Genomic DNA, 72089 nt, shown 5'->3' with positions numbered 1-72089 from the left:
TTTTTCTGGCATCGGAGTGGAGCAAGAAAAAAGTTTCCCCAACGGGGTACTTAGCTTTGAGTGGAGAAGAAAGTTCTTCGGACCGAAATAAATCAGTGAAATTAGTCAGGAGTCCGCCAACCGGCAAATACGAACTGCTATCACCGCACAGCAAGAAAGACTGGAGAAGATGGCGTCGGCTGTCAGCTTTGTACTCCTGGCGCTCTGACGTCAGGGAGCATGGCTGAACAGCCGACGCTGGACCCAGACTTTGGGATTCTGGCCGACCGAGGGCTGCCTTCCGGCAGGGGAGAACCCTACAGTCATGACTGCAACAGTGAAACACAATGAACATCACAAAGGCCTTTTTAAGCCTAGCCATGCATTCCAAATCTCTGACAAGTTCTGATAACCTTGATAAGTATAAGCATGGGCCTGGGAGATGAAACATTTACAGGTTATGTGTTTGTATTAGAGACATAGGTGCCAAACCAGGGATGAATTTCTGTTCCATCAAATTGTCTAAGTTGCACTTGGATTGGGTTAAGGAGGAACTCTACTTCACATGGATGGGGAGCCTGTTCCATAGACATGGTAGTCTCTGGGATACATACCTGTCTCTCCAGCAGGTCCTATTTATATCACAGGCAAGGTTTAAGTCTTTAGAATGGGTAATTCTGGTACTGTTTGTTTTGTGGATATGTATGAGGTCCGTCAGTGTGGGGTCTGACAATGCCCTGTATGCCAGGCATAGATGTACCCTCAAAAGCCTGTAGGAGATGGAGACAGTACCTTGAGGCGGTCTGCATAGGACATATTACTTATGCCATGTATTCTTTTAGTGAGGAACCTCTGTGGATGCTCCAGTTGTTGGGTATTCCTGGTTAGGTACATACCAATACATACTCAATGCTAGGTCTGGTTAATGCCGAATACAATGCAACAATGACTTCCTTGAAATTAGATGCCAAATCTTTGTTTAAGTTGCGCAACATAAAATGGTTTCCTCACCATTGTAGACGCATGATGGACAAAGGCCAGATTACTTATCTGTGTGTGTCCCAAGGTCCCTGACTACTGGATCAACTCTAAAGGGTGTGTTGTCGGTATGATCGTTCTGAGATAAAGTTCTCAAAATTAGTATCTTCTAGACTTCCTTCCACAGTTTTGCAGCCATAAACAGCTGGATTGGGAGCACATGCCAGCCTTTGTCAAGATTTAGTATGGAGTCATTCCAGCCTTGAGAGTCCCTACTGTGGACCAATGATTGACCCAATCTGCCTTTCCTCCTCCTCCCCTGGACCTAGTTTTGGCCCAGGTAGTGTTTGGATTGGCACTTATTGTAGCACAGGGTCCCATCATGGATTTACCTGACATCTCTGCCAATTACTTCAGTACCAGAAGCCTCCGCATTGATCCTTTTTGCCAACTGGGGTTGGCTTGAAGCCCCTAGCACTAATCCTTTCAGGGCCATTCTTGGTGTTGGAGAGCTCTGTGTTCAAGTCTTCAGGACCAAAGGTCTGTCTTAGCTTCAGCCCCTGAGGTCTCAGCACTGACTGTGGGAGCTGGGTCTTTAATTCAAATCTCAATATTGTGTTTGCTAATTCTAACAGGCCCAAGTGTTTCAGCAGACTCATCTGTGCAGAAGGGTACTATTCCAAGTGCATTTATGCCTAGAGCTGTAGTAGTAGAGATGTTCCCCTCAGACATTCACATTCAGGAGGCTTTCCTAATAGTCATGGTGCAGTCCATTTTGCCATGTCTGACAAGGGAATGGATATGATCTGTGGAACTTCAGGATGCTTATCTTTAGATAAAAGTAGATCCTTCATCCATGAGGTATGTTTGCTTCCAGGTTAGAATTAAACATTTTCAATTTCAGGCCCAGTCAAATGACAGCTCATCCTGCCATCAGATCCTGCGATTTAAACTTAAGTACCCCATTGGGACCATTTTCTTGTTCTTTTTCCGACATCTGCATTACCTCAATGGACATGCTTTCAGACCTTGGTTTTGTGGTCTGCAGAACTGTACCTGCTATACCAGAGTTGGCTAGTTCTGTACATTCCTCCAGGCTTACCTCAGCCACAGGGGGCACACCTGGTGGAAGAGGTGCAGCAGTAGTCTTGTTTGGCTGCCTTATTTTGGTGGCTCTGTGGTATGGCCAGATGGCCCTTCCATTGCAGCAGCAAGACGTTTGAGTCATTGGTTCTCTAAGTAGATATTAAAGGCATGCAGATAGTCTTTGGCATGAAGGCTTAACAAATTGTACAGGCCTTATGGTCGTGGTCAGGCCCTATGCAGAACAGACACAGGTCATGGGCGTCCATAAGAGGGATCTGAATTCCATACCTACACTTTCCTTTCTGGATGTCATAAACCTGGGTAGGCATGCAGTGACCGGACAAAAAGAACAAGAAAACAACGGGATACTTGACTTTAAATCACAGGATCCGACAGCAGGATGAGCTGATGTTCAACTGGTGGCAGAGAAGTTTATGAATACTGCAACATGAGAATAGGAGGACATTTTTCTTTCCATGTTTGGTTACATTATACACTTGCTTTTCACTAGGGGGCACACTTTTTTTACGTCATGCTAGCTTGTATAGGTATGTTAAGTTGATATTGGCTAATTAGTTTAGTTTAAATAACCATAAACCATTTTTAAATTTTTTTATGTGCATGCATGCACAAGTTATGTGCTTTTAGTGTCAGTCTCCCAGATGCTTTCATCATCACTGGTGTAGTCCATTTGTGTTGCATATGAATCAGTATGCTTCCCCATGCTGCCTTTCTCAGAAATGCAGCTAAAGAATGAACAGTAATCCAGATATAGATGAAATACCCCCCCCCCAAAAAAAAAAGTCAGCAGTAGGATATGAAAAATTTAATTGATGTAATGCTTTTGTCCCACTTGGTCAAAGGGTCATGGGATCATACGAGATTACTAGGCTATCGACCCAGAGGTCATTTTAAGCCTAGCTGTTTCAACCCAGTGTAATACCATAGAAGTACTAGTCAGTACTCAAGATTGCATTTAATGATGACTGCCCATGCCCAGCAGGGTTGTGGGCTCTATCCACGGTAAGAATTTACAGTGCCATATCCACTCGTCTAGGTTCCTCTTGAAATGTCATAGAGGTGCTTTGTTTCACATGAATTGTTACCCTATTCCAAAGACATGGTTGTTGCTGGAAGATAAATCTGTCCCTCCAAGTCCTAACAAATGGGGAGTTGTACTCAGTTATTGGTTGGGTAAGTGCCGAGTATAGGGGGGTTATAACCACTTTTGCTCTAGAGTCTAGAGGCAATGCCTTTACTAATCAGGTGAGCTACGTGGAATGCTTTCCTTATAACGGTAGACACATGGTGGTTGAAGTTAATCTCTGTCAGCATGTGATCCTAGGTCCCTTACTACTTGATGGGTACTTAGGATATTGTTGATTTGATAGTATGAGGGCACATAGTTTGTGCCGAAGGGAATGAGGATGCACTTCTTTGTATTCAGTTTGAGACCATGACTAATACAGTAGTCGGTCTGTGTGAGACCCTCTTGGAGTATACGGACATCACTTGGGTGGAGTTTCAGTGATTGTACCTAGTCTGCAAACTTGGTCAGCCACAACCCTTTAGTTTTGACCTGAGCTTCTGAGAAGTATATACCAAATAGTGGGGATCCTAGCACTGACCCCTGTGGCACCCTGCTGGTAACAGGTCTGCTGCTAGATGTAAAGTCACCCACTTTGATAGTGTGTCTGGTTTGTGAGCGAGTTGGCAACCCATTTTACAATGAAGGGGTTTACATTCAGTGTGTTAAGCTTGTCTGTAATGTCTGAATGTGGGATTGCGTCAAAAGCCTTTGCCAAATCAAGGTATGTTGTGTGCACAGATTTGCCCTCATCAGTGGCCTTGGTCACACTTTCATAGAAATCCACCAGAGTTGACAGAAGGCTCTGCCTTTCACAAAGCCAAACTGGGTAGGATCCAGGGTTTGGAGGTCACCTGTGTCTGTGAGGTCCAAAATTGTTCCATAGCCTTACAGATGAAGCTGGTAAGGCTTATGGGTCTGTAATTCCCTGGGTCTGTTGCTAGGCCACCTTTGTGGAGGGGAATAATTGTAGGTGTTCTCCATTCTGCAGGAACAAAGACTCTGGTTGGGCTATGATTGAAAAGGGTACTTAACAGTGATGCTGGTTCATATTTTAGCCTGTTTAGAAGACAGCCTGGAATGTCATCTTGTCCCACAAAGCCATGTTCGTTGCCTTGGACAGGGCTTTGAGGACCTGATCTTCAGATATGTAAGGGGGGGGGGTGTTTGGGTGAGGGTTTGTAAGTTAGGATGGGCTAAGTGAGTGAAATTTTTACCAAACCTATCCAGTAGCAGATTAGCGTCTCTGTGGGGTCAGTGTGTGATACCATTGGCCACCAGTTCTGCACATGCTTTGGTCCTATCAGTGCTTTTTTTGTAAACAAACGGGTGGTGGTACGCATGTGTTGCATTTGGGTCAATCCCCCCCCCCCCCCACGCAGCCATTCCACTGTCCTTTTATTTGGCTATTTCTCGCCAGTTGCCATAAACACTGTTCAAAACTCTATGCATACTGATTTCTGCTTTATTTCTACAATGATTACAGATATTTGGATTTAATTTAAAACTTTTTATTTCAACATTTCCAGCACAAACACTAATTGCTAAACAAAACAATAGTCTCACAATGAAAACAGACTTGGCATTAAAATTTCTGTGACTTTGAAACTTCCATTCATTGAAACAGCATTGAAACCCACATTCAAAGAAAATGCATCTGGCCAGTAGCAGATTAAGTTTACCTTTGGGTTGTTTTCAAATCACAGACCCCTTGCACACATTTTTAGGACCATGCAAAATTTCATTGATTCACGTTCCCGATTGTATTAAATTATAATTAGATTGTATCCCTCGTATAATACAACACCACTTGTTATAGCGTGTTTTAAACTTATAGCCAGTAAGCAAAAAAAACAAAACTTATGAACCAATAATGCCAAAACTGTCCAATTCAGAACATTTCAACCATAAAAGGCTATTCAGACTTCTGTCATTACAGCCGACCAATATCAATATGCACAGTCTCTGCAGAAGTAACTCATCTGAATAATTCCACATTAAAGAGATCTGACTGTAATGAAAAGGTTGCTGCTAGCAAAAAACTAAGTATTTCATCTACAAATTCACTGCCTGCTGCAGCCCTTGAAGAATAAATTGCCTCTGTCACATTAAAATGATAAACTGGTAATATTGCAATAGGGAATGGATTGCCAACAGGTTCATGGTTACTAGGCATCTTATCCAAAGGAGGGACATACTCGGGACTGCAGCACCCCACCCTCTTAAAAATCCAACACCGTATCAACAATCCATCTACATGCTGTGGGAATAGAACCCACAGCCTTCTGCATCAAAACAAAAGTATGTCACCTGCTGTGCTACTAACACTGCTTTAAAATTCTAAACACACAGCAGTGATACCATTTGCTAAGCAAAACAGTTGCATATTTGGGGTAGAGGATTCAGGCTCTTGTTTCGTAGCTAAGGTACGGCGCTTGAGCCTAAGCAAATTACTAGCTGCCTGCTATCCCTAACTAGGGCATTTCATTGTCTCGCACTACCTCAACCTTTTAATGCAAGAAATCTGGGCAAAGTCTAAAGTAAATAGGAACAGATTACAAATATTTCTCTCATGAACTTAGAAAATTGCTAGAATAGCAGGATTTGTGTTAGTATGCATTTTTCTAAAGGATATGAAGTCAACCTCAAATATGTCATTATTTAGCAACTTCAATATTTTGAGGAAAAAACAAATATGGGGCAAAAATCTGAACATTCTGGAAAATCCTGGGCAGTTGAAGGGTATGCTACTGATCTCTTACTTATATACACATGCACCCCACATACCTCTTAGCAGAAGAAGTCTGGGCAAAGCCTGTCATAATGGGGGAACAAAGGCCCAAGATATGAAGTCTTAGTTAGTAACTTTAATCCTTAGATCGTCCCTGTGATTTCTTAAAAAAAAGACAATTTTTATGAGTAACAGACCAAAAATATAAGGCAAAAATCTGGACATTCTGTGAAAATCTGAACAGTTGAGTGGTATTGCACACACATACACCCCTACCTCCCTCTTAGACCCTCCCCCATACCTTGCAACCTTTTAGAGCAAGAAATCTGGACAAAGTCTCGTAATGGGGGGACAAATGTCCAAAAATAGTGATACCTTTTAAATATTGCTCTTACAACTTAAAGTTGATAGAACAAGTTTTGCATTAGTATGAACGAAGGATATGAAGTGTAAAGCTCAAATGTCTGCCATTATTTGCTGTCTTAATCCTCAATGATTTGCCAGGGATTGCCTGAAAAACAGTTTTATGAGAAACAGACCACAGATGTGAGACTAAAATGTTGACATTCTGTGAAAATCTGGACATTTCACTAAAACAAATAGAAGTGCAGAAAAAAAATGCTAAAATATCGAAGTGACTGCAAGTGCAGTAAAATAAATGTACATTCCTGTATTTTTCATGGATAATGGAGTCAAAACACCACTTTAGTTAATTTTCGGCTGATACACAGGAGGGCAGCTTCCAACAGTTGTAGAATTAAAGACGGAAATTATACCCTACTCCATGCAACATAAAATAACAAGGAAGGATGAATGAAAGCAAGCTAAAGCCCCAATCAACATTTCTTAGTTTCCTCTTGTCACCAGAATAACCACTACTTGTTCTAGACGAGTCACACTCTTCGCCAAAACTGGCAGCTTTCTCGTAGCTTTGAAAATGAGACTAAAACATGGCAAAAATGAGTGAACCACTTAGCAAGCTTAAAAAATACTTAGGCAGTGGCACAGTAAATTAACTTCTAATAGCTATATTCAGCAGTAACTTTGAATCTTTCATAAACGTATGCAGAAAAAACATCAAAAGAACACTTTGAATTTGTTCAAATATCTAGATGACTGTACAATGCAGTAGATTAAATGTACTTTCCTGTTTTTTGATGCAAAAGAGTCAAAATGCGACTTTACTTCATTTTAAGCTTGGACACGAGCACAGCTTCCAGCAGTCTTAAAATAAAAAACCTGTTCAATTTAAATTCAATACTATGTACTGATTTATTCCACTATAACACAGATTCATTTCCACCACTCATTGCTTCTTAGCGCACACATGCTCAAGTACAGACATTTGTTCTGTTCATCTCAAGTACTAGAAATGGGCGGCCATGGTGGTGCAGCAGTTAGCGTTGCCACCTCACAGCAAGAGGTTCTCTGGTTCAATCCTTGGCTGGGGTGCCTTCTGTGTGGAGTCTGCATGTCCTCCCCGTGGTCGCGTGGGTTTCCTCTGGGTGCTCCGGTTTCCTCCCACATTCCAAAGAGATGCTGTAGGTGGATTGGACACACTAAATTGGCCCTAGATGTGTGTGCGTGCGTGTGTACCTTCTGTGGAAGGTTGGGCGCCGGGCTGGCAACTCGACACTGTAAAACTCCACTGCCAATCATGAGCGGACAGGTGATCTGCTGTGGCGACCCCTAACCGGGGAAAAAGCCGAAAGAAGAATCATCTCAAGTACCAGAAATAACTCTTCCAGATCTGTAGTCTTTGAACATTGTCGCACTTGAGGAAAACTCCAAACTAGTCCAGTCACATACAGGCCCAGAACAACCACAGTTTGATTACTGTCTCAGATGGTTTTACAAAAGGAATTGCATACCGCAACAACTGGTCCTGCCTCAAAGAGCTTCATAAGTTGATGCTAGCACAGACAAACATATAGTGCATACTAAATTCCAGAACAAACTATATACAACTGTCATGGTAAAATAGTGCAAGCCAATAGAAGAAGGGGCAGGCTGTTCATTATTAAGTGCCATGAGTAAGAAGTGAGAAAAAAGTGTAAAAGGCATTGTATAGAAGAATATGGCAAGTGATAGTACAGTAGGTCAAATGTGGCAGTGGCATATTATAAACCAACTTGCTTTTGTTTTCTTGGAAAGCAACATTGTGTTTATTGTAGAGTTTGTTGATGCTGGAAGTCCACCATGGCAGTTTGAAGTTACTTGGGGCACTGCTTTTAATTCTATGTGGTACTTCCAAGTTTATACCATTATGCAAGCGATTGTACAGGGCTTTAGTTTAAGTTTCAGCGTAGTTACCACTTTCTGCTTGGGATGGGGCTTGGAATGTATTTATACCTTCTCCTAGGAGGATATAGTTTGCCTTGGTGAAGTTTTTAGTGCATCACCCTTTGTGAGTTCTGGTGTTAGTGCTAGTTCAAGGGTGACTGATTTGTGGTCACTTTTAACTAATGAGGGTCCAGCAGTTGCAGAAGAGCACCTGTCTGACATGTTGGTGACGACCAGATCTACAATGTTTGTTCATCTTGGTGGTGGTATGAACAATTTGCTGTAGGGAATTTGAATTCACAAAGCCAAGGATATTTTTTTTGTTAGTGAGTTTGGGCTAGAGTAGGTTTCCCAGTTGATAACTAGTGTCTTCGGTAAAATTTGAATTGTCTTCAGTTTGGTTAAGTAGGCTTCTTGGGTGTCTTGACCCAAGGAGGGGGATCTATAACTGTCTAGGACTTGAATTGGGGGTCTTACCCACTGTAACCTGGAGTAACTCCATGGAGTTGTCCAGTCTAACTAGATGGGAGGTGAACTTATCTGTAATATAGATTGAAAGACTGCCTCCTTTGGTTTTCACATGTTCATTTTGCAGTCTAGCGGTATGGAAGGCATTGTAGCCTTGCAGGGCTGGGGTACTCTGATGCCTTAAGGACTTCATGAGAGTACAAGTAAAGACAATCCCTCACTTATACAAACTAATACATGTCATATGACTCCTGAGTGATTAAAACATATCAAATGATACATTAAAAAATATACAGTAAAGAGTATATATATATATATATATATATATATATATATATATATATATATATATATATATATATACAGTAGAGTATGTATGTATGTATATCAGCACTCCTGAGGTGCTGCCCAACTGTCCTACTCTGGAGGCAGTCGGGTGCAGGCTACCATTACACCCAGATGGCTTGGACAAATGTTAACAAATGACTCCTGAGTGTTAAATATAAAATCAATTTTTGCAAGTGTTCTGTCGCTTACAAACACTTGTAGTCAGCCTAAAGTTTGAAGTTTTAAACTGCCATAAGATCTATGATTTACAGATTTGCTGTCTATTTCATTATGCATCACCACTGGGTCTACAAATCTGACCTCTGATCCGACTCTGCCATTTCTTCCAGACATACAATCCTCCCTCTCCCATAATGCCCCACTCCTTCTCTAACCCCTCAGATCTCGTTTGCCACCTTCCAGCACAGATGATATTCCGCCACCTCTGCTCAGATAAGTGTTTTATCATTTTCTTCTAGTTATAGTGAGTTCTTTACTTTTTCTCAATCCTCTGTTCTGGAGTTTCAGGATGTGGCCTTTCAGAGTGGGTTGCTGTTGGAGCATGGAATCTGCCTTTCTTCAACTCTGGCAGTGTCCCAGACTATCTTGGCTGTGATACCTTCAGTGCAGATGGGTTCCGGACCTGAGACATCGGCACCAGTTCCTTGGAGTTGGTGTCAGCTCCTACCATTTTGGAGCTGTCCCTCCCACTAGGGGCCTCGGCCCTTGACAGATCGCCCCAGTGCCTTCTGGAGGCATTAGGTCCTGGGGTGACTTCTTCCTTCTCTCCCTTGGCAGCTCCAGCTCCAAGGGTGGGAGGTCAGGCCTTCCCGGGTTCATCTGCCTTCCAGGTGGCAGTGAGGGCTTTCTCCAAACTGCAAGATGCAGCCCCTCTTCTCCTAGGTCCTACACAATCCCCTCCTGATCAGAGCTTTTCTCCCATCCATCTTTTTGATGGTCAGCCCCTCCAGGAGAGCCTCCAGACCTACCCTCAACAAGAGGTACCCAGTCTTCTGAGTTCTGAACAGAGTATCCTGTGAAGGATGCTCATCGGTAGCTACAGTACAAGAGCATTAAATTACTTGGCACACTTTGTGCCTCCAGAAAGACCTGATTAAGGAAATTATGACCTCTCTGACTAAGTCTTTGTTGGAGTAGGACCTCAAGGAGGTATCTCCTCAACTGACCGCTATGTCCTCCATCGCTAATCCCTCAATGAAGTTATCTTCCCATGCTGCAGAAGGAACCTCTTGGGCAGCTGGTTCAGGCATAGCCCTCAGGAGACTTGCCTGGATGAGGCTGTGCAGTTTTCTGGACCCCTTTAAGGCATCATTCATTAACACTGGCTTTGACGGTTCCCCCTTGTTTGGAGGCCATCAGTTAAGGAAACTTACCTGCAGCAAACAAGAAGGTAAGACTTTATCTGCCGTAGGGATCTAGTTCCCCACGGACCTTCTCCAGGAACCAACAGAGTGGGAAGAAGATGTGGTTCCATAAGTCTCAAGTGTCTTTTCCAGATTCGCAGGATGTGTCCTCTTCTAGAGTTAGAAAGAGAGGATTTAATGGCTGACGCCGCCCCAGAGGGAGACAGGGGTCCACAAACCCAGGGCTTCAGAGAACTCTTCCAACATGCCATATCAGCACTCCTGAGGTGCTGCCCAACTGTCCTACTCTGGAGGCAGTCGGGGGCAGGCTACCATTACACCCAGATGGCTTGGACAAATGTTAACAAATGACTCCTGAGTGTTAAATATAATTTCCAGAGGTTACTGTATTCCCTTTCCCCTTCCCCTCCCAGTTCTGGGAGATATCTCCCTGATGTACCACCCAATCAGAGAGAGAAAGCCTTCCTAGAGGTTCAAAAACTTCTAGAAGAGAGTCATCTAGGAGGTTCTGACTATAGTCAAGGATGCAGGACTTACACTGCTTTTTGTGTCAATGAAAACAGGGGACCTTTGATCAATCTTGGACCTGAGCATTCTGAATTTGTTTGTAAAGAAGTCTAAGTTCTGCATCGTTATGGTACTGTCCATTCTGCCTCTTCTATGCAAGGACAATTGGATGCGCTCTATAGATCACCAGGAAGTGTACTATCATATCAAAATAGACGGGCACTCCAGGAGACATCTACACTTCCGACTGGGAGCCAGTCATTACCAGTTCAGAGCACTGCCCTTTGGTCTCACCACTGCCCCCCAGGTGTTCAAATGCATGGCAGTGGTTGCATCCCACCTCCGTCTGCAAGGATTCCATGTGTTTCCATGCCTAGACGATTGGCTCCTGATGGCACCTACAATGCATCAACTACTTCAAGCCATTCAGGTTATGCTACAGCTTTTCAATTGCCTGGGAATTACAGTGAATCTGGCAAAGTCAAAGATGCCTCCCTCACAGGGCATAGAGTTCAAAGGAACACAATTGAACACAACTACACAGATAGCTGCCCTACCTACACAGAGAATAAGATATTTGAGACAGCAGGTTCAACTGTTACTAGACATCCCGACACCGCCAACTCGGCTGGTCCTTATGGTCCTAGGGTCCATATCAGCTGCCATTCTTCTGGTCCCCCTAGCCAGGTTTTTCAGTGCAAGTTCTCTAGTGGCCCTAGTGCTCCAATGGTCTATTCTGCGCCATCTGTTAACCCCAGTCAGGCTAACTCCAGTTTGCAGGTGTCATCTGCAATGGTGGATTCTTACAGATGATCTCCATTTTGCCAGACTGTTCATCATTCCTCCACCTATAGCCACAGTGACCACTGACACTTTTTTGTTGGAGTGGGAGGGCATTTTCAGGGAAAGATGACAGAGACCAAATTGCACGTAAATGTAGTAGAGATGAGAGCAGTGGTTCTAATGTTGCAAACCTTTCAGGACTGCCTTCCTCTAGGAACAATTGCAATTCTTACAAACAAGGTGAAAATAGTATTATTGTGGTGAGAAGTCCAGTTCTTTAAAGTTAAATCCAAAAGTATCAGCAAACAAAAGCAACTGGAATCATGAACAATCTTAAAAAATGCTGGTTTATTGAAGTTTACTGCACAGTAACCTTCAATAAGCCAGCATTTCTTAAGATTGTTCATAGTTCCAGTTGCTTTTGTTAAGTGATGCAATTCTTAGATGATATGTCAATGGTTTGGTACATCAAACAGCAGGGGGGAACCCGATCATACCTGTTAAGCAGAGAGGCCATGAGGATTTGGGAAGGGGGGGATCTCTTCAGACCACTTTCTCATTGCAATGCACATTCCAGGGGACTCCAGTGTTCTACCAGACTGGCTGAGCAGATCGATCTTAACTCATTCACTCCAGTGGAGGTCAGGAAGTTTGCACTGTAACTTCCAATGGACGGAGCTTAAGCCTTTTGACAGAATCAAATTATGTCCTCGCATTTCAAACACGTGTTCATATCTCTGGAACCATAAGGGTTAGGAAAGAAGTGTAAATGGCAAACTTCAGCACAAACTATTTTTATAGTGGTAGTACGTTTTAGAATCTAGGTCTTAAACAGAATTTTATAAGTCACAGTAACTATTATATTTGTAATATTTTGTAAACAACTTACAATATCTCAGCAACCACTCAAGTAACACACAAACTGGTAGCAGCATTTTATTCATCTAGCTGAGAGCTTACATATGAGGCTAAGGAGTTACGTCTGTGTTACTTGGTTGTTGAGATATTTAGAAACATGAAAATTATGTCTACATAAATTAATACCATAAAACAGTTAATATCTATTTACTTACATTAGACAGAAGTCAAATATTAATACAGCTGAGTTGGCCATTGTGTAAGCTTTAAAACCCCGTACATAACATGTTTTGGGAATTATTGATGCAAAAATGAACAAGCAATATTTAACGTCTAGATGCATCGGTAGGAGTTAACTGCAGATGCACCTGGAGGCATCACTAGGATGTAATGAGTTAAGTCCAAACAAGTGGTCCCTGCATCAGTCAGTAGCGAATCAAATATTTAGACATTGGGGCCCAACTTGCTGCAACCTGTTTGCCTCTCTCCTGAACAACAAATGTAGCAAGTACTTCTCTCTGATCCCCCCCTCCTTCGGGGAGTCACCCAGGGACAGTCTGGTCCGCAATCAGCCTCCAGGTCTCTTGTATGCTTATCCTCTGATTTCACTGATTCCCAAAGTCTTACCAAAAGCCGGCAGGATGAAGTCCAGTCTAATCCTCATTGACCCTTTTAGGCCTCGTCAGTTGTGGTTCCCCTTCCTGTGGTCTCAGTGTGTCGGAATTACAAGCTCAGTCTTCCCAGCCACCTTACAGTACCTTCTTCAAGGATAGAGCCTCTGTCAGAACAAATCCTTCCTTCATACCGAAGGTTGCCACAGACAAATATTAACCAGACCATTCATTTACCTGTATTCTTCCCTAATTATTTCAATAAGGGTGAATATATGCTGCATTTACTGGATGTACATAGAGAATTGTTTCTACTTACACAGACCTAAACCTCACAGGAAATCTGAGCAATTGTTTAGCTCCTTTTCTCCAAATAGATTAGGCTAGGATGTATCCAAGATTACTTTAGCCAAGTGGATTGCTGATTGTATTTCTATGATTTACTGTCAGCAGGAAATGCAACTTCCCCGTCCTTTTAGAGCTCTTTCTACCAGGTCCATTTCTACCTCGTCTGCCTTTTCCACAAGAACTCCTATTGAAATTTGTGCATCAGCAAACTGGTCTAACTCATACTTTTGTATGTTAATATAAGTTGGACATTATTTCCAGAAGCAGAGCATCCTTTGGTTCCACAACGCTCAGGCATATCCTTCCTTGAGGGCCACCCAGGGTTTACGTAGCTGGGGACTCTGACCCAGTGGTGCTGCATAATGAAATGGACAACATCAGATTAAAAGTTATGTACTTAACATAAGTTGGCATCTGTGCCATCCAATTTCATTATGCATCACGTCCCACCCTCCTTCCCCCATCCTAATTCAGCTGAGAGTGATATTGAGGGTATAGGAACCCGTAGGTTCCTAGTTTGAGCTTCAGTGTGGTCACTTTTCACCTTTACAGTATTATAGATCTAAATTTTGTTTGAGAGGCAGCAAACTCGATCTGAGGGGTTAGAGAAGGAGTAGGGCATTATGGAAGGGACACGGTTTGAGGCGGAGATCGTTTGGCTGTAATAAATGGCTGAGTTGGATCCGAGGTTAGATCCCTAGACCGAGTAGTGATGCATAATGAAATCGGACAACACAGATGCCAAGTTGAGGTAAGTACATAACTTTTCTTTATTTTTATAATTGCTATCCCTATAATCTAGTGATTGGCTGTCAAGTACACTAAAGTAAAATTTCTTCCAACATGAGCAGTTTCTGGTATGTCTGAACAGAGCATTCTTTATTTTTTTCCAATAACAAATATGTTTTTTTTTTAGATAACTTGTGTGTCTTGATATTAAACCAACTGAGTTACACCTGTAATGAGAGTTAATATTTAATGATATTGTCTAAATGTGTAAAATCTGTGAAAGGTCCCTCAGAAAAATAGTTACATGCATTATATTGATCACATTTTAGGTTTATTAGTAATCAGACAATGTGCTAAAGTATTGGTACATTCCAGCAATTTTTTTTTCAAGGTAACAGATGTATTAAAAATAATGGAATGTTTATAGATGCTAAATCTTCATTATTGAAAATTGGAAAATTCTTGGGTTGTATTTTTAGTACTGGCCCTGTTAACGAACTTCTGAAAAGCAGAAGTACTGCTTAATGATGAACAACTGTTTTGACTAGATAGACTAATGCCATTTGTCAGAATCGGAGGAAATGTTGAGTTCTCTTTGTACAAGTCTCAACTAACTTTTTCTAAATGAACTTTCTTGTAGCTTCTAGCTAAAAATAGTCTAATAACCTCACGAATTTCATTCAAAAATATTTTATTTGGTGGCAGACTGGAAATTCTAATCATTTCACCTTGCAGAATGCTTTTCTTCATGTGAAGGGGATTGTTGCTGTTAAAATGCAAGTAGTTTAAAAATGTAGGTGTTATATAGATACTACTGCTAAAAGTTCTTGAAGTGCCCTCACATGTCAAAGTAATAATCAGAACATTAGTTAATAGTTAAACATCTACCCAAACAGCAGAGACCTCCAAGGCAGAAATGCACTTGACCACAACACAACACTAATCACGTGACATACAACTCTCCTAAACAGTGTTCATAGGTTCATACTAGGCTATCTGCCCTAGGGCATTTATAAGCCTAGCCAGAGTGTGTTTGGCTTTCGCCACCCCTTGGAATGAGAATATTATGCCCATTTAGGGTTTAGTTTACTGTGCCTCTGTCTAGTAGTGACACAGAGATGACCCCCGGGGTAAACCTACGATCTCCCATCCACTCATCAAGATTTCTCTTGAAGAGAGTCAGTGAGGGGCTCTGCCTAACATGGACTGGGATTCTGTTCCAGAGTGTAGGGAGCCTCTGGGTTATGAATCTGTCCCTCCAGCACGTCCTATTTATTTCTGTGTTGAGGTGTAAATCTCTCACTCTCGTGGCTCTTGTGGATTTGGATTTTCTGAGGTGGAGCATGTCCATTAATTCCGGATTGGACATGGCTTTGTACGTCAGGCATAGATCGACTCTGAGTAGGTGGTATGCGACTGAATAGAGCTGGAGTTTCTTCAGCCGGGCAGCATATGACATATGTTTGAGACCCTTGATCCTCTTGGTGAGGTACTTTTGGGGTCTTTCTAACTGCTGCAGGTGTCGGGTAAGGTACATCCCAAATGGGGCATTGTACTCAATTATGGGCCTGATAAGGGAAGAGTATAGGGGCACAATGTCCTCTCTTGATCTAGATGTGAATCCTTTCATGATAAGGTGGGTAATATAGAAGGTCTTCCTAACCACCTTGGCAATGTGAGTGTCAAATGAGAGGTTACTGTCAACTTGGGTCCCTAGGTCCCTGATTACTTATTCCATACTTAATGGATTACCACCTATGTGGTAATCTGTGGGTACTTTGTTTTTCCCAAAGGGTATGACTATACATTTTTTGGCGTTCAGTTTAAGGCCATGGCTCTGGCACCAGTTATCCATTTCCATGAGGCCTTTCTGAAGGATGCTTGTGTCTGCTGGAGTATCAATTATGGCGCCCAGTTTGCAGTCATCTGAGAGCTTTGTCAGCCACAATCCTCCTATGTTTGCTTGCACCTTGGAAAAATAAATGCCGAACAAGAGGGGTCCCAGGACCGAGCCCTGTGGGACACCGCCTGTGACTGGCTTAGAGTCTGACATGGCTCCAGCAATTCTGACCTTGTGGGTTCTGTCCTTGAGCCAGTTTGCAACCCATCTTATGACATATGGGTTTACATTTAAGCTGGTGAGCTTGTCTATGATGCCCGAGTGGGGTACTGTGTCGAAGGCTTTTGAAAGATCAAGGTAGGCTTTGTGAACTGCCTTACCCTCATCAATGGCTTTAGTGACTGTTTCAAAAAAGTTGACCAGGTTCAAAAGGCAGGATCTGCTCTTGACAAAGCCGAATTAGGTAGGATCCGGTGTCTGTAGGTCCCCAATGTCTTTGTTTATGAATTCCATAATGATCCTCTCCATAGCTTTGCAGACCAGGCTCGTCAAGCTTATGGGGTAGTAATTTCCAGGGTCTGTAGAAGTACATCCTTTGTAGAGTGGGACCACTGTTGCTGTACGCCATTCTTTGGGTATGTATCCTGTAGTAAGGCTAAGATTAAACAGCAGCTTTATGTGCGGGTTTAGTTCCTCTTGGAGTTCATGTAGCACGCAACCCGGGACACCGTCTGGTCCCATTGATGCTGTGTTTTTAGCTTTGGAGAGGGTGGCTCTCACCTGGGCATCTGAGATGTCAGGGAGGCTACACTCTGCTGGGATAGATATTTCTCCTTTTGGGGGGGAGGGGGGGGGGATTTTGCACTGAACCTGTCTGCCAGTATGTTGGCAATGTCTGTGGGTTCAGTGTATTTTTTGTTATTTTGGACTAACTCTGAGCATATCTGGGAGTTTCCACCCAGGTTTCTAACATAACTAAAGAAGGCCTTGTGATTGTCTTTAGTGTCTTTTGCGATTTTTCTCTCAAAGTTGGCCTTGGATGATTTAATGAGTGACCATAGTTTTTTGCTAGTAATAATCAGAGATGCCTTCTCTTTTGGGGATTTTGCTCTGTCATGTAGTAGCTTCCTCCTCCTGTTGTAAAGCTTGTTAATGGCTGGGGTCCACCAGACAGGATGCCTGCCTTTGGGGGAATGGGTCTTGGTTTTATTTGGGATTGCATGATCCATGCATTCTTGAAGGTGTCCATAGAAAGCGTTTATAAAGGATTCAGCAGTGTGGGCTGTGGTTTCCACTGGCCCAGGGGCCTTGAAGGATGCCACTTCAGTCTTAAGAAGTGTGAAGTCAGCTTTTGAGAAATTCTTCACTGTGGTCTTTTGTACTGGGGGTGGGGGTGGGATGTGGATTTCCAGTGAGATTAATTTATGGCCTGATCGCACCAATGAGGGGTATACTTCCAGTGTGGAGCAATTGTGTCCCCATGTTTGTGATGATCAGGTCTAGTATATTATCTCCTCTTGTGGGAGTGGTGACTAGTTATTCCATCGCATTTGAGTTTATGAATTCTAGGAACCTTTGGGCTAGGGTGTTGGGGCTTGAGTAATGCTCCCAGTCTATGTTTGGGTAGTTGAAGTCTCCCAATATGATGGTATTTGGAGAGACATTCATACTCTCCAGTATCTTCAGGAAGGCTGAGTGGGGTTCCTGAGTTTGAGACGGTGGGCTGTAGCATGCTACAAACTGTAAGGCAGTTTTGCCTATGGTTAGTTGCACCTGGATGGTCTCCGATGCTTCGTGCATTGCCACTAACCTGGAGGTGTGGGTATCTTTGATGAATATGGATACTCCCCCTCCTTTTGTGGTTCGGTCCAAGTTTTGAGGCCAAAAAGCATGATATGAGGTATAACCCGGTAGTGCTGGGGTGCTCTCAGGAGGTTTGAACCAGGTTTCAGTCACTGCTCAGACATCGATGTTCTCCATACTGAGGAGGGCTTTGAGAGCATGCATCTTGAAGTTTAGACTTCTGGCGTTGAGCAGCATTACCCTTAGTTTTTCCCACTTGTGTTTTCTAGGGAGGTGGGTTTGTCTTTTGAGCCTTGTCTAAAAAAGGCACTATGGGGGTGGCAAGAGCCTTGGCCAATATCCGGAAGCCCAGGGGTGACAGGTGCAAGCTGTCCCTTGCGAAGCAGCCTAGCTTGTCAAGCATGTCATCCCAAGCAGACAGACATTGGATCCCCTTAGAATGACACCAGTAATTGAACCAATTGTTAAAGCTGATAATTTTGTCTTTGTACTGTGGCATCATTCTTGGTGAGGGTAAGATGCTGCTCAGAGTCAGGGTCATACCGGCCTGGGCTACATAATCAGAGAGCTCCTCTATGTCTCTTTTCATGTAGTCCAGGGAGGTACGTCTCAGGTCATTCACACCAGCATGGACAATGACTGAGTCATATTTGCACTTGCTTTGGAGTGACCTGAGTGCTTGTGTTATGGGGTGGATTATAGCACCCGACAGGCAGCTTACTGTAACCTTTTCCTTGTTCAGTCTGGTGAGCGGGATGTCAGTGTGTCTGACTATGGAGTCACCTATTACAAGTGTATCAGGCATGTTGTTTGGCCTTAAGGGCTGTGACTGTTTGGCACACTGACTTTGTGAACTATGTGTTGCATGTGCTGTGTTTTGAGGTAGTGGTTGCTTGGATGTCTGCTTTGGAGGCCTCTGTTGTTTTGGTAGATTTTTAATTAGAGCCTCCGAGTATGTTTTTGTATGTTTGTGTTTGGTTTGTAGTTGTGATAGGTCTATGTGAGACTGGGTTTGTGGTGTGTGTGGTTACCTTCTCCTCCTGACTGGTTTTGCCAGTACTGAGTCGAGGGAGCTCAGCCTCCAGTTTGGCTATATAGTTGCATCTCTCACATATGTTTGTATTTGTTGGGAGGAGGAGAGGGTTGTCTGTGTACATGAGGCAGTTGTAACATTGCCTCAAGATTCCCAGATTCACCAGCTGAACTGGAGAGAACACCAGTAATTGACCCTTCGACATGCTAGAATAGTGTAAGGGATTGCTGTGTAACTGAGTCAGAAAGGACCTATAGGGAAATGGGTAATCAAGGGGATTGTAGGTGGATGTAGTGCTTTCTTTTTGTTTAAGAGTGCTTTACCTGTGTAAAAATGCTTTAGGAGCGAGTGCTGGGCTTTTCAGATAGAGAATAGACTGTTTAGATTGAAAGTAGAGCAGTTCTAAGGGAAAATCTAAAGAGCAGACTTAGCGGAACCAGAAATAGTTTAAACTTGATTAATCGGCACTGCCCGATGCTGTGCTATGTGCAACTTTGTGCAAAAGCACGCTAAAGCGGGTTTTATAGCAGGGGGTTAGAATGAGCTAGGAAATGGCCCAAAACGACCAATAAACTACAAGTTGCTGGGCTGGAACCACTCCTTTAGGGACAAATAAGCTGCTCAGTGCTCCCCACTCCCACTGGTGAACAAAGAAGCTTCCTCCTATCCAAATAAGGATATGGACAACACAGGAACTATGACACAGCCCAGAGATCAGTAAAATCTGAATACTGGACTATTCTAGTTCAGTAAAGGTGGGAAAACAAGGATTTTTTTTTTTCACAAACAGATAAAAAATAGATACAGTAACAAACAGTAAATGCTTTAAATCGGCTAGCACACTTGAGTGTGTAGCCTACCAGTTAATTCAAGCAAAAAACAAACTTTTAAAGTGCAAAACAGTTTAGAAACAAACAGAAATACAGTGAATCAACTTCTGCTACTCAACCAAAGCCCCTAAGGCAAAACAGCATGCCCAGCACACTAGTCGTAGGGGACTCGATAGTGAGGCACACTGATGTCTGACTCACTAGGTTGAATAAGGAGAAAGTAAGTCAGCTTGTCTGTCAGGTGCCAGGAACTGCCACATAATGCATGCACTCAGGTCCCTCAACAACAGGCACAAATATGACTGTCATTGTGGGTGTGAATGACTTGAGACATACCTCCTTGGACTACATGAAAAGAGACATGGAGGAGCTCTCGGATTATGTAGCCCAGACAATATGACCCTAGCCCTGAGCAGCATCCTACCATCACCCAAAATTATACCACAGTACAAGCAGAAAATGATCGATTTCAACAATTGGCCAAGTTTCTGGTGTCATTCTAAGGGGATCCAGTATCTGTCTGCCTGGGATGACATGATTGACAAACCTCGATGCTTTGCCAGAGATGGCCTGCATCTGTCACCCCTGGGCTTCCGGATACTGGCAAAGGCTCTTGCCACCTCTATAGTGCATTTTTAGGCGGTGTTCCAAAGGGATCTATATTATATAATCAAAGTGTTATCATTTTGAATACCATATGGTCAAAGTTATAAAACTTCGAATTTATAAAAAGCCCCCTTGCACCCCCCACACCTCCCGCTCTTTAAATATACCAACTCCAAGACCACACTGTAATGCGGTAAAGGGAAGATTTCCCTTTACTGCACTGTAGTGCGATCTTGGAGTTGGTATATTTAAAGAGCAGGGGTGTGGGGGCACAGGGGGGGCTTGCCCCCTGCTTTAAACTGTCAGGTTACTTTTTTTTTTTGTACATGTTCAGTGTTTTATAACTTCAACCATATGGTATTCAAAGTTATAAAACTTTGATTATATAATATGGACCCGTTCCAAAGACCAAATTACCACTGTAACAGCTACAAACAAATGCAGTCTGAGGGTCATGCTGCTCAACGCTAGAAGTCTAAATCTCAAAATGCACTCGCTCAAAGCACTCCTTAAAATGGAGAACATCGGCATTTGTGATGTAACAGAAACCTGGTTCAAGGCAGCAGAAAGCACCCCTGGACTACCAGGCTATAACTCATTCCACACCTTTCGGCTCCAGAACTTGGATTGAAGCTCCAAAGGTGGTGGTGTTTCCATATTCATAAAGGATGTGCACACCTCCAGACTGCTAGCCCAACATAATGCATCAGAGATACTTCAGGTGCAGCTAACATTGGGTAAGACAGCAATTCAGGTCGTAGCCTGCTATCAGTCCCCAACCATGTCCCAAGACTCACATTCCACGTTCCTAAGCACCCTGGAGAATATTAGGGTCCAACCTAGCACTCATACTAGGCAACTTCAACTTACCCCTCCATTAACTTGATAGATGATGAACAAATCTAAATTCTATTTCTACAATCTCTGTAATAGTGAAAAGGAAGCACAACTGGAATTAATGAGAAACTAGGAACGCTCAATTAAAGCTGACAAAGGCCATATATTAATTACTCCTCAACAGGACTGCATTGCTGCTATTGAACATATGCTAGCTAATGCTGATGGATATAAGAAAGTGCAATTATTTCAAATTCACAACAGAATATAAATAGCATTTTGGTTAATCTGTTGATACAAGGGCATATTGAACCTGAGCTATACCATCTCATGAATGTTGAACATCCGAAGATTGTCTATTTTGTGGGTGTACCCAAATTTCTTTAAAGTCATCTTGTGACCTTTTTTTACCTATAGTTTCAGACCCATTCTGTGAGAATGAAGACTTATTATTAGATTGCACACATAATCCAGTTGTTCAACTTATGCTTAGTCACATTAAAGATTCTTGTTTTTTTTAATCAGCTGAGTATATAAATAATGATGAAAAATTTCTGTTCATACTTGATATCAAATCACTGTATACTTGTATGTCCATTACTACACGTACAGAATTTGACCACAAATGTTTTAACATACTGTCCTTTAATGGAATTTTTCTGTTTAATAATGCTTACTACAAATAAATCAAAGGAATATTAATGGGAGCCACAGCAGCTCTTTGCCAGTCTTGTTCTTGGATGTGGAACACACAATTTAGAAAATTAGTTTTTTATAATGTGTTATACAGAAGGTTTGGTGATCTTTATTTTCATCTGGAAAAGTGCAATTGAAGAATGTTCACAATTTGATGGAATAAATTACAAAAAATGTGATGTCCTTTTCATTCATTCCTCAATGACTTGTCTCTGATTCAGCTCGGATGTACTTACAAGACTGCCTTTACACCTGCTTTACATCCTTTGATTGAAGCCTTTGAAAGGGATGTGAGAAAGATTTTTAAGTTTGCCATCCTCTTCTAATAAAAGCAGTAATTTTTATAATGTAACTGGTAATGAGTATCGGGCTTTATTAAACTTAAAAAATAACCTAGATAGTATCATTAGGCCCATCGATAAGGGTGGAACCATTGTAATCATGGATACTATAGAATATAATAGGAAGATGAGTGATATGGATACTTACATCATGTTGAACAATGAGCAATTAAACTGGATTATTAGGAATGTTCATACAGACTTATATGATTTATTTATGTCTGGTATGGTTGGACAAGAGCTCTATATTTTTTAGTGGAAACACCATTGATACCTAGCATTAGAGGACTCCCCAAGATACATAAGAATCATAGTGAACCTCCTCTAAGACCCATTGTTTCTAGCAAAGGGTGGCTTACCGAGCCACTATCTGTTTATATGGAGAAACAGTTGAGAAATGTGGTTAACAACACCAATACAATTATTAGAGACACTGAGCATTTTTAGAGACTTTATCTGAGTATGTTTTTTCAGATCATTTTCATTCAGATGTATATTTTGTCACCCTTGATGTGACTTTGCTATTCACTGCAATTCCCAATGAAGGTGGGATAGAGTTTGTAAGGCAGTTTTTGAAGCATCAAGGTGTCTCTAATGATAAGCTTCAGCTATATTGCATGTTACTTAATATGAGTTTGAATAACAATGTTTTTTCTTTTGGTGAGAAAAATTTTCTACAAAAGAATGGTGTAGCCATGGGCACACCATGTGCTAATACATATGCCAATTTAATCATGGCGTATTGGGAAATTCACTTTCTTCTCAATAACACTAGCCTTTCAACATCTATACCTTACTATAAAAGGTTTGTGATGACATGTTCCTGGTGTGGGATGCATCTGAATTGGAGTTAGAGTATTTCTTGGATTATATTAATTCAACCACTGATTTTTTAAAATTCACAGGCAAATGGTCGACTGAAGGAATAGAATTTCTTGATGTTTTCATCTCTAAAAGTGAAGGCCAGATTCATAGTGAGTTATTTAGAAAAACATGCAGGAAAAATAGTTTATTATATCATCAGAGTATGCACCCGGCCCACGTATATAAGAATGTTATTCAAGGCAGGGGCTTAGGGAACCAAGACTTACTAGTTCGAACACCAGTTACAAGGTCACCCTAAGAAATTTAGAGCAAGAGTTTCTGGGTAGAGGTTACAAGTCTCAAGAATGCATCTGTTTAAGAGAGGATAATTTCATAGACAGATCGCATAGAGGAAGACCCTATTTTAGGGAGAAGAGAAAACAGATGACATCTTCTGACATTGGGTCAAGTCATTCCAATAAATGTCTATTCCATTTTCTTCAAACAATAAAGTGGTTTGTAATGTAGTATATAAGAATTGGCAGATACTCAGATTAGATGAAAAGGTGCTAGATGTATGTAGTCATAGTTTTGCCTATAAGAACAATAGGTAACTTCAGAGGCTACTTTGTTATAACAACATCGATACTAAGAAAGTCCATTCTCAAAGACAAGGGACCTTTAGATGCCAGAATTGTAATTATTGTTCTTACATGATTAATGGTAATAGGTTTGTTCATCCCACCACAAATATAGTTTATGAATTAAGTCATTATACAGACTGCAAAATCAGAAACTTGGTGTATTTAGCATCTTGTATGAAATGTCCTACCTTCTATATAGGCAAGACTAATCATATGTTAAGGGAACGGGTCAGGGAGCATCTATATGCGATAAAGAAGATGAAAGTAGTGCCCTTGCCAGAAACATACTTAGTAATGGACTTTCCCACAAGTTTTTTTTTGCAGCCATAGAACTTATCTATAGAAATGATAGGTTAGGCAACTTTAAGAATTTGACTGAGAAAAAAGAAACCAATTGGATCATCAAGATGCAGGCCGACAAGACATGGTTTGAATGACAAAGTTTTGCTCAAACCTTTTTTGATAGGCCTTTGAATCATTAGGTCTTTTGAGCCTAATATTTCATACCTTCACTATAAGTTAGAGCTCTTTTCATAGTGAGTACTGTTTTTATAGTGAGCATTGTTTTATTTAGTGGTTACATGAGCCCCTTTTTGTTTTTTGTCATGTATCTCAATACTGCAGTTTATATGTTTTTATATCTATATTTATGTTTTTGTACATTTTTTATTTAAAGGTTTAGTGATGATATATTGCCATCTGTTGACTGTTAAGACTAATTGCTTAACCTTTGCGCATTATTTGAAGTTGAATAGTAAGGTTTAGATTTTTAAATGTCAAGAGTTTTTATATGTTAATTAACTCCTTATGATGCTTTATATTAATAGATCTATGATTTTTGTTAGGCTTATTTCTTATTATTTAATGTATTAAATATTTTATCTCATCTATGAATGAATAAGTATTTTAAGATGGAAGTCATGATTTGCATATTTAATTGTGGAATTTGACTCATTGACAAGGGTTGATTTACATGCAGATTTAGAGTTAAGACAGGCACTGGGAGGCAGTGGAGAGTTACCGAATAGCTGGGTAACTACAGCAGAACTAGTAAGGGTGACTGCTAGAAAGGTGCTTGGTGTGACATCTGGACAGAGGATGGAGGACAAGGAGACCTGTTGATGGAATGAGGAAGTACAGGAGAGTATACAGAGGAAGAGGCTGGCGATGAAGAAGTGGGATTTTCAAAGAGATGAAGAAAGTAGACATGAGTATAAGGAGATGAGGCGCATGGCAAAGAGAGAGGTGGCGAAAGCTAAGGATAAGGCATATGGAGAGTTGTATGAGAGATTGGACACTAAAGAGGGAGAAAAGGACCTGTACCAATTAGCTAGACAGAGGGACAGAGCTGGGAAAGATGTGCAGCAAGTAAGGGTGATAAAGGATAATGAGGGAAAGGTACTCACAAGAGAGGACAGTGTGTTGAGTAGATGGAAAGAGTATTTTGAGAGGCTGATGAATGAAGAGAATGAGAGAGAGAGAAGGTTGGATGATGTGGGGATAGTGAATTAGGAAGTGAAACAGATTAGCAAGGAGGAAGTAAGAGCAGCTATGAAGAGGATGAAGAATGGAAAGGCTGATGGCCCAGATGACATACCAATGGAAGCATGGAGGTGCTTAGGAGAAATGGCAGTGGAATTTCTAACTAGATTGTTTAATGAAATTTTGGAATGTCAGAGAATGCCTAAGGAGTGGAGAAAAAGTGTTTTGGTACCTATCTTTAAGAATAAGGGTGATGTGCAGAGCTGCAGTAACTACAGAGGGAAACAATTGATCAGTCACAGCTTGAAGTTATGGGAAAGAGTAGTAGAAGCTAGGTTAAGAAGGGAGGTGATGATTAGTGATCAGCAGTATGGTTTCATGCCAGGAAAGAGTACTACAGATGCAATGTTTCCTCTGAGAGTGTTATTGGAGAAATACAGAGAAGGTCAGAAGGAGTTGCATTGTGTCTTTGTAGACTTGGAGAAAGCATATGACAGGGTGCCTAGAGAAGAGTTGTGGTATTGTATGAGGAAGTCGGGAGTGGCAGAGAAGTATGTAAGAGTGGTACAGGATATGTACGAGGGTAGTGTGACAGTGGTGAGGACTGCAGTGGGAGTGACAGATCCATTTAAGGTGGAGGTGGGATTACATCAAGGATCAGCACCGAGTCCTTTCTTATTTGCAGTGGTGATGGTCAGGTTGACAGATGAGATCAGACAGGAGGCCCCGTGGACTATGATGTTTGCAGATGACATTGTGATCTGTAGTGAGAGTAGGAATCAGGTTGAGGAGACTTTGGAGAGGTGGAGATATCTCCAGAGAGCAGAGGAATGAAGGTCAGCAGGGCTAAGACAGAATATATTTGTGTAAATGAGAGGGAGGGTAGAGGAATGGTGAGGATGCAGGGAGTAGAGTTGGTAAAGGTGGACGAGTTTAAGTACTTGGGATCAACAGTTCAGGAGTAATGGTGAATGCGGAAGAGAGGTGAAGAAGAGAGTACAGGCAGGGTGGAATGGGTGGGGAAGAGTGTCAGGAGTGATTTGTGACAGATGGGTACCAGTAAGAGTGAAAGGGAAGGTCTACAAGAGGGTAGTGAGACCAGCTATATTATATGGGTTGGAGACAGTGGCATTGACAAAAAGGCAGGAGTCAGAGCTGGATGTGGCAGAGTTAAAGATGTTAAGATTTGCACTCGGTGTGACTAGGATGGATAGGATTAGGAATCAGTATATTAGAGGGTCAGCTCATGTTGGACAGTTTGGAGACAAAGCAAGAGAGACGAGATTGCGTTGGTTTGGACATGTGCTGAGGAGGGATGATGGGTATATTGGGAAAAAGATGCTAAGGATGGAGCTGCCAGGTAAGAGGAACAGAGGAAGGCCTAAGATAAGGTTTATGGATGTGGTGAGAGAGGACATGCAGGTGGTTGGTGTGACAGAGCAAGATGCAGAGGATAGGAAGAAATGGAAAGTGATGATCCACTGTGGCGACCCCTAACGGGAAAAGCCGAAAGAGGATGATGACAAGGGTTGATTTACATATATAAGTGCTGTTGTAATTCACTCTGATTAAGTCTGAAGAAGCGTCCTTAGTTTGATGTGAAAGTGCTTACTGTTTTCATGTTTTTATTTTTAATAGAGTGATTAGTGACTGTTTCCATGACTGTGTTGCTACCTCTTTTTAAGTTGTTCACGTTTGCATTTATTATAAGAGGTGCTTCATTTGCATGACCATTGTGGGTACTTACAAGACTCTTTCTTCGAACTCTCAAGCTCCTCCCTCTACCCCATAATGCCCCATTCAGCAAGCTATACCTCAGATCTTGTTTGCCACCATATTGTTACAGATGCGGATTCTTCTCATAGAGCTTTTTTGGGTGTCCTTTTTTTCTTACTGTAAGTCAAATTTTTTTTTCACTTAAATTTATTATCTTACTATTTCACCCACCTCCCTTACCTAGTTTATTGAATTTTGAGTTCTTTATTTTGCTGTAGTTTTTCTCTTTATCTTCTACCTTAAGATAGCTGTCTGTACCATTGTTGGTACTTTTTCCTACTATATTTTCCTCTTCTTTCCAATTTTCTACCCTCTAGAGGGTATAATTAAACAAACAAAAAAAAAGAGCTTTCCTTTTTTCTTAAGAATCATTCTCACTGTTTTAGTTAAGATCAGTGTAGTATCATGACTAAGAAATCAACTGGTTTCAAAAAATGCACTCCCTGTGAGTGTAAGGTCCATAACTGATTCCCACAGGGAGTGTGTCTACTGCCTCGGAGCATCTCTTCTGAGTACAGACTGTTCCATTTGCACAGACTTTAATTCCAGGGTCCTTAGCAACTGTAGAAATAAGTTAGTCTTAAAGGAATTGCTGCCAACTTCTCCTTCTGCACCAGGGGCTCAAACCCCCATAAAATCATCGGAGGTGGAAGATTCATATAAGCAGTCTCCAACCCACTCTCCAAAGACTACTGCATCTTCAGAGATTCCTCAAAGGATTCAAAAGAAATTGGATCTGAAATGGAAGCAGTCAGATCCCACGTCCTCAGATCTGACAACTGTTCATACAAAGTCTCCAATAACCAGGTCCCCAGGGTTCAGTGCAGAGCCTGTTTCTCCTCTGTTCCATTCTCATTTCCTTCAGGATCCCTGAGAAGAGAGTTTTGGCTCCAGTCCACTACTTCCTCCATCAGGTACTACAGGAGAATTTCAGAAGCCGAAGTGGATAGGGTGATGAAGTTCCTCAGAGCTCAGCTTTAGATGGGGTTATCCCAGCTCCTTCTCCCATTGGATCCTTGAGCCTCCCTTCTACTTCTCACACAGTGATCTGTCCTCCTGCAATCCAACCCATGGTTTTAGAGCCCTTGGTTCTAGGAGACCCGAGAGTGTTGTTGTTTGATTCAAAAACAGCTAGCTATTCAACTCTGACTGCTTCCCTGACTTGTTCAGCTCCAATTCCTTTAAACCGGGATGAGTGTCTGAGCCAAAGCATCAGTGTCAGGTCCAGGAGGGTTAAGTTCCACTCTGATGTACTCAGAGCCATGCCTGCCATGTGGAGCTTCGTCATTTGACAGCTCAGGTACAAATCCCCCCTTTGAGGGATGGTTTCACACAGGGTCTTAGCATGGTAGCATCAGCAGCTTTGACTCTGGTGCGACCAGCTTATAGCATCTCCTGGTCCTTCTGCCTTCAAGGTAGTGGAGAGGGTTTTCTTTTGTCCGAGAGATTCAACTACTTTATCCTGTTCTGAGCCTACACCCCTGCCTCTTTCAGGTCCAAGCTGTGATCCTGTCAGGCCTATTTCACAGGAACAGTCAGCCCCGTCAAGTGTCCAGACAGTCTCCATCAAGGGCTTCCCCTCTCTTCAGATACTTCTCCAGATCGTCCCACTGAGGAGGTTCCTTGAAAGTGAATGTGTAAGAGGAGACACATAGATTCTCCTCAGGAGTCTCTCACCAAAGACACTGACTTCGATGAGGGGTAGGGACCCTCCAGTTCTACACCTTATGATGTCTCCTTCAGAGGTATCTTAGAGATTCTCAGGCAAAAGGGTGAATGGTCATCCAATACCCCCTCCCAAGAAGAGTCAGTCTTTCCAGAAGTTTTTGGTCCAGCCCATCTACATCTTTGTTGACTCCCCCAGCAGGTCAGCTTACATATCTAGTCTGTTGTCAGGCATGAAAGGAACCGTATACTGTAGAACCCATTCTCTGTTGCCTAATAAATGTTTTGCACCACCTAAATACAGGCGACACTGGAGCCAGTGAGTTCCTATTGATGCTATGGTTGCAGTGACAGATGGAAAGAAGGAGCTGGTAGAGCAGAGCTTCTCTTTCCATCCCCCCTAAAAAAGAGTTCAGGGCATTGAACAGATTCAGGAAGCATGTTTTTGTCTGAGTGACCTTTGTCTTATGGTCTCTGAATTACTTGGCACATTTCACAAGATTACAGCAGGATTTGACAAAATAACTTTCCAAATCCCTCTGAGTCCATGTTCATGGAGGACTAGAAGTAGTCTTCTTTACAGCTAGCCACTCTTTTATCCACATTTAATGCAACCATTAGGCTAATTTCTCATGTTGCGTAGGGTACCTCATGGGCAGCAGGCTCAGGCATAGCTGTTAGAAGACATGCCTGTATGTGCTTATGCAACTTTGCTGAGCCTTTAAAGTCTTCTTTCATAAATGCTCCCTTTGATGAAACATTTTTGTTTGGCCCTAGTGTAAAGGAAATGTTTTTGTGGAGTGAAAAGGATGGAAAGACACTGTCTGCCTTATGGATATGCTTTTCTACTCCTCAATAATCCTTTTCTAGGAATCAGAGGAGGCAAGAAAATGTGGTTCTCTAAGTCCTAAGGTCCTTTTTAGGATTCATGCAGAGATGACTCCCTCAAAGGCAGAGGGGGTATTCAAATGGAAGACTCCATCCTTGAGGCAGAGCAAGCCCACAAAATCAAATTTTCTGACATTACATTTTGGATAAACCCTTCCAGCATTCTGAAGGCTGCCTGGCTCCCCACATCTGGACAGTTGGGAGGCACTTATCTCGGCACCCAGACACCTGGGCATCAATAACAAAAGATTCTTGTGTGCTGATAATCATATCCAGAGATTATTATATACCATTTTCCAGATTCTCCCAGAAAAAGAAAAGGCTCCCCAATATCTCTCCCAGCCAGGAGGCAGCAGCTCAAGAAATTCAAAAGCTGCTGAACAAGAGATTCATCCATAAGGTCCCACCAGACCAGAAATAATTCATTACTTACTCAAGATTCTTTTTAGTGCCAAAGAAAACCGGGGACCGAGACCAGTTCTGGATCTAAGCATATCAATGTCCTAGAGATGAGAGCAGTCCTCCTAGCATTGCAGGCCTTCCAGAAAGTCCTTCCTGTTGGGATGATTGCAATACAAACCGATAACATATGTGGTTTGTTATATCAACAAATGGGAGAACCTGCTCTTACTCCGCTTGTCAAGGGGCAGTAAGAGTGTGGCAGTGGGTGATCTCCTCCAATCACTTTCTTGAGGCAGTACCAGGGAAGTCCAGCATTCTAGTAGACAAACAGCAGGTCCATTCTGATGTCTCAAGAGTGGTCTTTCTGTCAGTCAGTGGTGGAGAGGATTTTCTGTCGTTGTGGTCAGCCTTGTTGCGTCCTCTTTGTACTTCCCTACAACAAGTGCAGCAAGTTCTTTTCCCCTAATCCTCCCTCTGGGGGTGTACGAGAGAGATGCTGTAGTCCACATTTGGCCCTCCATTCTGCTTTATGCTTATCCTCTGATATTTCTAATTCCCAAATTCATATGGATGGCACTTTGGTTAAAGAGCACAGTTATCCTCATTGCTCCCTTTTGTTCTCATCAAGTGTGGTTCCCCTTCCTTTGGTCTTGCCTTCATTATCCACTATGAATTCTGGACCCCAGTCCAGACCTACTTTTTTATCCCTCCAGGATGGATCATCCAGACATTCCAGGAGTCAAACTGACTGTATGATTTCTCCAATTCCAATGATGGCTAGAAACCCAAACTTTCCTCCCCAGACTGACAGAAGGCCTCTTCAAAGAAGATTTATAAAAGTAAATGGAAAAGATTCTCTAGTTGGGCTCTACAGAAGGAGTTGCATCCCTCAACTGTGCGTACCGCTGCAATCCTAGAATTTTTAAAGAATGAGCTAGTTTCACTACTATCAAAGTACAATTGGCAGCCATATATAATTTTCACTCAGGATAAAATGCTTTCTCGTTAACTTCTTCAAAGTTGTCCAAGGCTTTTTCAAAAGGCACTTTCTTGCTTAGGTCCCCTGTGAAGGACCCATCACCCCCATGGGATTTAACACTTGTGCTGCAAGGTTAACTCAGAAACCCTTTGAATCATCAGCTGAATCTGATTAAAAAAAAAATATTGTGGAAAACAGCTTTTCTGTTGGCCATTACTTCTGCAAGACGAGTTTCTGAATTCCAGGTTCTTTCTTCCAAATCTCCTTATTTTTCACAAAGACAGGGTTACCTCCATCTTTTTTGCCCAAAGTAGCCTCCAAAACAAATATTCATTATTTTTTGCCTGTTTTCTTTCCCAATTTTGCTAGCAAAGGAGAATACATGCTTCATCTTTTGGATGTACATAGGCAACTCCATTTTTATCTCCACAGAGTAAAATATTTCAGGAGGTCAGAACAATTGTTTTTCTCCTTCTCCCTAAACAAATTTGGCTAACCAGTTTCTAAAATTGCCCTAGCTAAATGGCTTACTAATTCTGTTTCCTTTGTTTATAGTCAGAAAGGTCTGTCCCTACCCAGGCCTGCTAAAACTCACTCCACCAGATCCATGGCTACCTCTTCCATCTTTTGATCTAGAACTTCTGTTGATATTTGCACAGCAGCTACCAAGTCTAATACTCATAATTTCATTGCTCATTACAAATTGGATTTGACTTCCAAGAGCTGAGTTGCCTTTGGTTCTGAAGTACTACAGAATATCCTTCCTTGAGGTCCATGTAGCTGGAGACTCTGCCCTAGTCATTGAGGAATGAATGAAAAGGATATCATCAGATATTCAATTTATGTGCTCACCATAATATGCATCTGTGTTGTCCATTTTTCTTCTTCCTCAACTCTCCACCCTCCTCCTCCCTTCCTATCATCTCCTGGATTGACCATGTGGTTATTCTGGAACTTTAGTTCCAGGTATGAGCTCCATGTCTGTGATTACTATTTTTACTTTGTCTATGATTTAAATTAATTACTCCTAGGGCTTATATGGCAGTAAATGCAATCTGAGGTATAGCAAGTTGACTGGAGCATTATGGGTAGAGTGAGGAGGTCAAGAGTTAGATCTGAGAGTCTTGTAAATGCGACCGAGTTGGATCTGAGACCCAATCATTGAGGAAGAATGAAAATGGATAACACAGAAACATTGTTATGGTGAGTACATGGTGAGTGCATAACTTTAAAATTTCTTAATTTTACATTAAATATAGTTTTAACATTATTGCTTTGGAGATTACTTTTGCATGTAATATCACTTTAAAAATGTTTAGCAGCAATATCTCTCCAAAAACCTACATTTATAAACAGCAGCAACCATCCTTTTCACGTTAAGAAAACATTCCATATGGTGAGATTAGAATTTCCAGACTGACAACCAATGATGAAATATTTTTAATGAAATTCATTGTATTATTGTAATGCTTTCAGAGAGCCTGGAACAAAGTTCATTTAGAAAAAGTTGCTCAAGTGATTTCTACAGAGAACTGAAAATTGTCCCCCAATTTTGACCATTGGTATTAGTCTGTCTTGTCAGAACAAGTAAATATCCAAAGTTTAGCAGTAATTCTGTTTTGCAGACATCAGATGGCACTGCCAATATTAAAAATATTACTCAAAATTGAAAAATCTCTTGGATAATACAGATTTAACATGTGTTATTAATGATATTTCATTTTTTTTAAACCTGTTATCTTGAAAAATTTTTTGCAATTTGACAATACTTTTGAAGTGATAAACCTAGGGACATTTACAAATGTAGTCAATTCTGAGGGACCTTTCATAGATGTTGTATATTTTGATAATGCCATTAATATTTATTCACATTACAGTTGTAATTCAGTTGGATTTATGTAGCTTTTTCCTCAGGTTTTCAGTGAAAAAGGGCAAGGCTCATTTGGATCTTCCCAGGAAAAAATCCTAATAAAAAATTAATACATATTGTGATATGCTCAGATTGCATCGCTTTCTACACTGGAATGACCATGTGCAAGTTAGCATAAGCATGCTTTTTGAGTCTTTTAAATATCAAAAAAATGAAAATACTGCAATATGACCATGCAGGAATAACTGCTCATGTTGGAAGAAGTTTTACTTTAGTGTATTTGATAGCCAACCACTTGATTACAGAGGTGGCAATCATAAAATTAAACGAAATCAAGGGGACTTTAAATTTAAGGCTGGTAAATTTTGACTCCTTAAGACAATAAATATTAAGAGTTTTTAAAGCTAGAAGGCTTGCAAAATTATATTTTATATATGTTTAGACATTTACTGTATATTCTATTTTATTGATTGCATATTCTTTTTAAAATTCACTTGTGTTTTAATCCAGTCATATGATGTGTATCAGTTTGTGTAAATGAGAGCTTGTCTGTACTTCTGTTTTGATGAAGTCCTTCAAGCAATTAGGGCAAAAGTACTAAATCAAATTTTTTATCTCCTATTGATGCTTTGTATTTGTTTAGTAAACTCTTAGCAGTGTGTTTGTCAATGTTAAGCTTTACCATATATGCTTAAGGCATGTGTAACAATATGAAAAATCAGAGACAATTTTTTTAAGTCAAAATGTCAGTCATGCCAATTAACATATGCAAACAGTGCTCCTTGTCATTAGTTGTCTAAGGGTAGGTTTTGCAAAACAAGCCTCAAGTTCTAATATTGATATTCCCTCATATTGTCAGTAACCACAGCTTTCTTGTGTGTGCACTTATATTTGTATGTGTGGTATGTGTGTATGTGTGTGTGTGTGTGTATATATATATATATATATATATATATATATATATAGATAGATAGATATATATATAGATATATATATATATATATATGTGTGTGTATGTATATATATATATATATATATATATATATATATATATATATATATATAAACATACGCACATACACACAGTAACAGTCCACATCATTTGAGACTGAAGTTGGGCTTGTAACATTTAATAAACTGGAAGCTAACAAAATTGCAGTGGATAGAGTAAATTATGTGTAATTAGCATTCAGACCACCTTAAAAGTTAAATGAACATTACAGTGAGGTTAAACATAAAAATTCTCACTGGAATGCTCACATTTGCATTAAACTGCATTGTTTGGCATCTGTAGCATCACTTGCCATGTGTGAGGCAGATGTGGCTTAAACTTTTTACTTTTATTTTAAAGTAAGATTGTTTTTAATTTTATTTTTGCACTAATTATTCAGTGCTGCCGAGGATAATGCATTCTATAATACTGTTGTGATGCTCGTGCACTGACCCAGTAATCAAGGAGCCTCAGTCCTCACCACTAGCACCAGTGAGGGGGGGGGTCCACATTGGGAGGATAACAAGTACACACACAACAAAGTGCAATTTCCCTTAAGAGCACACAGAGATCACAGTCAGTCTGGGGCTGTTTTTTCCCTTTCTCTCCAGATCTCCAATAAGACTACCCACTGGCACAGCTGTAGGGTTCAGATCTCAGCATAGTGGTCAAGCAAAAACCTCCAGTACCCTCTCTGTCCAACCAGTGCTTTGTGTCCCTGCCCAAGTAGCTGACACACACACACACACACACACACACACACACACACACACACACACACACACCTTGAGATTTGATTTATATACAAACACACAGACACTCCTGGGGAAGGCTGACACAGATTCTCCGGCTATGACCTCTTCTGCCCAGACTATAAGGTAGTACCGACTGCCACTAACCACTACTATCAGCTACTATAAAGGCCCTTATTAAAGGGTGTCCAATTTTACTGTGGAATATTATTATTATCCAATTAGTAAGTGTGACGAACAGCAAGGCTACTGGAGTGGCTTTGTACAGTGCCACCAAAAATATGCAACATACTCTAGACCTTAAGTTATCTCTACACAAAGCAGCCACAGTTGAAAGGTTTAAAAATATTTAATAATAAATAATAAAAAACACATGACAATACTTGTTAACTCAACACAATGACATTACAGAGTTCAGAAATCAAAGGAAATACTTTAAAACAATATTGTAGGATGGTCTGACATAAATATAGAAAACAGCTAGACTAATCTGGCTATATTCCTATCTATCTCTAAGAGAAACCACTGTTCTAAATACTACTTAGATACAGAGCAAGCAAGTGCTGGTGAGTGGATGTTCTTACTAGATCCAAGACAAGATACAAAATGCTCTTCTTTCGTTCTAAGATGGACCTTAAATTGATAATACACAGTACTGCTGAGTCATTTCAGATTACATCATTCTTGACACTTTTGCTGAAGTTTCCCAGGCTCACAGAACTCAAAATGTAACATATCTTTGTAATCTTGCACCTGCCAGGAAACTACAGCAGTAAAGGACACTTTGCATGTAAAATCTAGTAATTATCTCTGTCTTAAAACAATAGAAAGAATTTCCTAGCCCAGAGATCCTGTTTTCAAGCTTGGTATCAAACACAGTTGTAAAATTCGTTACTTAACAGGTTTCTTTCAGCAGAGTGCACAGTGGTTACATTTTTGAAGCTCAGTACAACATATAGTTTAATCATAACATATAGTTCTCTTTTCATTTGTAAACAAACCTGTGGATTATATTAATATTTACAATGACATCAAAATCCTTTCTGACTGGGCTGGCAGCCTCAGTTTTTCATAACTGTAATAACTAAAACACTATGCATCATTTACTATTGTATCATGCATAATCCTGTCTGTACTAAACAGATTATTTTTTTCCTTCTTTAAAATATATTTTGTAATCAAGGTATGGATATGACACAGTGTGAAATAGTATTGAACAAGCTTATAGATCAAGTCCCACAGTGCGTCTGTAATTTGATCTCACTTTTGGCTTGCATATTTCATTTCTTAATATTAACTAAACTACATTCCCTCCCAACGTTGTCGACTCACAGCAAGACGTTGTCCATTCGATTCTCAGCTAAATCGTCTTCTGTGTGGAGACATGCATGAAGGGGCATACCTTCACTGAAGGTTGTGCGTTAGAGCTGGTAACTCCGCATGTAAAAATCTTCTACCAATCATTAGCGGACCGGAGCTCCGCTGTGGCGACCCCTAACCAGGAAAAAGCCGAAGGACACAACAACAACATTCCCTCCCAACAAATTTTGAAATGTGCAAGTATATTTTTATTTATTTATTTATTGTTCATCTTGCTTTTTTGCAGTGTGTATACCAGCAATGAAGATATTTTTAACTTAAGCAGACATTTCAAGATTAAAATTTAATTTGCAAATCTAGATAGCAGTGAGTTCTTTCATTTAGAATTACACTAATTGTATTAGAATTTTCATATTTTAATGGATCTGTAAGAGGCACAATTAGTACTTGCTGAGCTTGCACAGGTTTTTGGAGGAAGTTAGAAATATCACTGTTTGAAGGATAGGTAACACACTGAAGTCTTGTAAGAATTATAGAATGCAGATTCATTAAAAATTGTGCATGTTTCTTAACAGTCTGCACAGTTATGAACACCAGAGACAGTACAGTAAACTGCAGTAGTAAGGAAATCAAATGAATGCAAAAAATTGTATTTGAACGGTAAGAGCAAAACAACATTTTTATTTCTGTACATTAGTATGCAAATCACTAAAAAAACTAAAACTTCAAATAGATCTTCTGAGATAGATGTGTGGATTGCATTATTACATGAGCAGTACCATGTTTACAATGGATTTATTTATATTGAGAAATGCGTCTTACAGTGTGACGGTGAAACCAAAATCTCTGTCACTTACTCTTTCCTGTCTAGCCTTTTCATGTTCAGCATTGTAGTGCCAAATGTTGCATTCACATATTTATGTATTTATTTACTTAGCATTTGTTTACCGGGAAAGTCTGACTTGGAATGAGCCAATTTTCAGCAGAGGCCAGGAAGAAATGAGACCACCCAAAGGAAACCCACAGAAATGCAGGGAGGACATACAGATTCCACATCGAAAGCACCTCAGCCAAGAATCTAACCAGAGAACCTCTTGCCATAAGGCAACAGCGCAAACAACTGCACCACTGTGCAGTCCAATTTTTAACCATTATGCCAGCCTCCTTACAAATGCTGCACTTGTTTCCCATTGTCTGGCAGCTGAAAATAGAATATTACAGATCCACTTGGTAACATTTGGTTTCCATTCCTAATTGTAGGATTGCCCACTGCAGTGTTACTTTCACGGTGTGTGGCACAAACACAAGAAAGAAGATGAACATAAAACTGTTCGCACAATATCCTTAATGCAGTCTCTATTTTGCTTGTTTATGTACCTGTTCTTCGGTATTACAGAAGAGTACTTGTCAGATAATTGATTTGTATTGGTTTAAATAAGCTTTTATTCTCTGTTTAGCAATGCTCTGCACAGATTTGTTAATGGAATTACAATATACAATACTTTAACCCTGCAATATAGTACAGCATCTAGAGATAAGTTAACAATACATCACTGTGATTTACGCTGCCTTCCTATCTGTCAGTGCAGTACTCTACATCTGAATGCTGTTGTAAAATATTTGTTCAGCTATGCAAGTTATACTACTGCATGGGCCATCAAGGAAATGTTTAGTGTGTCAGGCATTCAGAAATTATTTGCAGTCATGAATCGTTTTAATGATAGCTAGCAGCATGGCTTACCTGGATAAGGCAACAGGCTGCATATAACCTGTATGCTGGTGAAATGCATCTGCTTCTGTCAATGTGACTTACAACTGGTCTCAGATCAAAATTCGAGTTAACCTTGAAAACACACATTTGTGTTAGCTTGTGTCATGGTAATGAAAGATTAAAATAGTGGTAACAATAATTCCAAGTAATAATACTTGCTGTCACAAAATAGCACTTTTTTCTTCTGATTCCATGTCAGACAAGTGTCATTTTTCCCTGTCTATCTGTGCTTAGCTTTATGTTATGCACAGTAGTAACATATGCACCAGCATGGAATGATTAGTTCAGCATCTTGAAGTCGTCAGTACTTTTGGCACATGTGCAGTTTTGTGGCTGTACTGCCTTGCCATGATGTACTGTGCACAGCTGAATGCTGTTGCAAAATGGCAGTTTCACACCTATTCCCAAATGTTATCAACCATGAGGTAATTATTTAGTACAACTTGAATGCCTGCAGCAAAATGCATTGACATTAAAAGCGTAAGGATTGCAAATTGAATAAAGTCCGATAGAAATATCACAGCTATTAAAGAATATAGGCAAGACTGAGTTCATGTAGTGTTACTGCCTGCACCAAAATGAATTGATTTTAACCACAAAAAGCCCAACAGATATTTCAAGCAAGCCTGACAATCTTATCTAATCATTTTAACTTGTATGCGCATGTAAATAGAGATTCAAAACCAGTGAAAAGACAAATGATTTGCACTGGTTTGATTTGCTGCAATACTGTTGCATACTACAGTACATTTTTTTCATTGCATTAAAGTGATCCTTATTTGTACAGAATAATAAAAAAAAATATTGTGTAGTACATATTTATATTTTAGGGCTTCAAACCACACCTCCCCTAAATCCATATAGATTAGGCCCAAGAATTAGTTTTCAGTCATGATTTTGTTGCAAATTTTATTTATTTATTCAATTCATTCAATTATTTAACATTTGTTTACCAGGAAAGTCCGACTTGGAGCAAAGCCAATTTTCAGTGGAGGCTCGGGGAGAAACACTCTAGATGCATGTCTTCATAATATGGGAGGAAACCAGAGCACCAGGAGAAAATCCATGCGAACACAGGGAGGACATGCAGAATCCGCACAGAAGGCACTCCAGCCGAAAATGGAACTGCAGAACCTTTTGCTGTGAGGTGACAACGCAACCGCTGCACCACTGTGCCATCAAATATCAAAGATATCAATGGAATAATTAAAATAAATTACAACAGCAGAGTAACAAATTGCAATACATACATGCTAAGGCTAATAAGATAATTCCAAGTACTAACGAAACGCAATCCCTAAATAATTCAGTCTATTCTTAACAACTGCAGATTGTATTCTCTTCAAGGTCGTTACTCAAAGTTGATTTGAAATGTGACCACGTGTAAGGACTTGGTCATCATTAATCCCCTTTTTGCCATTTTTCTAAATGGGGTCGGGTGGCATGTCAAATGTTGCCATCTCTCTGTATTAAATGCCACTCTTATTCCTTCTTCGACACTCATGCCTGACTTTTGCAGGTCTTCTCTCACACAATCCATCCACCTCTTTGCTTGATGCCCATGTTTCCTCTTGCCTTCTTCCTGTCTGTCCCAAGTCGTCTTCACCTGATTGTCTTCTGTTTTTCTGCACTTGTGCCCAAACTACCATAATTTGTTGTCTTAGACTTTTTCTGCAATTGGAGCTATTTGGCTTCTGCTCTTATGTCCTCTTTTCTTCATGTGTCTCACAGTGTGCACCTTACTACCCATCTCATGCACTTCATCCCCATCACCTTTAGCTTCCTCAACTGCTCTGCCTTTACTACTCAGGTTTTAGTACAATACAGTAGCACTGGTTGCACTACTGTTTTGTATACCTTACTTTCCAGCTTCTTTGGCATTCTGTCATACACTAGTCCTGACATTCTGGAGATAACCATAAATTACAGCAAATCTTAGTTAGAGCTGTCTCAAACATTGGAATTTATAGGTGCCATTTTCAACACACTTTCAGTGATGCTTTCTCTTCCTCTCTCAAGAATACAAACAATTAGATTCCAGGTCAGAAAAATAATTCACAGTACCTCAATCTCAGCCCAATTGATTCTGCAAACATTTTACAAACCTTGGGATCAGTGTCAGTGGCGATAGTCCAAGTTCCTCTAGCAAGATTTTACATGACAATTCTTCAATGGATGTTAGCAATACAATGGTCTGTTCTTTGCCGGCATGTCAGCCCAAATAAGAATCAACTCACCCATGCAAGATATACTTTTGGTGCTGGATTCGATCAGATCAGGTTCTACAATGCCATCCTTTCATTCTCCCTCAGCCCAAGGAAATAGTGACCACTGATGCTTCCTAGATTGGGTGGGAGACACTTCCTGGTGAAAACAACCCAAGGTATTTGGTTCCCCAAAGAGGCCAACATGCATATCAATGTCCTGGAAATGACAGCAGTGCTATTAGCATTGCAGGCATTCCAAGACACTCTCCCTTTTGGGACCATTGAGCTTGAAACAGACAATATGTCAGTGGTTTGGTACTTTAACAAACAAGGAGGAACCAGTTCTTATTCCTTGTGTGGAGAAGCCCTCAGATTGTGGCAATGGGCAATCTTATCCAACCATTTTCTGATATCAACTCACATTCCAGGGAAGTCCAACTTGATAGCAAACAAATTGAGCAGGTTCATTCGGGTGTATATCATATTATCGAAGACTGCAAACATCGAAGCGCTAAACATCAAACTGAAGACATCAAACTGGGAACATCAAAATGGGGGAAAAAAACCCTTGTGGGGTGTAGGTCAAAAAAATTCCTCCATGCAGGGGGGAAGACCCCCCTTGCACCCCCCACACCTCCTGCCACTTAAATATACCACTTCTTAGAATGCACTTCAGTGCTTACAGTGCGGAAACAGAAGATTTCCATTTCCTACACTGTAGCGCAATCTCGGAATTGGTATATTTAAGTAGTGGGGGTGTGGGGACTGCAGGGGGCTTGCCCCCCTGCCTACACCCTTCATGTTTCATGTCCCTGTTGGGTATTCCCATTTACAGCATTTCCATGTTCTGCTGTTTCGATGTCTTCAGTTTGATGTTTTCTGCTTCGATGTTTGCAGTTGTTGATGATGTGATATAAACTCGGTTCATTCTGCTACTTCATGAGTGGTCTCTCAACATGAAGGTGACAGAAATGATTTTTCATCAACCGGGCCAGTCTTGCTGTGATTTCTTTTCATCTCCCCTAAACAATAAGTGCAGCAGCTTCTTTTCCCTAATCCCCCCACTGAGGGAGTAACAGAGAGACACTCTAGTACACAACTGGCCCCCTGGTTTGCTCTGTACATATCCTCCAATTCCATTGAATCCCAAATTCCAGAAAAAAGCTTTATGGTTGCAGAACAAGGTCATCCTCATTGAACTTTACTAGCCTCCACAGATTGGTTCCCCTTTATTGGCCTCATCTAATTTACACACTTTGGATTCTGGATCCAATTCCAGACCTCCTATCTCACCCAACAAACATGATTCACCCGGATATCTCAGACCTAAAGCTGACAGCTTGCTTTCTCCACTTTCATTTATAGACAGACAACTGATGCTCTCATCCCCAGACCATCATATACTTTCATCTTTCCATAAATCTCCTACAAGGAAAGCTTTACAGAAGTAAATAGAAGAGGTTTGTTTTTTGGTAACATCATAGATATACTGACCCCTTTTCAGACCCTGTACAGGTGTCCTTGAATTTCTGACGATAAGTTTTCAACACTACCATTAGAGTTCAGTTAGCAACCATCTCTAATTTGCACATTAGAGTTGAGAATTCTACCCTAGCATCATCTAAAGTTTGTAAGGCCTTCTTGAGGGGTGCTCTTCATTTGAGACCTCCTTATAAAGATCTGACTCCTCCATGGGACTTAAATTTGGTACTGCAAGCTCTAATTCATTCCCGTTTTGAACCAGCATCAAATGATGATCTAAAGTTTCTGACCTGGAAGACTATCTTTTTGGTAGCCATCATTTCTGCTAGAAGAATTTCAGAACTTCAAGCATTGTCTTCTAAACCTCCCTACTTAATTTTTCACAGGGATAGAATAACACTGCGAACCAGTCCTTCTTTCCTTCCTAAGGTAGTGTCAGAATCTAACATCAGCCAGTCCATTAATCTGCCAGTTTTCTTTCCTAAATTTGCAAACAAAAGTGAATATGTGTCACACTTATTGGATGTTTACAGACAATTATGTTTCTACTTGCATAAAACAAAAGAAATTAGAACGGCACATCAATTATCTGTCTCCTTTGCAGATTCTAAAATGGGTAAATCAGTTGCAAAGGTAACTTTGGCCAAATGGCTGATGGATTCTATATCCTTTGTCTGCAATAAGTTGAGTCTGTCCTTACCAAAACCTTTAAGAGCCCATTCAACTAGGTCCATGGCTACATCTTTAGTGTTTCTATCCAGGGCTTCCATGGACGACATATGTGCAGCTGCATATTGGGCCAGTCCTCAAACCTTTATTACTCATTGCAAACTGGATCTGGTCTTGAGAGAAAGAGCAGCTTTTGTCTCAAATGTGCTCAGGAATATCCTTCCTTAGAGTCCACCCAGGATTTATATAGCTGAGGACTCTGTCCCAACTATTGAGGAATGATTGAAAATTGACATTGTCAGATAAAGAAGTTATGTACTCACCATAATGTTCCATCTGTGCTCTCCATTTTCATTCTTCCTCAACTTCCCACCCACCAACCCCCAACCTTTTAACAACTGATTTCTGGAAGAACAAGAGTTTATAAGGACACCACTGTCCTTCATGTTGAGCTCCAGATATGGCTTCTTCTGTCAGGAATTTGTATTAGTACTTCCTACTTTATGTCAACCAGCAAACAAGATCTGAGGTATGTTAGGGGTTGGTGCATTATGGGTAAGGGAGGAGCACAAGAGTTTTTTGGTGACTATGAGGTAAAATAACATCCAATTTGGATCCGAGGGTTGGATCTGAGCCCAACTATTGAGGAAGAAAGACAATGGACAACACAGTTGGAATGTTATGGTAAGTACTCCATTTTCCTGTCCTTTTCTGAAGTTCTTGGTCAGTCTGCCTGTAATACCACATCATCTACATACAGCAGATTTGTTTATCTGTTCCCTCTGGCCTGTTTACTAATGTAGTCCATCACCAGTTTGAACAGCATTGGGCTTAGAGCTGAACCCTGGTGTACACCCAGTCCTATTGGGAACCCCTGTGTGAGACCAAACACTGTTTGCACTTGAGTCTTTGGGCCCTTGTACGTAACTTGCACTACCTCTAACAATTTTTCTGGGACTTTGAACCTCTGCAGAACTGCCCAAATCAGCTTTCTTGGTGTCTTGTCATATGCTTTCTCCAAGTCTGTGAATGCCCAGTTGGACTCTTTCCTCATCTCTAGCTTCTTCTCACCTATCTGTCTCACTGCAAACATTCGGACAGTTGTGCTGCATCCTAATCTGGATCTGAACTGCTCATCTCCCATCTTACTTTCTTTTCTTTTTTTAAGAAAATCCCTTCTTACTTTCTACTACTCAATGTATTTGATTATCAGTCACCCTGTCCAGAACTTTCATGCAATCTGACAGGAGTTTGATACCTCTGTACTGCTCACAGCTGTGAATGTCCCCTTGTTCTTGAACACTGGCACTGGTATGCTTATTCTCCAGTCATCTGGGATATGCCTTTCCACATTGCTGTGAGTACCATTTCTCCCCATCTCACCCAGCATCTTTATCATATCTGCTATGACCTCATCTGAGCCTGCTGTTTTCCCTTTCATCATTTTCTCTAGTACTTTTCTTATTTCTTCTATGTTGGGCATCTCCTCTTCTCTCATCATAGGTTGTGACTATGGCAGTACAGCTTCTGTGGGATTTTCTTCATTCAGAAGCTGCTGGTAGTACTCCTTCCATGTGCATCTGATGTTCTGTGGACTGGTGAGCAGGTTGTTTCTGGCATTTCTTACAAAGGGTGTCTTGACTATCTTTATCTTTCTGTCTTTGCCTTGCAGCCAGATAGTTTCCTTGTCGCATCTATTGACTTACTTTCCAGAAGTTGGTAGCGTGCATCTGATGTCTTGTTCTTTGCTATTGCAACTGCTCTCTTAGCCTCTTTGTTAGCCAAACAGTATTCCTTCTTAGCCTGGTCTGTTTTTTTCTCTCTCTCTCTCCCACTTTTTCCTGCACTCTTTTTTTTTTCTTTTCATGACTTCCTGGACTTTGCATTCCACCACCAGTTTGCTGTATGCACCTTATTTCCATACCTGGTTCAGCCACATACCTGTTCTGTAGTCCGAACACATGGCTGTTTTGAGGCACTGCCATTCTTCTTCCACTCGATCTGTTTCCTATTCTTCTAGAGATGTTAGAGCCCTGAGTAATTCCTTGAGCTGTTGTGCTTTCTCTCCAGTCAACTTCCAGGTCTTCAGCTTCTCTGACCACTGCTTGCAAATGATTGTTTCGAACAGTGGTTTATGCTGTGGGCCAACTGTTTCACTGGGGATGACCTTGCTATCACTGTTTCTACCCCAGTGCCCTTTCCTTACTAGTAGAAAGTCTACCTGATTTGCATGTAGGCCACTCTTGTATGTGGTCTTGTGACTGTATCGCTCTGTCTGTGTGTGACAAGCCCTCTTTACCCTGGAGCAGTAACTAAGGAGCTTCAGTCCTCACCACTGTCTCCAGTAAGGGAGTGTCACTAAAAGCAGGGAAAGAAAGACACAATTTCCCCTAAGAGTACATCGGGAACAGGTTCCAAATCTGAGACTGGACTATATGCTTCACTCCAGGTCCCCAAATGAGTCTTTATACCAAGCACTGCAGAACACTTTGTCCCAGTTCTAGGTATCTGACACACTCACTCTTAAATATCTGATATTCACACATACCCACACACTCTTGGGAAAGACCGGCACCAATTTACCTGCTGTGTCTCCTTTCCCAAATTACAAGGTAATGGCTGCCACCAGTCAGATATCACAATAACTTCAAAAGGGGGTGTTCAATTATATTGGGTAAAATATATATTGATACAAATGGTAGGATGTAACCCAAACAGTAAGGCTTTTCAGAGTGGCCCTGGTATTATCACAATAAGCATAAACACTCTCAAGTTATTAAAAATATTCACTAAATAACCAGCCACAATGAGAGGTGGTAAAACATTTAATAATAAATAAAAGGATTTAAAACATGTAGATACTGAATAACTGATTCCAAGAAACAACACACACAGAAAATTTGAAAAACAACACTGTAAGATAGATTTCACACTGGTTTTAGAAACACCTCTAACTAACTAGCTGTAGTTCCCTGACTATCTGAAGATTAACTGTCCCTATATAATCTAAATAACTCAGCCAAGCAAGATTATACTCCTACTTCTGCAAGGTAAGATGTGGACTTATGTCCACACTCCAGGCTGTTGTATGTCCTCAGCGACTGGAAGAACTAGTCTGGAAACAACTGGACTACTACTGCTGAACAACTCTGGAAAACAAACAATGAAAAACTGAACAACTGACTCAGAACCTGCTTTTATAGCAGATTTCTTTAAAGTAATAGGAAGCTGGTATAAACATTCTACTGTCTCATATCAGACTTTGAAAAATAAACAAACATCTGCAGTGAAGATTCTATTCTTCAAGTTCTAGCACACAATGACATCACATCTAGGTCAGCTGACTCTGGGATAACATACATTCAGAATTCTTTTTAAAAACAAGTATATTTGGTCAGGAAGAAGAACACTGTTTGACATTCAAATATCTTGCATAAATCAGATTGATAATCAACACACAAACTTATTTACAAAATTATAGCTAGTCATGTTGGCATATGTAACACAGGGTGATTTACAACTATTTACAATTATTTACAAAACTTCAGCCAGTCATGCTAGCACAGATAATAATATGTAATATCTTCACACTCTGAACCATGTGTTGGCTAATATCAAGCCATTTTCCAGACAGAAGACTAGAATAGCCTGCCCTCCTTTATTCCTTTTGTCTATCCAAAGTGGACCCAGGCAGTCCTTGTATCCTATGTGCATTCAAGTCACCCATTAAAAACACCAATTCCCGTTGTCCTGCTTTATCTAGCAGGATATACAAATGAAGTGCGTTCTGAATTCACTGTCTTTGTCACTATCACAAACCTGCTGTGGGGCATAGGTTGAGATTATGAATACTGACCTATCATTTGGCTGGAGTCTGATTGCCATGAGTCTGTCACTAATTCCGATGACATCCTTCACTGTCTTCTGAAACCTCTCACCAAAATTCCCACACCATTTTTAGCCTGCCCTCCTCCTCCTCCTCCTGAGTAGTACACTGTGGATCCCATGCCAAGTGGCTTTGCTGCACTGCCCTTCCATCTTGTCAGCCATCATGTCATCCACTTCCAAGCTGTGTCCTGTCAGTGAACCTACATTTAGTGCAGCAATTCTTTGTTCATGTTTGGCAGGTTAACTGGTTTTATGTCCAGCTATCCCAGGTGATGACCGACACTTGCCAGCCAGTAGCTTATTGACCAAGGATTGCTACCTTATGGTAGGCATACACTGGCCGATAGGAGCACATACACCCCTCCCACAGTTAGGATGGGTTCCTGGTGTAGGTCAGAGTAGGCCAGGTCCTCAACCCAGAATAGGTCAGAGTCGCATGTCCGCTGAGGCTTTGCACACGTCTGGTGCAGATGAAGAGGAGAGCCATGGCTGATTATATCTGAGGAGCCTAAGGAGATTACCCAGATATTAGATAGGGAAGAGGTGCCTGTCAACCTCATCAAATCTAGGCAGGGATCTGAACCTCCTAGATTTGTTAAAGAAGATGTTTCTGTAAAACAAAACAAAAAAAAAAACATGGCTAAGGATCCTCACAAAGAGTGTCAGGACTTTAGTCTTTTCAATGCCCTTATAATCCTGAAATCCTCAAAAAGGTTGTCTGTCCCTGCTCTTCCAACCCTTCTAAAAGGCCTATGGTCTCTGATTCTTTTGGAGCAGAGTCTTTGGCATAATCCTTTCAGATCCATTGTTCTCTTGCCTTGGGGTCTGATGAAAAAGTTTCTCTATCCCCTAAATTCTCCTTCTGAATTATTATATTTTGGGGATACAGTAGTCCACTTGATGGAACACTTTAAATGAGATTGTTCCCAGGTGTTTGATGTTCAAAAAGATACTATGAACTCTTGCAAATGGACTTGCCATGACCTGCAGTCCATCCTCTTAGAGCTGCCCTTTTGGATAACTTTTCTGCAGCTTCTCAGGCTCCTAACTCTCAACCTCCAGCCCCAAGAAGCCAGACAGATTTTATAAAGTCCATGAGGATCACACGTTTTTGTATAAAAGTCCACCATCTGATCCTGCTGCTGTTTCCATGTCCAGAGATAAGCCATCCAATCTGTTATCATCTTTCAAGCTTTTACCATCTAACAACAGCCATAGTATGGAGAGGTAAGGAGATAAAGTGTATACTTCTGCTACTTTGGCCTTCAGGGCCATTAATTATCAGACCCACATGACCATGTATCGCTTGGCTCTTCTTTCCCAGGCTTGAGGGGAGGTTGACTGATATGCCTGATTTAGACAGTAAGACTACGGCCCTTTCTCTCTCAAGTTCTGCCACTTGGGTGACTAGCCATTCCATTAAATGCGGACATATGCTGCTGATGCCTCTTCTACAGCAGCTGAATCTGTATCTGTCAGGAGGAGACATTCTTGGTTGTGCCTTCAGGCCTTACCTGAAGATGTTAAAGCCTAATTATTGGCTTCACTCCTTAGGCAACCAGAATCTATTTGGTATTGCTGCTGCAGAATTGTTTAAAACTCCTTCAGGATAAGGGTAAGGTTATGCAGGACTTGAAGCAAATCTTTGTTTCCCCTGTCCCTAAGTTCCAGAGGAATTTTACATTTAAAGCTTCTTGTGTCCGCAAGTAGCCTAGACAGCCTGCTGGAAGCAAGAGGATTCCTAAATGAATTTTCCCAGACAAGCCCCCTCAGAGCTCTAGGGGCCAAAACCTTCTTTACCTGACAAATCTGTCTCTGACATCCAACACCCACCCAATCAGATTCCACTGTCCTTCATCTGACCCTTTCTTTTCCTGTGTGGCAACAGATAACCATAGATGCTTGGGTACTCTCTGTTATCCAGAATGATTATGGCTTGGAAGTCCCTCCCTTCATTTTCCAACCTTCCTTAACCTTCTTGCCAGCTCCCTCATTTTCCTTTGTTTCTGCAGGATCTGGTGGAACAGGGAATCATCCAACCTGTCCCTATGTCTCAGCAAGGAACAGGTTTTTGTTCCAGAATGGTTGCCAGGATAAATGGGTCAGTGAGGCCCATTCTAAACCCATCTTTTCTCAAGGTTCCTTCTTTCAGGATGTTCTCTCCAGGCACCTTTTCCTCCTTTCAGGATGTTCTCTCCAGGCACCTTTTCCTCTGTTGCTTCCTCAGGCCGTTCTACTATCTCTGAATTTGAAGGGTGCTTACCTCCATATTCACATTCACCCTGTCTTCAGGAAGCTTGGGGAGTTTTGAGGGGTCCAAATGGAGAGATAAGTCAACAAGCAAAGGAGAGTAGTGTTGCTGAAATTGAATTCATCCTCAAGTCTTGGTGAGTACCTTCACAAGGTGGACCCTGTTTTTTTTTTTACAAAATCTCACCAAGACGAAACTGAAATGTAGACTGTAGTTATATAGCATATATCATGGACAGAAGTAGGTTGAAATTTAAAAAAGATAGCTGAGTGCACAAGACTCAGGATAAAAAAGTGCCCAATCCTGGTAGGCACACTGGTGCCTGGACTGGAAAAAATGACGATGTAGAATCTTCAAAATATGGAAACATTCGTACAATGTGGCCAGGCCCAGGGGGAGGATGGCCCCCTGTTGTAGAAGGAAGTAGTAGTTCACAAAAATAAAAAAAACTGATAGGCCAAAGAAGAGCCATAAAGGTGATAAAGTGGACTATTGAGGATAAGAAAGAAATTATGTATTGTTAGCATTAAGCAAAAAAAGAAGAATTTTCAGATACAAGATATACAAAATGATTAAGAGAGAAATTAGAGGAAAGAAAAATACTTCTACAAGAAAAACTGTCAGAAGTTTCAAATAAAAATGTGTATTCATTAATACAACAGATTTGTGAAAACAGTATATAGATCAAGAAAATTTGATCTGTTTGGGAAAACAAGCATCTGAGGAAGTGCGAAAATATAAAAAACAAAACCTAGAGATTTTTGAAAAGTATAAAAAAGAAATATGGATACGGGAAAGAAAAAGAGATTTGATATGGTGCAATATTTATGCAAAGGAAAAAGCCAAATTAATCAATATAATGAAGGCAGCCCCAAAGATACTCAAAGAGAAATACAGGCAAAGGCATCTGGATATGGAAAATTTCACAATAAAAAATGATATCACAAAGAGGGAATGTAGAAAAGAAGATTAGTAAATCAGAAGTTAAAAAATAGAAGTTGAAGTTATGGAGTAACTGCAAAGTGAAGGATTTGGTGTAGAAGGTCTAACACAGGTTACATCGCAGCATGATGGAGCGAGTCCCCAAAGTAAGGAGAAGCAGGATGATCATTAGACATCTGAAGAAGAAATATGGACATGGGAAAGAAAAAAATATTTAATATGGTGTAATATTTATGCAAAGGAGAAAGCAAAACTAACCAATGCCAAATGAGCAGCACCAAATATATTTAAAGAGAAGTACAGACAAAGGAATCCAGACATGGAAACTTTACAATACAAAAAATAAGAAGACAAAGAGGAAAAGTAAAAAAGGAGATCAGCAATGGAGAAGTTAAAGAAATGGAAACTGAGGTTATGGAGTACCTGTGAAGTGAAGGATTCAGTGTAGAAATTTTAATTCAGAAAGCACCACAACAGGATAGGGCAATGTATATCCAAATTAAAAGAAAACCAGTGGAACAGGAAGCAATTAGTCAGGTACCATATAAAAATATTTTGGAGCCTTCCAGAGGAAACACTATAAACATTCCCTTGAAGCTGGACAGCAAGGGAAGGAACAGGAAACTGTGGAAACTCTGATGCAGTCAATGTTGAGGACTGATAGACCACTGAGTTCCAATATGAGAGAGCAATGGATGGCACATGACAAAATTGAAGAAAATGTGCCACAGGAAGATGCTATAGAACTTTATATAGAATACCCACAGGAAATAGAAAACAAAAAAAATCTGCCCTTAGTTTAGAAGAAATTGAGCTAAGAGAAGAGTTGCTTGAATTAACAGAGACAAACAAATTAAGATCAATGAAATAAATAGATTGCAGAAGGTCAATAAAACCCAAAAAGTCAGAAGTTTGATAAAACTAATGAACAGAGGAATTAGGACTGACTATAGAGATCCATGTGATATAACACAGAGGTAAACAGGATATATTGCTATGCAGCTAAATTAATATCTAATAAAGCTCTACTATAAGAACATAGGGTAGTGAAGGAAAGGAACAGAAGAAATTGAATACCATCATGAAAGTTCTGAAAAGAGAAAACTATAAAACAATTAAGACAAGAAGTGCCACTGTTAGAAGAATATAGACGAGGGAACAGATCAACAAAAATACCAAGAAAGATAGACATGATAAAACCAATGTGCAGTTTTAGAACAGACCAGTATCTATCATCCACTATCGCAAATAACAAACTAAAAATCTCAGCACAGGCGATAAAACCTAGAAGATACGCAAATAAATATAAAGGAAAAGTACAAAATAAACAATTTATTGATGACCCAAACAAGTTTCGTAGAGAATTGGGGAACAAGGTAAAAGAAATTGAAAGACCTCCAAAAAAAAAAAAAAAAAAAAAAAAAGAAATAGATATATTTTGAAGAAGTATCTATGAAGATCCTGTGGAACATAACAAAGATGCTAAATGGATAGAAGAAGTAAAAAAAAGAATAAGAAGTTTAAAGTTACAGGATATGAAATGGGATGAAGAAACAGCCTGAGAGAGATTGAAACGAAGTTAAGAAAAAATCTAACTGGAAAACTCCAGGCCCATATGTAGTACCTAACTTTTGGTATTAACATCTTTGCATGAAGATTTAGCTATGAGTAAGAACTATTTATATGCGCACCCTAAACAGACACCAACCTGGCTAACAACGGGAAAAACAATGCTCCTACTTGAGTGCAATCTACTGCAATCTACCCTAAAATTATAGACGAATAACTTGCCTTCCAATGATGTATAAACTACATACGGGAATTGATGCTGACATAGTTTATAACTCAATTATGACAGTAGAACAAAAGGGCAATACATGAAAGTCATATGGAACAAAGGATCATTTGTTGTTAAAGTCATAATGGAGAACTGTAAAAAAAAAAAAAAAAAGGAAGAATCTAAGTATGGCATGGATTGAGTATAAAAAAACATTTGATAGTATCCCTCATTCGTGGATAAAAGAGTACTTAAAAATGTATAAGATACACCCTATGCTGATCGACTACATTACAGTGACCATGGAACAGTGGCAGACCACTTTGCAATTAAGCCATGATAAAGGACAAATGATTATCCCAGGGATAAAAATTCAAAGGGGATATTCCAGGGTGACTCTGGCACCGCTGCTATTCTGCCTTGCCCTTAACCCATTAAACTGTCTACTTTACAGCTTTGGCCATGACTCTAATTTGGCTCATAGAAAACAACAAAGTGTAAAGACTTATCTTCTCTTTGTTGATGATTTAAAACTGTATAGCTCATCAGATGAGGAACTGAAAACACATCTACTGGTTGTCAAAACTTTTTCAGATGATATAAGGATGTCATTTGGTCTTAATAAATGTGCAAAAGCAACCTTTAAAGCAAGAAAACTGTAACACCATGAAAACATCAGTTTGGGACAAGAATGTGATATAAAAGAGCTTGAGCAAGAGGGAGTGTGTAAATACTTGGGAATTGATGATGCAGCAACAATAAAACATGAACTATTGCGAATAAAACTTAGTAAGGAATACTTTATAAGACTTAAATTAATCCTGAAAACTGAAATCGAGGAATAAAATCCAAGCTATAAACCGGTTTGCTCTTCCTGTCCTAACTTACAGTTTTGGAGTGATTGACTGGCCCCAAACGTGTTGGATAAATTTGATAGGAAAACAAGAAGGATGCTTTATGCTCACCAAATGATTTATAAAAATCAGTGCATACCAAGATTATATATTCCCTGTTCTGAAGGAGGGATGGGCCTCCTTGAAATTGATTATAAGTATAGATCTGCAATTGTGGGACTCCACAAATATCGGCTGAACTCACAAGACCCAAACATATTGAAAGTTTTGAAACATGAGGAGAATAAATATAAGATTACTTCTCTGCTTAATTTAGCAGAAGCATATTGTGTCAAGCAGGAATGGAAATCAAAAAAGGAGCAGATAAAAACCAGGCAGCAACTGAATGTGCCCAACAACAAAAGAAAGAATATAAGGTGAAGGACCAGATGAGAAGGCAAGAAATGTGGAAAATGCATAAATATAGTTGCAAGTATCGAAAACTTCTGGAAGAATCTCATGTTGATCAGGAAAGAACACATGGATGGTTAAGGAGAGGCAAATTCAAACCAAGAGATGAAAGGTTAATATTGGTGGCCCAAGATAGTGGGCTACATACATGCTGGTTTAAAAAGTCCATTTAACATGGGAGAAACAGGCAAATGTAGGTTTTGTAAAACTGAAAACAGTTGCACACCTCGTTGATGGGTATGACATACTAATAACAGAAGGACTGTATGCTGAAAGGCATAATAATGTGGAAAGGCTGTTGACACTAAGTATTGTGTAAACATTTATGGTATTGAAGTGGCTGAAAAACACTGGAAACATGAGCCACAAAGCATCATAGAAAATGGTGAAGTTTACATCACATGGGATCACCCATTACCAACAGTTCAAAAGATAGATGCTAGAAAAGCAGATATAGTGGTCCATGAAGAGAAGACAAAAGTATCATTGATCATTGAAATTGCCATACCTAATGACTACAGTGTCTTGTGTACAGAGAGGAACAGAGTCATAAAATATCAGGATCTGCAGGCAGAAATGATACAAATGTGGAAGAAAGATATCCAGACAGTTCCAATAGTAGTAGGAGGACCAGGTCATAAAAAATAATCTACAATCATATTTAGATATGTTACCAGTACATGTAACCCCTTACAAATTGCAGAAGGAGTCATTACAGGGCACATTGCGGGTGCTACAAAGATTACTTTTGGCTGACATTGAAGGTTGAAACAATACTAAAGAACTTTAATCGTACTTTAACTTAGGAATGGGGTCCATTCCTGTTACGGTGTTAGAAACCCCAAAATTTGGAGAAATAAAAAAAAGTTTTTACATTGCTCGTTTTCTTCCACTCATCTGTTTTTGCTTTGCCTTTTGGTCTGATTTGCCATCAATCTAAAACAAATCTATGTTGACTCTCTCTCAGGACCAAGTGTTTGCAGTTTTCAAATGATTCCACTGTTGGTTATTCTCCTGCCTCCCAAGGTCTTTCCTTTAACTGCTTTTTTCCAGTCTCCTCTTCCTCCTCCAGTCATTCCTGCAAGGAAAATTTCTCTGAGCTCCTGGGTATATGGCATCCAACATTCCCATAGTTTCATTTGCCAAACTCCACTTAAGGAAATGTCAATGGTTTCTCAATACTGTTTAGATTCAGCATTGTCAACCTTAACAGTATCTGGTTCATCTCTTACCTTTTCTCAAGATTAAGCTATGCTGGTGGACTCACCAGATTTCACTGAATCCAGTTCTGGTATTTGATGTTCTTCTCCCTACTGAGGAGCTGTACATGGATGCTACTAATAATGGTTGGGGGTCTCCTCCAACAATCTAAAAGTCCAGGATCTGTGGTCTCATCAAGAACTGGCAGACTATATAAACATCAAGGAGATGAGGATTAGTTCTGTAGGTTGTTCACTCCTGTTGGGTTCTATGTCCTCTAACGTTTTTTACAGATAATGTCACAGTCACATGGTATATCAACAAGCAGGAGAGCAGGAAATCTTACCTCCTTTGCAGGCTGGCTTTTCAGGCTTGGGATTTTGCATTCCACCATCATTTGGTTTTTCAGGCAGTCTACATTCCTTCAGAGCACAGTTGGATAGCAGACTCTTTGAACAGGTCCAGGACAAGTTCTGACAGATGCTTCACAGAGAGATGTTTCTGAAGATTGTACATCTGTAGAGTACTCCTCAGGTAGATATTATTACCTCCCCTCTGGACAGGCTACTGTCTCAGTTCTGTGCAGAGTGCCAGGTCCTCTGGCTTGGAAAGTGGTCGCCATGTCTTTTTCTTGGAAGGAGATGTTTCTGTATGGCTATCCCCTTCTTTCCCAATTACCTTTTGGCCCAGACAGAACTGGTTTCACCCTTGTGTTTCATCTAGCCAGGGGCAGTCCTAACAAGTAGTCTCACAGGATGGATCTTCTCACACAACACAAGGTTTCTCTCATTCACCCTCATTTGTCCTCCCTTCAGTTGACACTTCAGGTGATAGTGTTTTGATTCCTTGAAGTCACTAATTTTCTGATGACATGCTTCAGGATTTTTTGGAGTCCAGAAAACCCACTACTAGAAAATTATATGTGACCAATTTTCTATTTAGTGTCTTAAGCATGACATGGACCCTTTCTTTGTGGGGTTTCCTACAGTCCTTTCTTATTTGCGTGAGTTGCTCGATTCTGGTTGGGCATATTCATCTGTTAATGTTCATTTGTCAGCCATTTCTGCATGTCTACCTCTGAATCCATCTTTGGTTGCTAGTTTTGAAGTCAGTTTTTAAAAGTTGTCCTTCATATTAGACCTCCAAGAAAGCCTATTCATGGGACACTAATTTTGTTCTTGAAAAATTAATGCAGTTTCCTTTTGACATTGTACCTGGAGGACTGTATCGTTGGTTGCTCTTACTTTTGCTAAGAAAGTCTTTGAACTTCAAACACTCATCGTGGTTCTATTTTTCTTTTCATATGTACAAGGTATCTCTTTGAACCAATCCTTCATTTATGCCCAAGGACATTAGTGATTTGTCTTTGAATCAGTCCATTCATCTTCCTTCTTTTTTTCCTTTTTCCACAAAATCCTACTGAGAGGGTTCTTCACACCTTAGTTTTATATAAACAGCTATCACTTGAACAACACAAAACATATCAGGAAATTTGACCAGCTTTTTGTTTCCTCTCATACCAGCAAATTGGGTTTGGTGGTATCTAAGCAAAGCATCTCCTAGATTTCTAAGGTCGTTTCTTTTTGCCATATTTTCATGGCAAGTAGCTTTCTTCTTTTGTTTGTGCTCATTCTTTCATGGCAGTTGCCTCTTCTGATGCTTTTTTCAGGGGTCTGGATATTAGATTCATCTTGGAAGCTGCTACTTGGTCTTCTGTTCATACATGTTGGATATCATTTCCCGGGCCGGGGTGGGATTTGCCAGGGCCATCCTTCATGGGTTTTAAAGAGCTCTTCTGTGCCTTCCTCCAGTGGTGGCTCATGATATCGGACTGCAGGACTGCAGCACCCCCAGCTGTGAACCACAATGGTACAGTCTTACAGTCCTCCAAATCTTCCATACAAAGTGAATCCGGACTGTTGCCTTACCAGTCCAGATTCAGGAAGAAGGAAGCAGACTGCTGATTCCCCAGATGTCTATGCAGTGCTAACTGCATAGACTAGAAGGGGATCAGACTGCAGAGTCATCAGTCTAGGACCACTCCAGGAAAGAGCTGTGAAACCAGAAGTATGCATTCTGGTGTGAATGTGAGCTTTTGAGTCTTGCTGTGGATTCCTTAGCTTTAGCTAACTGTTTGTTTGCGAACACAAGATGAGAAAGTTCATCTTGCTATGGATTACTTAGCTTTAGCACACAGGATGGGAAAGCTGCTGCATGTGTATTTATTACATAGCTTTAACTAACTGTTCGTTTAGGATGGGGAAGCTGCTGCAGGAGATTGGATTTGGCAGGTATGAGATAGAAAGCGTGTGTGTGTGTGTGTGTGTGTGTGTGTGTGTGTGTGTGTGTGTGTGTGTGTGTGTGTGTGTGTGTGTGTGTGTGTAAAATGCCCCACTCAGTGAGTACTGGTGGCTAAACCTTGTACCTTTGCTAAAGGTAACGAGCCTGAATTCCCTACCCACCACCATTTGTGAAACTTTTGGAGATTTTTGCCTCATATTTTGTTCTGGTCTGTTCCTTGTAAAATCTATGGTTTCCGAGTATTTAATCCCTTAAATAGTTGATGGTGCAGTGGTAGCACTGGTTGCCTCACAACTAGAGGTTCTCTGGCTTGATTCTTGGCTGGGGTGCCTTCTGCGTAGAGTCCGCATGTCCTCCCTGTGTTTGTGTGGGTTTGTTCTGGTGTCCTCCCATGTTACAAAGCCATGTGTCTGCAGTATTTCTCCCTGGGCCTCTGCTGAAAATTGGCTTTTGTTCCAAGTCAGACTTTTCTGAATAACAAATGTTAAATAAATAAAATTGACAGGCATTTGAATTTCAGACTTCATATTCTTCAGAAAGTACATAGTAACACAAAACTTTTTATTCTAGCAATTTTCTAAGTTTATAAGATGAATATTTGAAATTTGTCCCTATTTTTGGGACTGTAGTCCCCCATTATTGGCTGTGTCCAGGTTTTTTGTGGTAAGGTTGATAGCTATGGTGAGAATTGAATTCACTGAATATGTTTGAGGGCTGTATTCCCCCATTACTGGCTTTGGCCAGGTGTTTTTTGCTAAGAGGTTGACAGCTATGGTGAGAACTGAATTCACTAAATGGTAGCCATTTAAGTTTCAGTCTTCCTCACAAAACAGCTGATTTGGCATAGTGGTATGCTGCTCTGACTGTTTTGCACAGGATGCTGGGTTCAGGACTTGGCAATGAAATGCATGGTGGTAACACAACATTCTATTCTAGCAACTTTCCAAGATTATACAAGCAATATTTAAAATGTGTCCCTGGTTTTTGGGCTTTTGTCCCTCCCCAATACATTTTGGCATTTTCCAGTTTTCTTGTGCTGCAAAGTTGAGAGATACAGCCGAGTGTCAAGTAGATTTTACAAGGAGCTGAGAGCTGCAGGCAAACAGAAGTTTAGTGCCACTTATGCTGAGACTGCTTGCATTGGTAATAGCATTACAGGCAGTGTCCTTGCTTTTGATGCAGAAGGCTGTGGGTTCTACTCCCATGGTATGTAGGTGCATTGCTGATATTGTAATGTGCTGTAAATGGGGTGGATGCTGCCATCTTGAGAATATCCTCTTTGGCGAAGATACCTAGTAACTATGAACCCGTCCGTTATTTGCCGTCCATTCCCTATTGCAATATTGCTAGCTTATCATTTTTTTAATGTAATATAGGTAATTTATTCCTCAAGGGCAACAGGCACTTTATTTGTAGATGAAACAATGAAATATAAAGTTGTTTGCTAGCAGCAACCTCTTCATTAGTTACAGATCTTTTTAATGTGGAATTATTTAGATGACTTTTACTTCTGTAGAGATTGTGCGTTTTTAATGCTACTGGTGGATTGTAAAATTTGAGTAGACTTTTATGTTGGAATTGTTCTCAATTAGGCAGTTTTGTCATTACTGGTGCATGGATTTTGTTTCACTGTTTACTGGAAAAATGTTCAAAACAATAAATTTAAAACACCCTCTAACAACTGTACTGTATTATACAAGGAATATTATTTAATGCAATCAGGAAGGTGCATCACAGAACATATGTATGTTTTGTGTGCAGGGGGCTTATCATTTGAAAATAGCCCAAAGTTAATCTTTATCTGCCACTAGCCAAATGTATTTTGTTTGGATGTGGGTTTCAATGCTGTTTCAATGAATGTGAATTTCAAGGGCAGAGAAGTTTTAATGCTAAGTCTGTTTTCATTGTGAGACTGCATTGCTTTGTTTAGCAGATGTTTTGGTGTTTGTGCTGTAAAATGAAAAATAAAACTTTCAAATGAAGTCCAAATCATCGTAGAAGTAAAGCAGTATGCACATAGTGTTTATGGTAAATGGGGTGAAATAGCTAAGTAATGGTTCATTGGAATGGTTGCAGGGAGGAGGCTCCATTCGACCATGATTTTGTGAGGGCGAAGGGTGGCAAACTCAGACAGCCCCGGCTGATCTATACCTCTCAACTGTCTAGATTTTCACAGAATGAATAGATTTTTGCTTCTTATTTTTGGTTTGTTCCTCATAAAATTAGTGGTTTTCTGGCAAATCATTTAGGAATTAAGTCACTAAATAATGACAGACACTGAGTTTCAGATTTCTTAACCTTCAGAAAAATGCATGCTAAAGCAAGACCTGTTAATCTATCAACTGTCTCAGTTTATACAAGTACTGTTTATATGTTCCTCTAATATATTTGGCCTTGTCCAGATTTCCTGCATTAACAGGTTGAGAGGTACGTGCAAATAAATTGCTTTATAGAATTAGGCATATCCAAACCTCTCAACTGTCCCCGATTTTGGCTCAAAATGTTGCTCTTCCCCTAATAATCCCTCCAAAAAAATGGCAATTTTTGGTAGAAAATGTGGAGGGTTTACAATTAATAAATAACTGTAATAATTATAGATTACTTTTATTTCAGAAATGCATGTAGATTCTTTTATTTTTTCGGCTGCTCAAGTTAGCAGTACTAATATTAAAAAAGTGTCCCTTCTTTGACAGGTTCCCAGCTGTTGTGTGTGGTTATTTTATATTTTTGCATCACATTTTTGGTCCATTTTTCATAAAATTATGGTTTTTTGGCAAATTAGTGGCAAATCATTAAAGACTGAAGTTAGAAAATAATGATAGACATATTTCATACCCTTCAGAAAATTCATACTAATGCAAAACCTACTATTCTATTATCTTTCTAAGTTTATAAGAACAATATTTAAAAACTGTCCTTATTTTTGGGCCTTTGTCCCACTTCTGTGTATGGTTTTGTCCAGATTTCTTGCTCTAAGGTTGAGAGGTATGACAAATGTGTCCGGGACAAACACCCCACTCCCCCATGTAGTGACTCTGGATGTATCCAAGCAAGGCAAGGAGCAGTTATGCAGTGTAAATGTGCAGAGTGTCCCCCCATCCAAGGTAGACAGAAGTACTACAGTGGCTTTTCATATGTCCTTGGTGTTGCAGAATGTTCTGGTTTATGTCATATTTTTGTACTGTTGATTTATGCATATTATTATTCAGAAAATGCCTGTTGCTCTGTGTTTAAGTAGCAATGCTTTAATGACCATCAGGTAAACTTGTCTGAGATTGTAAGATGCAAGTAAGCTTTAATAAGCATACTGTTAAAGAATTACCAATAGAATTGCCAACATTGAAAGCCTTTCTGTTGTTGCAATGCAGAGAATACTTACATAACTAGATAACGTATAAGCCTTGGGTATTGAAATGCATATTACCGTATTTGTAATAAAGAACAGGATTACATTATTTAAAGAAGCTCATTACATTTGTTGGAGACTTGCAGTCATCTTTGCAGGCTTTACTTGTAAACTAAACAGAATGCCAATCAATCATGTGTGGTCCGTAACCTGTGCAGTAATCCTTTAAGCAATGAATCTTGAGCTTGTTTTCTTGTTTGCTTTTCATTTTCTACTTTGATCATGTTTTCCCCATCAAACAAGTAGATAGTTGTTGTCAGGCAGCAGGTCTTTTTTGGATAAGAAACATTTTTACAAGTGCGGGTATCACAGAGATTGCTACTTTCAGCATGTTACCTGGTACTTTAATAAAGCCAAATATAAATTATAATTAGAACTGCAGTGCAAGAAGAAGTGGTTTGAGTTGAGTGCTGCTTGTTTTTCTTATACTTGATTTTGACTGGCATTCCACTAATGTATTTAAAAAGTAATTTATTTTTTCATGCCTCACAACCTTTTTGTTTCAATTTAGATATTAAGTAAGCTGTCATGCAGCCAATGCATTGAATTATTTTTTTTCTTCTACACTTCATTTTGTCTTGATTGGACTCTCATAATGACGGTTTGGCTCCCAGGGCAGGGTATTTAATTAAAGTTACAGTTTTTTGTGGTTTTTGAACATAGCACCTCTCCTTTCTAGTTGGCCACACCCCTTCCTATTGACCCCACCAATTCAATTGTCTCCTGCAGCCCCCCTTTGATTTGAAGTCACCACCCACCACTGTTCCTCCTCCATATTTTCCAGTAGCTCTTGTACTCTTCCAAGAATATAGAATACTGCACCAGTGATAAGGAAGGACATAGTATAGTTGTGTAAGATCTTACCAGTTGTAGTAGATGTCCTGCTTCTCACCGTTGCAGTATTCTTTTCCTACCTCCTGCTTCCTGTTACTTTCTGTTGCCCTCCTTCTGACTGAGGGGATCCTTCTTACATCCTTTTCTCTCTGTCTTCTACACTTCCTAGATGTATATGTTATTGCTTTTCTCTGGGGTTGCTGTGGTTCTTCTGGGGCATTTCAGATCTGAGGATTAGTGTCTGTATGTCATATATGTACATTATGCCTTGTACATAGGACATACATCTGATGTACAATGTCTTTAGGGTGTAAAAGCTTTGGTATGCTGGCAGACATTCAGCTGTCCTCGGCAGGATATCCCAAGAGTAAAGAATACTGCGACTGTGACAAATAGGACATCTACTGATATGGCAAGAGTTTACAGAACTGTACTTTGCACAATTTCAGCTGGGATAATAAGAGTGTCAGCTTCTAGAAGAGAGTAATAATTAAGTGTGAAGATAGGTTGTATGTAAAATTTGATCGAGTACCATTATCCTGGGGAATTAAGGCTGAAATACCGATTATCTAGATCCTTTAAGAGAGATATTAATGAAAGTATAATCCTGATCAGATGCCCAAACCATTTATTGCTTAGTTGTGATTTTAACACAGTGGTGGAACACTTTCATGATGCACACTTACAAAGTGTTACACCCTAAGATCAGTATAGCTGTGCAGTGAGCTATGAGAGGTATGATGCTAATAGGTTTTGGAAGGGTGTTTCATCCCAAAGAGCATGATTCTAAGTTTGTGACATATGGGGCTTTGATAATAGACTGGACTGTTAAGTTAGCCCCAGAATAGTCCAAAAGGTGCCTGCAACAGCATTTTACTCTAAGTTTTCATTGGATCAAAATCCAGTATTATTGGCGTTACTAGAGTTAACAGGCCTGCACCTGTCCACTCTCCATCCCCATGGATATTTGAATTGCTTTGGTTTAGAAGACTGAAAGACTCCCAGGACAATATGCTTGTACTGGACTTTCATGTATGTCCTAGAGGAGACTCGACAAACTAGGAATATTGTAAATGGTACATTACAAATAAAAAATATGAGTTTAGTTAGGTAAATTATATATAGGGTGAGGTAGGATCAAAAACAGTTAGGTACACATAGATGAATTAGGATGAAAGTGTAACAGCTCCAAGTGTAGGAATAAAGAAGCAATATGGCAGCTCAGGCAGCTAAGAAAGAACTTTTGTGTGTGTTTGTGTGGGTAGTGGGTCAACCCAGATATGGAAAATAATTTGGCAGTTCATTTGGGTGGTGTGCTATGCTACAGAAATATCTTGCATCACTGCCTTAGGTTAGGAAACTTCTGCAGAGTCTTACCCACCTTAAAGCTGCAGCAGGAGAGAGAATTTGAAGCAGCATCACAGAAATTTCTTGCAGCATTAGGAAAACACACTATTATCCATCTGTATAATACAGCAATGTAAATATTTGCAGCAGCCATTATAATGAGCTTTTGTGAAAACATTTATCAAGCCCCCAGGTCAGATAGAAACGTCATCCTGGGCAAAAGTCCTTAAGATACAACTGCTCTACCTTACAGCAGAGCATGAAAACTACATCACCAAAAAAAGCCATCGGTTTGGGACAAAAATGTGATATAAAAGACCTTGAGCAAGAGGGAGTGTGTAAATATTTGGGAATTGATGAAGGATCAACAATAAAACATGAACAAATGTAAATAAAACTTAGTAAGGAATACTTTAGAAGACTTACATTAATCCTGAAAACAGTGTTGACATCTAGGTACAAAATCAAAGCTACAAACCAATTTGCTCTTCCTGTCCTGACTTACAGCTTTGGAGTGATTGACTGGCCCCAAAACGTGTTGGATAGATTAGATAGGATAACAAGAAGGATGCTTCGTGCTCACCAAATGATCTATAAAAATCAATGCATACCAAGAATATATATTTCCCTTTCTGAAAGAGGGATGGGCCTCCTTCAAATTGATTACATGTACAGATCTGCAGTCGTGGGACTCCGCACATACATGCTGACTTCACAAGACCCAAAATTAGTGAAAGTTTTGAAACATGAGCAGAATAAATCTAAGATGACTTCCCTGCTTAAGCTAGCAGAAGCATATCGGCATCAAGCAGGAATGGAAATCAAACCACAAGTAGATAAAAATCAGGCAGCAACTGAATGTGCCAAAAAACAAAAGAAAGAATATAAGGTGAAGGACCAGATGAAAAGGCAAGAACTGTGGAAAATGCATGAATATAGTTGCAAGTATCGAAAACTTTTGGAAGAACCTCGTGTTGATCAGGAATGAATGCAGGAATAGTTAAGGAGAGGTCAATTCAAACCAAGACATGAAATGTTAATATTGGCGGCACAAGATAGTGGGCTACATACACGTTAGTTTACAAAGTCCATTGAACATGTGGGAGATACAGACAAATGTAGGTTTTGTAAAACTGAATTGGAAACAGTGACACATCTTCTTGCTGAGTATGTCATATTAATGGTAGAAGGACTGTATACTGAAAGGCATAAGAATGTGGGGAGACTGTTGCACTGTTGCACTGCGGATTGTGCAAGCATTATGACATTAAAGTGGCTGAAAAACACTGGAAACATAAGCCACAGTGCACCGTAGAAAATGATGACATTTACTTTGCATGGGATCACTCATTACCAACAGTTCAAAAGATAGATGCTAGAAAACCGGATATAGTGGTCCATGAAGAGAAGACAAAAGTAGCATTGATCATTGAAATTGCCGCATCCACTGACTACAGTGCCTTGCATACAGAGAGTCATAAAATATCAGGATCTGCAGACAGAAATGAGAGCAATGTGGAAGAAAGATACCCAGACAGTTCCAATAGTAGTAGGAGCAACAGGTCTAAAAAAAAAACATCTACAATCGTAGATATGTTACCAATACATGTAACCCCATATATATTGCAGAAGGAGTCATTACTGGGCACATTGCGGTTGCTGTGAAGAGCACTTTTGGCTGACATCAAAAACTGAAACAATACTAATTTCATTAACTTTAATCATACTTTGACTTAGGAACGGGATCCATTCCCTTCATGGTGATTTGGAGAAATTAAAAAAACAGAGGGTCCAAAGGGAGAGATGTAGTCAGCAAGAAGAAGAGAGTAGTATTGCTGGAACTGAATACATCCTCAGGTCTTGGTGAATGCCTTCACATGTTGAACCCTATTTGTACAAGATCTGACCAAAAGGACACTGAGTCTATTTTATATATCATGGAGAAATGTAGATAAAAAATAAAACAAAGACTGGGTGTATGGATCCCAGAATACAAAGTGCCCAGTTCCGGTGTACGCAATGGTGCCAGGACTGGAAAAAGACAGTGTGGAATACTAAGAGCATGGAAACATTCCCACAACAGGGCTAGGACATGCTGCGGATGCACTCACACACACACACACACACACACACACACACACACACACACACACACACACACACACACACACACACACATTCCACAGTACAAAGAACAAGCAGTGCACACATACAAAAAATAGATTGAGAGAAATTGAAATGCTAAGCAAGAGGCATAGAGACTATAACATGAACTGTTGAGCATAAGAAAGAGATTGTTGCTATTTTGCAAAAAATCCATAATTTCCAAGGAGGGGACATGAAGAATGAAGTTATAGAAAAGAAAAATTATTGCAGCACATAAACTGTTAAACGCAACAAATAAAAATGCAAGCTCTTTAAAAGAATAAATCTAGTCAAACTAATATTTAGATGAAGAAACGTTAGATTATCTGAAAAAAAAGATGTGACTGATGATGTGTGATGAAAAAGAACATAACCTGGAGGCCCTTTGAAATGAATGCATCCTATGGTGAAACTTACATACATCCTCCCAACAGGTTTCCCTTATCCAATATGCCAACAACTCCACCCTCATCTGGTCATCAAACATTCCTCCTCATTACACTCCACTATTCAAAATGCCTTCAACTCTATTGAATAGTGGCTCTGTGAAAACTAACTCTTCCAAATCCCTTCAAAACCAAGCTGTTACTATTTCTTCTCAAATCTCTAACACCTCTGAAAAAGAGCTTCAAAATAGCTTATCTCAATCACACAGATACAGTTGTAGCTCATACCAAGTTACTAGGCGTCACAACTGATGATCAACAAAATTTGAGATTTATATAGAAATTTGTATAAAAAACACATCAAAAACTTGGTATGCTCTACAGATAAAAAATCCTCAACAACTCCTTTAGAGTCACACTGGCAAACACATACCTTCTACCTTCTCTGCTGTCTGCATCACCAATTCTTACTAATATTCATATCCCCCTCATCACAAAACTATATGACTATGTTATAGAAAGGTAGCTAGATTTGTAACCAATCCATCATGTAAGTCATCACTAATATGATCTAAAGACATTAAACTGGCTTGAGTTGCCCAATTACCTTAAACACATTCAACTTCTACTTGCCCATAAAATGATATGATCCTTTCCACTGTCCATCCATCAGTAACATTCTCAAACAGTACCATCTCAACTGCCCACTTTGCTCATCTGAAAAACAGCTTCTTGAAACCCATAAACCTAAAATAAATAGTAGTCAAAAATCTGTAACAATATTCCTTTAGACATTAGCTCAACACCTACAAGTCCCATTTTTAAGCATGCCCTCAAAAGGATACCTTCTCAACTCCAGGCTCTATATTTGCCTCTCTCCAGGTTAAATTGACCCTATCTTCTTTTACTAACACACACTCTCTTTTTCCTTTCATTTCCATACTCCCTCCTTGCAATCTACTGTGGACCACCAATTGCACTGTTCTTAGCACCTACCTTTATTTCTCTATTTCTTTCTTTATCATCATCTTTAAATCTTCTTTTACGCTCTTCTCCACCTTCCTTTGATCTTTTTAGACTATGATTTTCTTACTGTCAAGTTTCTATTTTTGAAGCTTATTACTGCTTTCTTCATAACCTTCAAATATACTTAGATAATTATATATAATTACTTGTGAGTGTATATTTTTGACCATCTTTGGTATAATCATGCTTTTTTCTTCTATTCATCTCATTTGTATATTTCACTATAACATATTTTACTAGTTGTATGTTTCCAAGATATATATCTTATGGAGCTTATCTTCCCAGGCTACCGCTGAAGATGGGATTTATTCATAGTCAGACTTTCCTGGTAATCAAATGTCAAATAAATAATAAAAAAAAAAAAGACATAAAAAAAGAGGATGAACTAAGGAAAGAAAATAGATCCCATAATGTGCAGTATTTATGCAGCACTAACCAATATGACCACTGCAGCTCCAAAGAATTTACAAGGGAAAAAATCAGGCAAATGGGAAAATATACTGAAATCTAATGAAGTTGTAAATCAATGTAAACAATTTGAAATGGAATTGATAGACCACCCACAAATTGAAGAGTTTAGTGTTGAGATTCTGATACAGACAATATCTCAACATGATGAATACATGAATCTCTGGGAGATGGTGAAAGAAATGCAACAGCACACTTGTATACAACATATGCTACAGAGTGAAATTGTGGAACCTTCTGCAGGAGACTTGCATGACACCACAGTTAGAATTGCACAGCAAAGTAAAGAACAGGAAGCAGCAAAGAGGATCCTCTCAATACAGAAAAGTGGTCTGACAAAAGACAAACTTTATTAAACTCATTCCTTCCAGTGGAGCTCTGGAAGTTTGCACTGTAACTTCCAATGGGTGGAGACTTTTTTGATAGAAACAAATTATGTCCTAACATTTCAAAGAAATGTACATATCTCTAGAACCATAAGGTTACTAAAGAAATGGAAACTTTTCAGCACAAACTATTTTTAAAGTGGTGGTATTCTTTAGGTTCTAGGTTTCAAACTGGATTTTGTAAGTCACAGTAAGTATTAAGTTTATAATATTTTGTAAACAACTTGACAATATCTCAGCAATTGCTTACATTACACACATACTGTCAGCAGCATTTTGCTCACCCAGCTGAGAGATTTCATACGAGGCTAAGAAGTTCTGTCTGTGCCATTTCGTTACCAAGATATTTAGAAAAACATGGAATTTTTGACAATATCAATACATATAATGAGCAATAATTAATTTATCTTTACCTGCACTAGACAGAGGTCAAAGATCAATACAGTTGTGCTTGCCATTGTAAGCTTTAAAATTAACATTTTAAATATGTTGTATATAGCATGGTTTTGGAATTATTAATGCAAATATGGACAAGCAATATTTGACATCTAGAGGCATCATAGTATGTAACTGCTGAAACACCTGTAGATATCATCTGGCTGCAATGAGTTAATAGAAATGAACAGATAAATTAAGATAGATGAAAGAAACCGACTACAGAAAGTGAGTAAAACCCCAAATGTTAGAAGGCTGGTAAAACAAATGAATACTATAATAGGGACTGTTGAGACCTTCATATGATATAACACAAATAGAATATACTATTGTGCAACTCTACTAATAGCAGATGGAATAGTTACTACAAAAATGCAGAGTAAAAAAAAGAAGAAAGGAACAAGTGACATGCCACAATAGAAGAATCAAATAGAGAAAACTAAAAAGCAACTCAGACAAGATGCATCACTATTAGAATAAGAAAGAAATGAGAAGAGATCATCAACAATTCGAAGAAACATCTAGTAAAAGCAGCATGTCATCAAAACAGATCAGGACTGAAAATATCAGCAAAAGCAGAACAATGTGGAATATATACAGACAGTCGTAAAGCAAAAGTACAAAACAAAAGCTTTTATAGAGAACTGGGAAACAAAACAAAAGTAATAGTAACACCACCTACAAATCCATACATTTTGATGAAGCATACCTCTCAGCTGAATCAGGAACAAATCCAGAAATAATCAACCATAAGGTACACATTTAAAATCTAAGTACTATTAACTTGAGACATTAAGATACTGTGAATCAGAATGCATGTTCTGAAGTAAAAGACATCTATTATTAATTATTTTCATTATTTAAAAAGTGAAATTTACCATATTTTCTCCAAACGTCATCAGTTTTGGGAGGGATTAAGAAAGACAGAGCTAAAATTTGATTCAAAATAAAAGATGATCTGAACGTTGTGGACAGTTGAGAGGTTTGTGATAACGTATTTATAAATATCCTGTTGCAAATAACAAAGGTCAATAAACAGCTTTTATGTAGAGGAGGATATAAAATGGAATGAATTAACAGAGGGAGAAATTTAGACAGAATTAAAAGAAGCTTCTAAATGGAAATCCGTAGCATAGATTTAGTACCTGTCTTCTTAGTGAAGGTGTTAACATTTGTGCATAAAGATTTAGCCTTGATTAAATAATTTATAGCAACCTGGTTCATAATAGGAAAAAAAGATATTCCTCTTCAACAGTGACCTGGTAAGATTCCAAAGAACAATAGACCAAAAACATACCTTATGATGATTTATAAATTATGTACTGGAACTAATGCGGAGTGTGTAGTTACTTAGGGAAAAAAGTCAGTTATAGCAATAGAACAAAGAAAATCATATGGAACAAAAGATCATGCATTGTTAAACAATGACGTAATAGAGAACTGTAAAATGGGATTGGATATTGTCAGTTTTCATTCTGTCCTCAACTGTTGGTTTCGGATCAAATCCTCAAATCCAGCTCGTCCATTACAAAAGCTCATGGCCAGCAAAAAGCTCTCAAGCTCCTTCCTTAGCCATTATGCACCACCTCCTAAAATATCTCAGATCTCGTTTGCTGCTTTTCACAAAAAGACATAGTCAGCCTGAGCTCTTCAATTTTTTTCTAAGATAAGTATATGTTTTGAGTTTCCCATTTTTCTATTGTAAAGCTCATTGTTATTATTCCCTTACCCTTTACACTTAGTGTAATTTTTTCTACTGTCACTGGTAATTCTTTTAGTCCTTGTTTCTGCTATTCGTACATGTTAGTGTAGTCTTTCATACCATTGCTGGTATTCTTTTTTTCCCTTTATTTTCTCTTTCAAAAAAAAAGCCCCCCCCCCCCTTTCTCTTTGTTGCCAGTATGTCTGATAAATGATCTTTCCAGTGGGTAACCTCACTTAATGATCTTACCATATTTGTTTTTGCTATGAAAGTTCACAGCAGTTCTTTTCTATGCTCTTACTTAAACAATGTGTGTTTACTGTATTAGCCACTGATGAGTGTAACCATATGACAGAACAAAAATGTCATTACAACTGTATTGTTTATTGTATCACAATGTGTTCCTTATAGTAGATTTGTTTTATGCTCCTTTCTTGACCGTGTTACTGTCCCTTATTAGCATCTTGACTCTGTACTGTACCTTATTAACATGTGTATTGTATTTACTGTACTAATCCTTGTGGAGCTTTTCTCCCTGGGCCTCTGTTGAAAATGGGATTCATGCTCAGTTGGACTATCCCATTAAACAAATGTAAAATAAATAAAAAGTGTCAGGAAAAATTACCTTTTCAGATGCCCATGCTTTATGTGTTTATTATTTAGGCCCACAGCATCATCAAGAAGATTGCTCGCTATCTAAGAACTTCAATCCTAGAGCCGTAGCAGGAAGGAAGAATAAGTTAATATTAAAGGGGTTGCTTACATCAACCTTTGGTGAAGCTATTTCTGGAGCTCAATCCCCCAAGACTAAAAATAAAGAGTCTGTCACTAAGTCTCCGAGACCGTCTTCTTCATTGATTCCATCTTCAGAGCCACCTAAGAAAAACCCAAGGCCAGATCCAAAACCAGTTCAGATCTACCCTCCTTTGGATCCAATAAAAAAAATCAATGGATCCAAGCTCTTTGGATCTGTTGGACCAAGTACCTTCCAGGGATTCCTATCCTTTTTTTGAGAGATGCTGTTCCAGGTCACCAACTCTTGCCTCATCTAATTTTTCCAGGAGTTTGACTGATGAAGATGTGAACAGAATGATGTGATTCCTCTTGGTGCAGATACAGATGGGTGTTTGTCCGACTCCTAACCCCTCAGGTCCGGAAGCCTATCCAACTACTACACCACAGTTAGCTACTCCTTCTCTGATCCGACCAGTTGTTTCAGAGTGCCTGGATCCAAACCTTCCTGGTCCATCCGGCTTGGATCAAAAGACACCTTTATCTTTCTCTGAGCTTTCTCTGAGTGTACCAGCTCCGACATCTTTGGATCTAGATGATTCTCAGAACTAAAGTTGTCTTGTCAGGTCCGAGGCATTGGAGTTGACTCCAAAGTTTTTGCAGCCATCTCTGCCCCTCAGATCTTCAGCATTGGATAGCTTGGCTCTGACTTCCTCCTCAGGGAGATTGCTTTTGGGGCAGATAGATAATGGTCCAGAAGCCTCCCTTCTCAGAACTGTTGCCTTTCTTCTCCCCAGAATGATCTGCCTTCAAGCTAGTGAACAGAGTGTTTTCTGCCTTGACAAAACAGATGGATCCAACCCCCTCACTTCTCCAATCTGGTTTCCAGATGTCTCTGCATTTAAAGCCACATCATTTTATGCCACAGGAACAGCCAGCTCAAGACCCCCAGACTACCCAGCAGGACTTTACAATCTCTTCCACCACTTCACTGGAACATCCCACTGAGGAAGTCCCTAGGAAGAGGAAATGCAAGAGGAGGCACTTAGACTGTCCGCAAGAGTCAGTCACTGAGGATGCTGATTTCAAGGATGGAGAAGGGTCCCCAAGATCACCCATGGGAGATTCCTCATTTGGAAACATTCTAGAGATCCTTAAGCAGAGAGGTGGTTGGTCTTCCAACAACCCTTCAACAGAGGAATCAGTATTTCTGGAAACCTTTGGAGTTAGCCCATCTAACTCCAGGGTTACTCTGTCTGCCAATGAGCTTATTGATCTAGTCTGTAGGTTGGGATGGAAGGAACCTTATTCAGTTGAGCCAATCCCTATGAGACCAGATTGGATTCAAAGGGATTCTGGAGTAAGAGTGTGCCTACAGATGCTATGGTCATGGTGGCAGCTACCAAGAAGGAGCTTGCTGAGAAAAGTTTCTCTGTTCATCCCCCTAACAGGGAGTCTAGGGAGATGGACAGATTTAGGAAGCGTGTATATGCATCAGCTACCTTTGCCCTTAGAACGCTGACCTATTTGGCACATTTTACCAGATTACAAAGGGACTTGATCAAGGATCTTTCAAAATCCCTTCCTAGGACCATTACTGCTGAAGTTTAGTCTTCTGTAGCCTCTCAGTTGGCTATCCTTAAATCTATTTCAAATTTGTCAATGAGGCTTATCTCCCATGCAGCCAAAGGTGCCTTAAGGGCAGCAGGTTTGGGCATTTCCATTAGGAGGCATGCCTGGATGTGCTTATGTGATTTTGTGGATCCTTTCAAGTCCTTGTTTATCAATGCACCCTTTGATGGCAGTTCATGATTTGGCCCAAAAATGAAGGATTCACTGTCCAGGTTAGAAAAAGACAGAAAGGCCATCACTGCAGTGGGCATATGTTTTTCGACCCCTCAAAGATCCTTCTCTATGAATCAATGAGTTGGACAGAAAGTGTGGTTCTGAAAGTCCCAGGGTCTTTTCCAAGACACATGTGGAGATAGTTCCCCTAGAGGCAGAGGGGGGAACTCAAATTGATGACAATATCCACATGGCAGAGGAGGCCCACAAAACCAAGAGTCCAGAGATTCTTTCTCTGATATACCCTATCAGCGCTCCTGAAAGGAGACCCAATTGTCCCCCTCTGGAGGTAATTGGGGATTGACTATCCCTGCACCAGAGACCCTGGCAAGATATAACAAGAGATACTTTGGTGCAGAGGATTATTTCCAGAGGTTATATAATTAATTCTCTTTTCTCTTCCACCTCCAACTGTATGCAACATTTCTGATGTTCCACCCAGTAAGAGGAGAGCAGCAGCACTAGAAATACAAAAACTGCTAGACAAATGAGCCATCCAAGAGGTCCCATCAAGCAAGATAGAATATGGAACCTATTTAAGATTATTTTTAGTGCCAAAGAAAACAAGAGGCTGGAGACCAATTTTGGATCTCAGCGACTTGAACAAGTCAGTTCAACATACAAAGTTTTGAATGGTCATGGTTCAGTCCATTCTACCCTTCCTGGACAAGAATAACTGGATGTGCTTGATAGACCTTCAGGATGCGTACTATCACATAAAATTGAACAGGCAATCCAGAAGGTATTTATGCTTCTGGCTGGGAACCAATGACTATCAGTTTAGAGCACTGCCTTTGGCCTAACCACAGCCCCCAGGGTGTTAACCAAATGCATGGTAGTGGTAGCAGCTCACTCGAGACTGAAAGGATTCTGAGTGTTTCCATATCTCGATGACTGGCTCATTATTGCCCAGACCAGGTATCTATTAATAAGAGCAAGAGATCAGGTACTCCAGACTTGTTCTCATCTGGGGATAACCATAAATTACAACAAGTCTCAGTTACAACTGACTCAAAACTTGGAATTCAACACAGTGTCAGTGACAGCTTCTCTTCCTCTCTCAAGAGTGCAAACCATCAGATTCCAGGTCAGAAAAATAATTCACAATACCAAAATTTCAGCTCGATTGATTCTTCAAACCTTGGGGCTGATGTCCATCATTTTAGTTCCTCTAGAAAGATTTCATATGAGAATTCTTCAATGGATGCTAACAACTCAGTGGTCTATACTTTTCAATGTATGTCAGCACAACTAAGAATCACTCAGGCATGCAAGAAATATCTTTGGTGGTAGATTCGATCAGATCAAGTTCTACAAAGCTGTTCTTTCATTCTTCCTCAACCCAAGGGCATAGTGACCATGGACACTTCCCAGATTGGGTGGGGGGGGGTCACTTCCTGGGGAAAACAGTCCAAGGCACTTGGTCTCCCAAAGAGGCCAACAGGCATATCAATGTTCTGAAAATGAGAGCAGTGCTCTTAGCACTGCAGGCATTCCAAGACTCTTTCCCTTTCAGGACATTTGCGATCCAAACAAACAACATGCCAGTAGTTTGATACATCAGCAGACAAGGAGGAACCACGTCTTACCCCTTGTGTCAAGAAGCCCTCAGAATGTGGCAGTGGATGATCTCATCCAACCGCTTTCTCATAGCAATGCACATTCTGGGCAAGTCCAATGTGTTAGCAGACAAATTGAGCAGGTCCATTCTTCTAACTCATGTGTGGTCACTCAACTTAAAAGTGACAAAAATGTTTTTCTGACAATGGGGCCAGCCTTGCTGTGGTCTTTTTGCTTTTCCTCTAAACAAAAAATGCAGCAGCTACTTTGCCCTAATCCCTCCTCCGGATGAATCACTGAGGGATG

This window comes from Protopterus annectens, chromosome 5.part0, assembly GCF_019279795.1.
Source record: "Protopterus annectens isolate FY-2018-M chromosome 5.part0, PAN1.0, whole genome shotgun sequence".
Lineage (NCBI taxonomy): Eukaryota > Metazoa > Chordata > Ceratodontiformes > Protopteridae > Protopterus > Protopterus annectens.
This window is presented reverse-complemented; position numbering follows the sequence as displayed.